At 34.6% G+C, this 72089-nt stretch overlaps 1 pseudogene; it reads left to right on the top strand.

Moving 5' to 3' along the window:
- Positions 1 to 35045: 35045 nt before the first annotated feature.
- On the top strand, positions 35046 to 35157 carry LOC128247440 (U4 spliceosomal RNA; annotated as a pseudogene).
- The last annotated feature ends 36932 nt before the right edge of the window (positions 35158 to 72089 follow it).

Here is a 72089-nt window from a genome sequence, read left to right on the forward strand (position 1 = left end):
CTTACTGTTTGCAAGTTTTGTTTCCTCCTTGGATTTTTCACAAAGGAGGCTATTGTACAATTTCTTGCACAACTATTTTTGACATCCCCCCACCGAGTTGGGGTAGAGGGATTTTATTTTGTGGTGCAATGCTGGTGATATATGTTAAATTTTAATGTGTTTTGGCGGTGTTGTGTGTGGGTGGTTGTTTTGTTTGATGTGGTTATTTGTGATGTTTGTTTTAGAGTTGATGTAATTCATCAACTCTGTGTTTGTACTGTCTATTGCCGTTAGCATTGGTTTTTGCATATTATTATTGGTGTTAGGAGTATTTTTGGGAGACGTGAATCTCCCTGCTTTGTTTGTGTTTGCATTTTGTTTTGTTTTCTTCTTACTACGCTTCCTCTTTCCTTTCGTAGCTATTTGCCACCCTTCCCCACTCTCTTCATCCGATGAGAGTTCTGAGGAGTCAGAAAGAGGTAACGGCAAATTTTGTGCGTCTGTGTGTTTCTGTGAGTGTTTGTGTTGCTGTTTTTGTTGGTGTTGGCTGCTTGTTATTTGTGTGTGGTGTATGTGATATGGGGGAGGGAGAGGCAGTCTTGGAATTTTCTTTTTTTTCTCTTTTGTTTTTGCAGCTTCTGTTGTATTTTCTGTTGTGTTTATTGCTGATATTTCTGTTGTTTTTTGTGTTGATGGTGGTGTTGGTAGTAAAGTTTTTCTGTTGGGGGAATTTGGTAGTTGCTTCTGTTGTTGTTGTTGTTGTTGTTGTTGTTTTTGTTTAGCGGTCAGTGGGCAGTCCTTTTTCAGATGTGCCTCGTTGTTGCATAAGTAACAGCGAGGCCGCCTGCCCTCTACCACCACATACAGTTTGGGTTCCTCCGCCAGTCTAATGTTTGCAGGAATCTTCCACGAAGCCTCCTCCGTGATGTGGAGAAGGATTTCCAGATTCTCCCCCAATTCTTTTCCTCTACGACCGTAATTTCCAAAATATTTGCCTCCTCCATTTCGAGGCATACGGCCGATACTACCCATTGGGTGTCCACTTCTGATGGCACGTTTTTTATAATTACTTTGGTCACTCTCTGTCCAAGATAACTCGGTATCATCACCAAGTTATCTGTGCGGAGAGAGAGTGTCGAAAATTCCTTCGCTAAATTTTCATTTATGAAGCGCACCTGTACCGTGGCAAATTTCCGTTTAAGGCACATCTCGATCTTATCTGTGCTAACATTTTCTGCACGACTGGTTTTTGTGTTTACCAGTTTATAAATGATGCATTTTTTGTTTTTTTGTTCTATAATTTCTATTGGAATGTTTATTTTAACATCATCGCCTTCTTTCGTAAGAAGGGATTTTGTGTTTTTAATTTGTTGTTGTGTGAATGTCACTATTCTCCTTTTTTCCTTTATAACATCGGCGAAATTTGTTTTTGTTGTGCTGGCGGACATGTTCTTTGGAACATTTTTGTTTCTGTTGGTGTTGGTACTGCCGGGTTCAAAGGTGGTGGTAGTGGCAGCAGAGTTTGTTGAACAGGTGGTGGTGTCGGTGCTGACGGCCGATAAATGTGTGTCCTTGCTGTTGTTGTTGCTGTTGTTGTTGTTGTTGTTGTTGTTGTTGTTGTTGTCGTCGTTGTTGTTGGTGGTGGTGGTGATGATGGCGTCAGCAGCAATGGTGCTTACGTCAGAGACATTTGTGACCGTTTTCACGCATGGTTTTGTAACCTTGGTTACAGTTTTGTTTTTGTTGTTGGTGTTGGTGGTGGTGACAGGGCTGTTAACAGTATCCGTGACGTATAAATTTGCGTCCTTGCTGTTGTTGTTGTTGTTGTTGTTGTTGTTGGTGGTGGTGGTGGTGGTGGTGGTGGTGGTGAGAGGGCTGTTAGTAGCTGTAATCGCCGTCTTTGTGACGTTTACAGCAACTGCGTTCCTGTCACTGTGTGAGCACGCGCTACTCTGTTCTTTTTTCTCTTCTGACATCTGTAGCCTCGGGAAATGCTCATCAAAAGAACAAGACAAGCGTTCCAAAATTGTGTTTCTCGACATTTTTGAAATGTCGAGAAGGAAATTTTTGTAATTTGCTAGGGCCGAAACTGCCCCTCGGGGCCAATTCCTGCCTTTGAAAATACACAGAAATGAAGCCTAGGTGCTTCGCAACAAAAATATTTTAAAATTCCAACAAAATGTGAGCAATAGAAGGTCAAAAAGAGGTTTATCTCTACAGCCGATGTGACTGCACGTCCGTCAGATAGATGGATAGATAGATAGATAGATAGATAGATAGATAGATAGATAGATAGATAGATAGACAGATAGATAGATAGATAGATAGATAGATAGATAGATAGATAGATAGATGGTATCCTTAGCTGGTGTAGCGTGTATTCCTGGAGGTTAAACCTTGATTTAAGGTTTGTCAATTGAACATGTACAAGAAGTCGGTTAAATTTTCAGTTTCCTTTCATCAATTAATCAGAATTTTGAAAACAATTTTCGAATGCTTCGTTCAAATATCAGTAACTCATATACGTTTTAGTCGAACTGTAATTTGGCTGGTCAAGAAGAGAAGTTTATGAAAAATAAAGCTACAAACAAACAGTATGACATGAAGAGGCTTATTACCCCATATTCTCAAACATACTAGACATACTACACATACTCTCATAAACAAGCAAGATTATACACGTTTATACCGGCTGAATAAAATCACACATATACACACTTGAATGGATTCATGCATAGATATGTATATATATATATATATATATATATATATATATATATATATATATATATATATATATATATATATATATATATATATATATATATATATATATATATATATATATTATTTCGTTTAAAAGTGTTCCAACACTGTCTGTTTTTTATGTTTTATTTATATTCTTGCAGAACCAATGTGGGGTATAGAATATGGAATATACAATATATAATATAAAATAAAATAAAATAAAAATGGATGGCACCATGAAATAAAGTATTGAATGTAGATGAAATATTGAGTGTTCAATATAAAGGATCAAATATATAAATATAAATATAAATATATAAAGTCGACTCGAGTTTCAGTGCTATTTCCCTTCGTCATGGCCGGTATGACAGACTTTAACATACTGTAATAAGTTGGCTGGTTTTCTGTCTTTTATACCAATTCCTTTGGACAGCAGCAGTAGGTGTTTGGCTCTTTTTAGAATTGATGTCAAATCTATTTTTAGAAATGATGATATTTTAATTTATTGTTTTTGTGTTTCGGTTGTAGGGATAAGATTTTTAAACCCCAGTAGGTGTTTGGCTGTTCTTAGAAATGATGCCAAATCTATTTATAGAAATGATGATATCTGAGAGATATTTGTGTTTTGGTTATATATATATATATATGATAGATCGCTGACCACTATATTTATATTTTTTCTCCTTGTTTCTATCCTCATTTCTTTCTGTGTTCCTTTCAGCTGAAGAGCGTAAGCTCGAAACGTCACAGACTTTCTCTATTCCCGAGCGTTAACTAATACATCCATATGTTGTTTACATCACCTGTCTTCGTCTGTTGTTTTTCTCGCAAATTCTCCCATATATATATATATATATATATATACTTATATTTATATATATATATATATTTATTTATATGTTTATACATATGTACATCCACACGCAAACATATTTCTACGTATATAAATATATGTGTGTTTATGCGTGTGTGCATGTATGTGTGTGGACGGGTTGATTTTCAGAAACATAAATTTTGTTCGTTGTGGATTGTGTTTGCAAATGAAGTATTAAAGCTAAGGATGAAACGCCTTCAACAGCTGTCATAATGTACATTCACCCACTCATGAATGCTTTAATGTGTTGCCAATATCATATGATGGAAACTAATAACGCTTTAATTATTGATAATACACAACCTAACAAACTGCTGAAATGATTTTATCAGCAACATCTGATTATTATTGATGAAAAAGATAATTGAATTGTCCGTAAGTAAATAATATAGCTGCTATTGCTTGCTAAGTTCACGTCATCTAAAAAGACCATCACTTTGCCATTCTGTACTAATTTGTGTTGCATTGATATACGCATATATTCAGTTTACTTCTTGGAACGCTATGGCACAATAAGGTGACATTTAATGGGCGTTACAAATGCATGACGTACCGTACAATTCTACTTCGAATCGTACTGATGTGTTGTTGCATGGGGCAAAGGATCCAGTAGTTAATGCAATGTTACGCCCACTAAAGTTTTTCAGCTATTTGTTTGGTAAATTTTAAATTTGTCTCATTCACTCAGCCTGTGTTATGAAATATAATGAGAAAGTTCCCAAAATCATTCATTAAAATCGAAATCAAATTAACCTCTAGCAGTTACCAAAGTTCAAGTTTAGCTTCATGTTACTGCGTATGATTTTAAACTTCATTTACCACACATGGGACCCTTCAGGCATTTAGGATTACTTTGTTCTTAAGATTCCCCAACTATTATATGAAATAGTGTCCTTGAGGCACCTAAAAATATCTCTAAAAATAGTTGAACATAAAATAAGCGCAGGCGTGGCTGTGTGTTAAGAAGCTTTGTTCCCACCAACACGGTTCCGGGTTCATTCCCACTGCGTAGCACTATTACCAAGTGTCTTCTGCTCTAGCCTCAGGCCGACCAAACATTGTAAGTGGATTTGTTAGACGGAAACTGAAAGAAACTCGTAGTATAAATACAGGATTAGCCAAAGTCAACTGAGAGTTTATCCAAACTATTTACTTCCAAGATTTAATTTTTAACAGCGAAATAAATTTAATAAAAGCATCTAAATTTCAAACATCATGAACATTGTTAAAAACTAAATTCCTCCTTGATCGACACATTTTTCCATTCGAGTCAATACAAGATTACAGATAGTATTTATGGAATGCTGATTTACTGCCTCAAACCTGTATATATGTATACGTATATGTAACCTCGTGGGCATCGGTGCCATTTTCCTCTTCCTCTGTTTTTCCATTCCCCGAACTTTCTGTCTTTCCGACGAAGGGCTCCGCCCGAAACGTCATACTCTCTCCTTCCTTTCCCGAGCGTCCAATAACACTATCCGTATCACGTCCTCACTTTGTTGTTTTTTTCTTATTGTTTTTGTGTTTTTTTAATTATATATATATATATATATATATATATATATATATATATATATATATATATATATATATATACATGTATGTATGTATGTATGCATGTATGCATATATATACATTTGTGTGTGTGCACTTGTGTGTCTGTTCATCACCTCCACCATCGTTTGATAACCGATGTTGGTGGGTTTGCATCGTCGTAACTTAGCGATTCGGCAAAAATAGCCGATACATTTAATAATAAGCTTACAAGGAATAAGTCCTGCAATCCATTTGATCGACTACAGCCGATGCTTCAGCATAGGCACAGTTAAATATATGAAGCAAGTTAAAGAAAAAACAGAAAATATTTATAGATTTTCAGACGGTAAACAAAAATGCATCATGGCTTTTGAAACTATTTATATTCGTAATGTTCTACACTTTCTATCTTGGGCATGACGTTTGAATTTACTTAGCTACAGAAATATGTAAATTAAGTTCTAACTGCTGGGATATATATTATGAGTTTGGTACCTTTATTAAACATTCCTCATTTGAGCATTTCTTATGGGGTGTACGACACATTATCGAAAAGTTCGGTTACCCAGGAAACACTACCTAATACAAGTAATCATCGATGTATGTATTCGTTTGAGAGTAGTCTTGCGTATTATCTTGCCTTCTGTACTCACTTCAAAATGTTTTGTTGTAATTTTGTAATATTGCTGGAGATATCCGTAAATATTATAGTGTATTCTAGCCGTTTATTTACTTCATCGAATATTTGTTTTCTACGAATTGTCTGATGTATTCACTATTAGCTCACTACTAACCTTGCTAATGGAAAATAAACCAGAGTTCTAAACTGCACAAGGCCTGGTATTCAATGTTCTGCCAATTCGCACAGGCCGCCGACAACTCCACACTAAATTTAAATATAACCAGTATACACATCAGATGTACGTTTTGAATAGTTTCAGTGCTAATCTTCATCAAATGTTTTATACTTTGAATTGATATACTTCCCATCATTACATGAACTGAAATTCTTTCTTTCAAAATCAATTATAACAACGTTAACATCATCCAGACCAACGATGCATATGCAAATTAATGATAATAAAATATGGCTAGAAAGTATCTAAAAAGAAAACAAAAGTTACTTATTTTGCTCTTTATCATTTCAAACAAATTTTACAGCTAAATGTATTTTCTTATTGTTTTTTCTCTGTTTCTTGTTTTAGACATTTTCGCTTAGGTGTTATTTATATTTGTTATAGTTACCAGGCCGTTATGTGTATACGTGTATCTCTATGCACACATATAGTTTTATGATATTATCATTTGTTTAACGTTTCTCAAGCAAAAACATTAATCAAATATATTTGTATTTATTTCATAATTTGATTCTCAATTGTCTGATAACAGCTGACTGGGTTTAGGTATCTTATTTACGGCAAAACTAATGAACTGCATCAAAGGTGAATATAGACGTCAAGTTACTGATAATACGTCGTATCAAGCTGACGCCGATATAATAACCAATGTAATTAATTGTAATTCATAGTAAATAACTTTAAATGACCTCCCAAATTTAAATTATCTCAAGGGAATATTCGAAATGACACTTTTTTTACTACTCTGTTTACTTTTATATGTCCTTCCCTCAACTCATTGTTTGGTACACGTCTCGTTGAATTGGTGATTTATAACCCTAATGTTACGAAATAAGAAGAAAGAAAAGCAAACATGTATGTAAATATCACCATTTCATAGAAATATTTCGTCGGCGAGTGAATATCCATTTACATCTAGAAGCAGCTAAAGATCAATGATTGAATGTTTAGTTCACGAACAAAATTGTACAAAATATAAGTCTATGCAGGAAACAATAAACGCTCAGAGCGGATGAACTGCTGAGGGAATTTTTTTCACCTCCTGAATACCAAAAAAACAAACATTTTTTAAAAATATATATTCACAAGTATGTGTATATCTATTCCCTCTAGAAATCTTACTCCCACTTTCTCTACCTTTCATATTGCATTGTTCTCTTTCCCTCCCGCTTTCCCCCTCTCTCTCATTCTCTCCGTCCTCGTATCGATCTCTTCCCTTTCTCTTTCTCTCTCTTTCTCCATGTCTCGATCTCTTTTTTCTCTCTTCCTCTTTCTCTGTCTCGCTCTCTCTGCTGCAGAATTTCTTTATATGGATGCGCGTTTAAGTTTGTAGATTTGCTTGCGTTTACTCATAGGCTATGAACAGTAAATGTCATGTAGATATAAAGGCGTACACAGAACCCTCACCACAAGCACGCACACACACAAATACACACGCATATATGTCTCTGTATGCATATACATAGATATGTATGTGCATACTCACACACTCATCTACTTATATACATATATTCATATTTATATATATGCAAAAATATGTCTGAGTTTTTGCTTTATCTGTGTACATATGTTAAATGATCAGGGATAGAGTAAGGTTATTACAGCAGGTGTTGTAGGTAAGGAAGAAAGTTTCATAAAGTATGTCAGTCAGATTGAAAACAGAATTGAATAAAACCGCATATTACTAATATTATATATAATATGAGGATTTAACAAATATGTGTCAACAATATATCTCAAACAGCAACACCTGCAGATCTCAGACCCTTTATTTGGAATGTGTACCTCAATTTTCCACATATTCTCTCTGAACATATATGTATCTATCTATATATATATATATATATATATATATATATATATATATATATATATATATATATATATATATATATATATATGTATATATATATATATATATATATATATATATATACATACATTTTATTGTCTCTCCTTGTTTCTTCCTGTGTCCTTTTCTTTGGAAGAGCGTAGGCTCGAAACGTTAAAGACTTTTTCACTTCCCGAACGTTAAACTAATCCATTCTGTTTGTTGTCTACACCACCTGTCTTCGTCTTTTGTGTTTTTTGTGTGAATTCTCTCTCTCTCTCTCTCTCTCTCTCTCTCTCTCTCTCTCGCTCGCTCTCTACACACACATAATACATACATATATATATATATATATATATATATATATATATATATATATATATAGGAAAATGTAAAAAAGCCAGAATGCTGAATTGGGAGCATAATTTAATGAAGATTTTTTCTAACCGGTTTTCATTGCGATGAAGCAAATTATCAAGAAGAAGGAGAATGAAAATGTTTTTTTACAAAGAAGTACAAAAAAGTATAAAATGAAGAAAATAATATATAAAACAATAATATATAAAAAAATAAATATACCCATACATTATATTGTCTTTGAGCTGTTGTAGTTCAATAGTAGTTCATGTATAAATTGGTAGGAAAAATAAGGATGCACGAGAGTTGAGAGTTTTGTTAGGTTTAAAAAAAGGGGTTAAAAGTTTGTGTTAAGCAGGAAATGTGGTGTCAAAACAGGAAGTGTGTGTAAGGGGAGACAAGTGTTTTTAGTTAGAGTTATGAACTCTTTTTTTCAAAACAGGAAGTTTGTGTCTGTTCATAGAGAAATAAGGTCACTGAGGGGTGTGTGTGTTAAGAAATGGTTGGAATTTCTCTATGAAAATATTCTCCTTGTTGATTATTTCTTGTGTGGAGATTCTGTCTTTACATTGATAGAAAGGGAATATAATGAATTTAGGGTTTTTGTTTCTGGTGCAAGAGTCTATGTGGCCACTGAGTGGAATTTGGCGGTATTGAGGGAGGTTTATTTGTTCCTTATGGACAGCTACTCTTCTACGTAATGGGAGGCTCGTCTGTCCGATATAGAGGTTTTGGCAACCTGCGCAAGTAAGGACATACATGAGGTTACTCGAGGAACAAGAGAAATTGGTTTTAATTTTAAACTTTGTTCCTCGTTTGAAGGTAAATTCAGAGCCTTCAAGTAGGTAAGGGCAGGTGCCACAATTAGAGCGTGCACATTTTTTAACTGATGGGGGTGGAAGTGGTGTATGTAGTTTGGAATTGGTTAATAATGTTTTCAAAGATTTGTGTTGCCTTTTGCATTTAAGGACTTTGTGTGTATTAATGATATTGTTCATTTTCGGGTCTGTGGTGAGTAAGGGGAGGTTTTGTTTAATTGTGGTGAATGCTTCGATGTTATTGGGGTTATGGGTGGAGATGTATGGAAGTATTTTGGGGTTGGGTGTGTTATTATGTTGGTTGGTTTTTAGTGTGCTTTTGTCAAGCTCCTTGGCACGTTTTATTCCAAGATCTATGAGTGTGGAGGGATATTGGCGTTGTAACAGTGTTTTTTTTGAGATCTTGTAAGCGTATTTCTCGAGTGGTAGGGTCAGAGACAATGGTGCAAATTCTTTTAGCTAAATTAAAGGGGATATTTATCTTGGTGTGTTTTGGGTGGCATGAGCTAAAAAGGAGGTATTGTTGTGAGTCTGTAGGTTTGTGGTAGATGTCGGTTGTGATTTGGTTATTAGGTGTTTTTATGATTAAGAGATCAAGAAAAGGGAGATGATGTTTGCTGAATTCCATAGTGAATTGAATGTTGGGATGTATGTTATTAAGAATGGATTTGAATTCTAGAAGTTTTTCATAGGGTTCATTCCATATGATGAAACAATCATCCAAATATCTTTTCCAGTTATCCATTAAAAAGATGTGGAAAAGGTGTCCAAATTTCTGACGTGAGGTTTCATATAGTGTTAATTAAAAAAAAACCATTATGAGGTTCGCAAGGACTGGTGCAGCTTTAGTACCCATCGCGATACCACATTTTTGGCGAAAGTATGTGTCTGCAAACAGGAAGTAATTGTTGGTCAGAATGAACTTAAGTGATTCTATGATGAAAGTTGTGTTGATGCGATTAGGAAATGTTTCTGGGTGTTTGTGCAGCCAGAATTTAATTGCCTCAATCGCATATTCATGAGGGATATTTGTATAAAGGTTGACCACGTCAAAAGACACCAAGAGTGACTCCTCGTTTGTTGTTTTCGGGAGGTGATTGAGCATGTCAAGATCATCTCTGATGTAACTTTTGATGTGGCTTAGGAAAGGTTTCAAAAGAATGTCCAAGAAATTGCTTAAGCGATGTGTTTCGCAGGAGGTGCCTGCTATAATGGGTCTTAGTTTTAAATCTTCCGGTGCCTTGATGTTGATGTAGATTTCAGAGGAGAGTTTGCAAGCTTCGGTGATGGATTTGTTCTTATGGATTTTAGGGAGGCCATAGAAGAGGCTGGGCTTGCATTTGAAATTAGTGATGTAATCTTTTTCTTTGTCCGTGAGTCCTTGACCTTGCTGGAGTATAAGGGTGGTGAGGTTTTTGAGAGTTTTTTGTTGTTTATAGTTGGTGATAGTTTCATAGAAGGAGTTATCGTTTAGTAAGGAGAGTGTTAGGTGTTTGTAAAAATCGCCCTAATTGTGGCACCTGCCCTTACCTACTTGAAGGCTCTGAATTTACCTTCAAACGAGGAACAAAGTTTAAAATTAAAACCAATTTCTCTTGTTCCTCGAGTAACCTCATTTATGTCCTTACTTGCGCAGGTTGCCAAAACCTCTATATCGGACAGACGAGCAATCCATTACGTAGAAGAGTAGCTGTCCATAAGGAACAAATAAACCTCCCTCAATACCGCCAAATTCCACTCAGTGGCCACATAGACTCTTGCGCCAGAAACAAAAACCCTAAATTCATTATATTCCCTTTCTATCAATGTAAAGACAGAATCTCCACACAAGAAATAATCAACAAGGAGAATCTTTTCATAGAGAAATTCCAACCATTTCTTAACACACACACCCCTCAGTGACCTTATTTCTCTATGAACAGACACAAACTTCCTGTTTTGAAAAAAAGAGTTCATAACTCTAACTAAAAACACTTGTCTCCCCTTACACACACTTCCTGTTTTGACACCACATTTCCTGCTTAACACAAACTTTTAATCCCTTTTTTTAAACCTAACAAAACTCTCAACTCTCATGCATCCTTATTTTTCTTACCAATTTATACATGAACTACTATTGAACTACAAAAGCTCAAAGACAATATAATGTATGGGTATATTTATTTTTTTATATATTATTGTTTTATATATTATTTTCTTCATTTTGTACTTTTTTGTACTTCTTTGTAAAAAAACATTTTCATTCTCCTTCTTCTTGATAATTTGCTTCATCGCAATGAAAACCGGTTAGAAAAAATCTTCATTAAATTATGCTCCCAATTCAGCATTCTGGCTTTTTTACATTTTCCTATTATCTCTCCACGTGCGGTTAACACAACCCCACTATTTACTGACTTATATATATATATATATATATATATATATATATATATATATATATATGGAGGGAGCGAGAGAGAGAGAGAGAGAGAGAGAGAGAGAGAGAGAGAGATAGAGAGACAGACAGACAGACAGACAGGCAGATAGGCAGACAGACAGACACAGAGACGGACAGATACACAGACAGGGGGAGTGAAAATGAGTTCCTGGTAAGGTTGAATGCCAACTGAAGTGTTCATTTTGAAGGCAACCCAATGGAATATATCTCAGCAACACATGCTAAGTGTCAAATAGACTGATTTATACCAACTTTAGAATTCCTATAGGGAGAACCATATAATCTGGTCCTAAATTAAAATGTAAGTCTATACAATGCAGTTTTGTGTCAGAAACAACTGAATTTGGCAAAAGTTTTGTCATATTCAGTGCATATCTCCTTAGGATGATCACGTGATCGTTTGCTTGGTTGAAAATCTCTAAATGTCACAACTCCACGAAATCTTAAATATCATTAGTAAAGTTCAAATGTTTGCAAATCACCAGGCTGCAGCTTCCATTTGATGATATGTCACATTTTTCCACCAATCTTGCATTCAAACAGAAATATCCCGACCGTATGATTGCTTCACAAACTTACTGATTGAAACAACAAACCAATCTCGAAGATTAAGGAGGAACTTCAAACTTAGTCTTTCATTTTATATTTACGTATTGCTCTTTGTTAACAACAAGACTACCATGACGAAATATACCCATAATCTGGACATCCAGATTAACTTTCACCCGTAGACTGAACAGAAAATACAAGGAATTTGGACCTGTAAAAATAATTCGTGTGATTTGGGCTGAAATATTCGATGTTCTCGTGATCACACAACCCGACAAAATCCTCGTTTCTAGTCTCATATTTCAAAGAGTGTTATTCATAATTATATAATTTGCATGACAATACTCATATCTAGTAATAATCTGGCAGAGTCATTGCTACCGAAAAATATTTTATGAGGAGTAACTGAAAAGATCCTGGTTTTAAGGGTATATTACGAAATGTCTCGGTCGAGAGAAAAATTTCCGAGTTCTTTCACTGGGCTTAGAAAAACTGGAGGACAACTGCGTTAAGTGTGTGAATCTGAGAGGGGAATATGTTGAATAAAATCATAATTAACTGATCCACTTGTATTTACTTTTATCTAAAACCAGGAACTTTTCCGCAACCCCTCGTACATGTCATCATGAGAGGCGATTTTGATAAAAGCAACTCATATATCTCCATACAGAGAAATGGATATACTGGACAATTATTTATATTTTCTTACTAATTATATAATTTGCATGACAATACTCATATCTAGTAATAATCTGGCAGAGTCATTGCTACCGAAAAATATTTTATGAGGAGTAACTGCATTAAATGCAAACAGAAGATTTTACATTTATCCTTTGCATAACAAACTGGTTAGCAATTTATAGATTCTGTAGGACATGAAACCATTGATAAAGGAGCATAATTAATATTTCAAACACACTTTCTGGCAAGTATTCCCTATGTCTGAACATCAATGTTAATCATTTATTTTTCTTACTAATAAGTTTATAAGTTCTATCTTACTAATTTTAGTTCGGTTGCTGATGAAATATCAACTTAGACGTTAATGGTTTCGTGGACAAACAAATCACATTCCACATAGTTACATTCCTGCGATCGCATTTCGTAAACGGCCGACTAATTTATTGTTATCCATAGATTAATTACTTACATATCAACTGTTTTAAGGTTTCAAGTAATTCTCTAGCATTTGCATACCTAACCCTCTGTTGGCACATTCTTTCTTCTATAAATTATTTTCTCGTGCGTGGCTTGTTCCAGTTATATAGGGACTCTTAAGGTTATCAATACATTTTCTCCAACATTTTATGTGACAGTTTTATATACGTACATAGTTAGATAAAGTGTTAGGATATGCATTGGTTTATTTTCTGCACCGGTGTTTAATCAGCAAATCAATATCATACTGAACTGTCACTGAAGATACAGTCTCTCTCTCTCTCTCTCTCTCTCTCTCTCTCTCTCTCTCTCTCTCTCTCTCTCTCTCTCTCTCTCTCAGTCTCTCTCTCTCTCTCAATTTCTCTCCCTCTCTTATATAATTCAGTTATATTCACAAACGAGTTTATGTGATTTAATTGGGCTCTTTTTATAATCATAAGTTAGAAAATATTTTGTTCGTATACTTGTAGAGAATATTTAGCTATTAATGAATCTCTGCGTTAGATTGAAACTGATGTGGCTGATTTTTTTCTTGCATTAAATACAAACAGAAGATTTTACATTTATCCGTTGCATAACAAACTGGTTAGCAATTTATAGATTCTGTAGGACATGAAACCATTGATAAAGGAGCATAATTAATATTTCAAACACACTTTCTGGCAAGTATTCCCTATGTCTGAACATCAATGTTAATCATTTATTTTTCTTACTAATAAGTTTATAAGTTCTATCTTACTAATTTTAGTTTGGTTGCTGATGAAATATCAACTTAGACGTTAAATTCCCCTGAGGAATTAATCATTTTTATGGAATTCAAAAATACTGCATTCGTAGAAACATTGCTCACCGTTTCTCTTACATATTTTGGTAAAGATCATTGATAGATTTCTCCTCCAGTGCAGTGTTTCACTGAAAGGAAGCAGTGTTAAAGGACTAAGGATTAATCTATCATAGACTGCTACGAAGATTTCACGGACTCAGTGATGTAAATAGGCTGCAATATTGGGTAAAATCTGAAATTTTAATAAAGAAACCATAAGCTGATTTGAAAGACATGCAAAGTAACTACCACAAGGATGAATCATGCAACACGTATAAGACGTAGCTTATATTTTGTTTGAGATAATGATGAGAAATATGTTCAGATGTATTTTAGTATAGAATCATACTGAAGCTTAAACACTAGCAGTAAATAAATATTAATCATATGTTTCCTAATTATATAACACAATATATGAAATGGGACAAGGTAAATTTGCCTTGGTTCAGATCAAAATATATTCCGTGAAAGGCCTTCCATTATTTTCAATGATATATAATTCCAAAAACCATAAGAATTTCTTACCATAACTGAGCCGACAGGCAGAGTTTCAAGAGAATTAGCTTGTGTTTTCTTTTAGTGCGTCCTGGTAGAATCTTTATGTTTACCTCAAAGGTATTAGAGAACATGCTGAAGCTAGAAATGGTCTGGGCATGCATGGCAGATAAGGAAAAACATGTATATAAGTATAAGGTATTATGTCTAAAATTATGTGTATATATATATATATATATATATATATATATATATATTATTATTATTATTATTATTATTATTATTATTATTATTATTATTATTATTATTATTATTATTATTATTATTATTATTATTATTATTATATGTATTTATTTTCTCTTAGTTAACAATGAACTCCAACAAAATAAATTGGTTAATAGATACCTGGGTAGCAAAGATCACAAAATGACTGTGGTGTAACTCCTGTTTATGAGGTAGGAACTCCCTGTTATTTTGAGTATTTGAGTGAATATAAAATTTAATAAATGGAGTAATACGCATACGTTAAATGAATTATTTTATTTCCGACATATGTTTCGAAGATTACAAATGTCATCTACAACGAATGACAAATCTACCACGAACATAGAATAAAACACAAACATAAATATTAAAAATGATAAACTCCAAAGAGATACGCAAGGAATTATAAAAAAAAATATGTGTATAAAATAACAACCCCAATCACTACTCACTCGAGTAGTTACTATCACTCTTTCCTGCATTTTACTATTTCTCTCCTTCTCCTTATCCCTCATCTTCTCTGTCATCTTCTTCCTGTCCACCACCTCCTTCCTTACTTTAGTACTGCTACTGCTGTCTAGAATAAAACTCACGCAAACATTATAAACAATACAGTTCACTACGTCCATCAACAGGTCAATATCAGGACACCAAAACAATTAACACTACTACTAACATAGCAGTACTTCTTCGAACCCACAAGAGTTAACAAGTGAAGCATAGACAGGCAGAAACAAGAAAAATGCCACTGTTACTTGAATACTATACAAATATGTCTTTAAAAACACTTTCCATTTAAATTTACCAAAATTTAATTTTTCAATATTTTTTCCAAAATCTATTATTCATATTTATTGTTGAAAAGATCTCAAGGATCGAAACCGGTTCTGTAATATTCTTTATAAAAGTATTTTAGCATTTTCTACTTTGTCTTATTTCCATACATATCTACTCGTGTGTTCCTCTTCAAACTTTTACATATATGTATATATATGTAAATGGTTGAAGAGGAACACACGAGTAGATATATATGGAAGAAAGACAAAGTACAAAATTCTGTTAAAACAAATTTAACAGAATTTGCCTTCGTTTGATTTCTGCAGTTATCATCGGTGTATTTTTGGCGATTTCATAACGAGTTTTGACTGCTATTTCAAGCAGGCAGACATGCTTTATTATGTCATTTGATTAATTTTAATCCCTCGGCTATTTCATGCTATGTTTTGGCCTGCAGTCGCCTGTGTCATTAATTTTATTATTATCATTCTTAAAATAGTTACATTGGATAATAATAGAATTAATGACACCTTCGTAAATAAATTTTTAACACACACACACACACACACACACACACACACACACACACACACACACACACAGATATATATATATATATATATATATATATATATATATATATATATATATATATATATATTATTAAGTTTCAGCTTAGAGCAGTGGCCATGCTGATGCACCACCATGTTGCTACATTGTTATTACAGGGAGCCTCTTAAAATATGTGGCACTTGGTGAAGAATGGAGTTTGATTTAGCAACCCTCATTTGCACCTCCTGCCGCGAGGTAGGTTCATCTGGGACTCTCGATAGGAAGAGGTCCAGCTTTGATTTAAAAACTCCTACATCTACTTTGTGCAGATTCCTCAGGCTCTTTGGGAGAATATTAAAAAGCTGTGGACCCCTGAATCCCAAGCTGTTGCAGTAACTGGTCCTGAAGCGCGATGGCATTGCTGGGATTTTTGGCACTATGCAGTGTCGTCCCGTTCTGGCATTGGTGTAGCTTTCAATGCCAAAATTTGGCACAATTCCTTCCAGGATCTTCCAGATGTATATTACCGCATACCTCTCCCGCTTTCTCTCCAGGGAGTAGAGTCTTAGCTGTTTCAGCCTTTCCCAGTAGCTGAGCAGTTGCAAAGAGACAATCTTCTTTGTGAATCTCCTCTGGATTGCTTCAAGGTCTGCTGTTAATTTCACACTGGTGGGTGACCACAGCTGTGAGCAGTAATCCAGGCGGCTGAGGACGAATGTCCTCCAGAGGATCATCATGGTTTCCTTAACTCTGGTTCTGAATGTTCTCAGGATCCATCCAGCCAATCGTCTGCACTTTGTTTCCATTCTGGTAATGTGCACTTGGAAAGAGGTATCATCACTCATGTCGATACCCAGATCTCTCACTGATTTAGGCTCTGGGATTGAAATTCCCTGTGGACCAGTGTACTCTGTAAGTTTCATATTCAGTTTTGGACTTTGGTAGCGCAGGGCTCGGAATTTTTCAACATTAAACTGCATATTATTGTCCTCAGCCCATCTGTAAATTGAGTCCAATTCCTGCTGCAGGTGTGCAACATCACTGGAGTTCTGTATTTTGTGCGAGACTTTTGTATCGTCTGCGTAGCTGGCAAGAGTGGCTATCCGGGCACTTGAAGGCGTATCTGAGAGAGCGACTATAAAAAGCAATGATCCCAAGACAGTGCCCTGTGGAACACCGCTCATTATTTGTGTTTTCATAGAGGTGGCTCCATTAGCCACTACTGCCTGACTTTTATCTTTCAGAAAGTCATGTAACCACTCTCCAAGTTTTCCAGCTATGCCAAGATCACGCAGTTTGTGGCATATCACACCATGATCCACTTTGTCAAAACCTTTTGCAAAATCAAGGTATATTACGTCCACATTTGAGTTGTTGAGTAACTACCTCAACATCCAGTCGTAATGTTGTAAGAGCTGGGTCAGGCAGCTCCTACCAGGTCGAAAGCCATGTTGGGTATCACTCAGCAATTTATTTTCTTCAAGGAATGCGATTAGTTTTCCTCTGATTATCCTTTCCATGACTTTGCTGATGTGTGAAGTCAGAGAGATATGCCTATAGTTTTTGGCATCTGCTCTGCTTCCCCCTTTATGGATTGGGCATATTATTCCCTCCTTCAGCTTGCTTGGCATTCTTCCGTTTGCGAGAAAGCTCTGGAAGAGGGTCTGGAGGGGTTTTGCCAGGGCATGCTTACACGATTTAAGGAGGATTGCTGGGAAACCACCAGGGCCAGCAGTTGAGTTTGTGTCCACTTCATGTATAGCTAGTAGTACATCTTCTTCGCTAATGTTGATGTATTACATCGTAACTGCCTCACTGGTTATAGGGGAGGTAGCAAAGAAGTCCACTGGTTTGTTCACTTGTCTGTGCTCCAATGGAGTGGTGAAGACACTTTTGAATTGCTCATTCAGTACCTCACTGATCCTAGTTGGACTGTCTGTGAGGGAGCCATCCTTTTCGAAGAGGGGTCCAATCTTGCAGCGTACTGAGGCTATTTCTTTTGCGTAATGAAAGAAGGCCTTTGGGTTTGACTTAATGTTTTTTTTATAACCCAGGCTTCTTTGTCTGCTCTCACCTTGACATAGGATTGTTGCAGCCTTTTTTCGATCTCCATCAGTGTCGTTTTTAGGCGGGACCGTTGGCCATTCTTGGGATGCTGGTTGAGTCGATTTGCAACTTTTGTCCGTCGTCTCATGAGGATCTTCCTCTCCCTTGGAATCTTGTTCGTATTTGTTTTGGCCTTGTGCTCTGGGACATATTTCTGGCTTATGGCTTTCACAGTTGACATGAAACATTCTAATTTCATGTCAACGTCTGGTGCGGAGAGACATTTTGGCCAATCCTCTCTGAGGATCTCTTTCTGAATCGATTTCCAGTCCGCTTTGTGGAAGTTCAGATTGGAGAGATTTTGGGTGCATCCTTTAGGCTGTATGTCTCTGGTTTCTTTTGGCCCAAACATAGACAGCTCTATTATGTTGTGATCCGAAACTAATGTCGGCGTCACTTTCACATCATGAATGGTGTCCGTATTGTTCGTGAAGCAGAGATCTAGAATGTTATTCGCTCTAGTTGGTCTGAGAACAGTTTGCTCCATGAATAGGGCATTGGTGAGACTGAGCAGTCATTCCACCTGTGCTTGCTTGTGATAAGTCATTCCTGAGAGTATGAGACCTTCGGGCCATTTGACGTTGGGGAAGTTGAAATCACCCATAAGAAATATGGTCACATGGTGTTCCAGTTTCATGAGGATTTCTTTAATTCTAGTGAGGCAATCTTCAAATTTGCCTATGTAGTTTGGAGCATCCGGTGGGCAATATGTATTGCATATGACTATATTATGTTGTCTTATGTATACCACTAGGGTGTCGCATACCGAATTTGAGTATGACAGTAAGACCTGGGGTGTGAGACGTCACGGTTGTATACAGCAACTCCACCATGGCTCCTTTCTCTTCTGTCTGTTCGCAGTATGACATATTTTGGTACGTGTACTTCTGCATCCTCTATATCAGGGCTGAGGTGAGTCTTCACGAGTGCTATGCATAGGGCTTGATTGCATGCAGCAAGGTCTCTCAGGAAAGAAATTTTGCTTTTATAATTATAATGCAACAGGCCCCCAATATTTAGTAAAAATGTTGGCGTGATGCCTGTGCAGGCGTTAGGGGGAGGCCATCCCATGTCTGTTGGCTGTGGTGATCTTGCACAGTGGGGGGCAAGGTTCCTTGTCTGTGCTTGGCGTAGCCACGTCAGCTGCTGCATAATCTTTTGCGTCATGCACAAAAAAGACTCTTGCTCAGCTGCTGCGTTGCGTGTGATTTCTGAAGAGCGCACGTCCTTGAATTTTCTCCTTGGGGACATCTGTCGTCTTTCCTCAGGGAAGTTTTTATCCTTTAAACCTTTGTAGTTTTGGCGGGGTGTAGTATATATATAAACAAATAGTAAATGAGTATATGAATATATACATACAGGTATGTGCATACCGACATCCACCTGTATGTATAGGTGCATATCTGGGTACAGGACATTGCAAACAAAACGTAGACGAGAAAACACACAAGCCACATAGAGAACATTCTCCTTCATCAGCTACCCCCGTTTTAACACCGGCGTTTCGAAGAGCTGGGTAGGTCGCATCGTTAAAACGGCTCTTCCCATGGACCGCAAATTAAATTTGTATACACAAATTAAACCTTTTCATGGAGGAATGTAGTGGCGGACAAAAACAAGACAGGAAAACAAACAGAAAAGGCTATACGGCCAAACGGGAAAAATTATTTGTCTATGAACGCTGTGAGGCACGAACTTGAAAGTGGGGACGAAGTAAGTTCGCGTGTTTGCTCGGTGATAGCCAAGGAAGAAAAGGATTATTGACCGGAAGCATGTAACCATGCCGGTGTAAGGAGAAGAGAGAGAAAGTGGTAGAGGGAGAAACAAAGGGAGGAAGTAGAAGAATAGGTGAGCAACGAGAGGAAAAGAGGAAGAGAGGAAGTCCGAGGTGGGAAAAGGAGATACGTAGTAGTAAGCAGAGGAAGAACGTGAGGGGGAAAAATGAAGAGGAAGAGAAAGAGAAAGAGAGAGTAGCGTCGGAAAATATAAAGTTGCGAAAACTACTTACATATTGGTGACGCTGCATTCGGTCATGTAAAAACAAATAGTAAATGAGTATATGCGTATATACGTACAGGTATGTGCCTACCGACATCCACCTGTATGTATAGGTGCATATCTGGGTACAGGACATTGCAAACAAAACGTAGACGAGAAAACACACAAGCCACATAGAGAACATTCTTCTTCATCAGCTACCCCCGTTTTAACACCGGCGTTTCGAAGAGCTGGGCAGGACGCATCGCTAAAACGGCTCTTCCCATGGACCGCAAATTAAATTTGTATACACAAATGAAACCTTGCCATGGAGGAATGTAGTGGCGGACAAAAAACAAGACAGGAAAACAAACAGAATAGGCTATACGGCCAGACGGGAAAAATTATGTGTATGAACGCTGTGAGGCACGAACTTGAAAGTGGGGATGAAGTTAGTTTCCGTGTCTGCTCGTCGATTGCCACACACACACACACACACACACACACACATATATATATATATATATATATATATATATATATATATATATATATATATATATATATATACCAGAGTAAGCACATTAATGTGCAACAAGTTGGAAAAAAGAGTACTCAAATTCCAGAGTAAGGTAATATGCTTTGTTTAAAAGCAGTAGAAATATAACAAAAATCTGTTACTCACAGTTTGCCGTTCATCGGACAGTTTTGTTAGAAATGTGAGTGAAATGACGATGCAATCAAGACTAATATAAAAATAAAACACATGGATCTGTTTCATTGGTCGTTTCAAATAACTGTCTTAGGTATGCAATGAACAAGATAACAAAAACAAATGAGTTCAATATACAATAATGATTCATCGTATTTTTTAAAAAAATCAAAGAAAACCTTAAATTGAAAAGTGGGTTCAAAATACATATTGGAAATAATTATATTCGAATTATCGCTCAATTGACACATTAAAATTAAAATAAATTTTACACTGTATTAAATATAAAATAAACATTTTAGAACAGTATATACGCACACCAGTCTACAACATTCATACGACCCGTATATACATCAAAATACGTACGGAGAACATATGTATGTAGGAATATATTTGTAAGACATAAACACATGCACGAATACATATGTATATATATATACATATATGCACGCAATCATGCTCGCATAAATTGTTCAGCGTTGGAATAAGCAAGTGTATCTTAAACTTATGGAGTGGAGAAATAAGGGTTGAAAAGAGTAGTGTATAGATGATGACGTTACTAATGCAGATAGGGAGAAAGCATGGTTTGCGTGAGGAAAGAAAGACAGAAAGAATGAAAGAAAGAAAGAAATAGAGAAGGAAAGAAAGTAGGGAAGAATGAAATAGAGAAGGAAAGAGAAAGTAGGAAATAAGAAAAAAGGAGCGTATATAACAAACGCTCACAAAATTGGATTACGTATATATGTCTATACAAAAATGTATATTAGCATCACGTATATAGATATATAGGAATATGTACGCGAATACACACAAATATAGTTGTATACATGTGTATGCACACATTCAAGCATGTATGTGTATTAACATGAGCGCACATTCTCATATGTAACATGGAAACACACACACGAATATATGCATGTATGTTTAAATATAAGCATACACTCTTACCCACGCATATACAAAGACGAACGGACACGAAACCATGTATATATGTGCACAAGTATAAACATAGGCGCTATACATAAGCATGGTTGCACACATACGAATACATATGCATTGCTACAATACATACATCCAAATAAAAAAGCTTTTAGGTCTTAACATATATATTCAGACAACTTTTTTTTAAAAATTGCAGAGTGTATACTAGCAAACATTTGTCAAAATACATTCATAATATATCGAACCATCCATAAAAACGATTAAATTTGTTTACAAAATATTTTTAAATAAATAAAAATAAGATAAAATAAAAATAAGAACACTATGCATATAACAGTCGAAGGTGTTCTTTAAAAAAGCGTAGGGATCTCTACAATATCCTTGCAATGCGAAGTAAGTCACGTATAATGAGGTACAAATATATATATATATATATATATATATATATATATATATATATATATATATATATATATATATATATATATATATATATATATATATATATATATATATATATATATATATATGTATATATATATATAATTAATTATGTGTATTTATTTGATCATAATTAATAATAATTCGGATAGAATAAATGGGTTAATAGAAACCAGGGTAGCAAAGATCACAATATAACTGTGGTTTAATTCCTGTTTGTGAGGCAGAAACTCCTTGATATTTTGGATATTTGAGTATATATAAATTTAAGGAATGGAGTGAACACAGAAACACAGTATTAACCCCATTTATAATGCATTTTTATTACATAACATTCCTCTCTACAATTTTTCTTTTCTCTTTCTTTCTTGTCCAACGTACTATCTGGTAGCGTCCACATCTCTAACGGTTTTTTCAAATGAATTACGTTATAACCTTATCCAACTATAGTTCTCATACTCGGTCATAATGTCTTAAGTTTAAGATGGTTCCCATACATTTCCCTGAGGAGAAGTTTACAGTTTTAACATCGACGATTCCTATGGATCGCATAATTTGTAATTCTTCGAAACATATGTCGGAATAAAGTATGTAGTTATAACATGCGTTCACTCAATTCCTTAAATTTATATATATATACAGTTTGTTATATATAATTGATATGGCACATGTGCACAGAAAACAGACAATAGTGCAGTGCAGGGAGGTATGCAATTTAGCTCGTACAATAAATTGTAATAGTTAAAGTACTCATAAGAATTATGAATACAAGTTGTACTGTTAGTGCTTAATTCACAAAATAATTACAAGTTAATTACGCATGTGCATTTGATGATATAAATAAATTATAGTCATAAAAAAGATAAATAGATGAATAGCAGCAGACAAAAAGGATGTCATTTGCAGAGCAGAAGGTGTCCATGCTAACATATATCACATCTAATAAAATGAGGTTGTTTATGTCCTAAATTATTTAAATTGCAGCATTTGTGATAAGTAATAGCAGTATGTTAATTTGCTGACACAAGTGCACTATTGATTAGAGTTGGAGACTATTAATTAGAAGAGGTCGAGAAAGTTTCACTGAGTGAACAGGTCAAGGATAATGAAATTCATTCTGAAAATCTTTCGTTGTTTACTCCGCAATCGTATAGTTTGTGATATTCAAAACTGTCATAGTGAACATGAAACAACGTGGCCTTTTTAATGAAATATGACCGCGATTGACAAAAGAAGAAGAGGAAGAACAAAATTTGGAGAAGCAGAAGAAAAAGAAGGAGGATGAGGAGGAGAAGAAGAAGAAGAAGAAGAAGAAGAAGAAGAAGAAGAAGAAGAAGAAGAAGAAGAAGAAGAAGAAGAAGAAGAAGAAGAAGAAGAAGAAGAAGGAGGAGATGGAGGAGAATTTATGATTTACTGTCCTTGTAATATCGCGTTGCTAATATGATTAGCAATAATATATTACAAGAAGGGCAGCCCATTAATTGTAATTAGTTGTATAAATATTGCTTTCTACAATAGGCACAAGGCCTGAAATTTTGTGGGAGGGCACTAGTCGATGTAATCGACCCCAGAATTTCTCTTAATTTATCGACCCTGAAAGGATGAACGACAAAGTTGACCTCGGTGGAATTTGAACTCAGAACGAGCTAAATACCGCTAAGCATTTTTGACAGCGTGCTAGCGATTCTTCCACGTCGCTGGCTTAATTGTATAAATAATGGCAACTGCAAAATATAAGCTGAAAGAATTTGTCAATCATTGAAACAATACAACATGACTACTCTCAAGCAAAATGAGTGACTTTCTGAGGAGAGCGATAATCGACTATATCGATTGAAGTGCTCCACTGGCACTTACTTGGTCGACTCTAAAGTTAAGAGAAGCAAAGTCGACATCGTCAGAAATTGAACTAATATCGAAATGGCGGAACAAATGCCGTTAAGTTGTTTTGTCGAGTTTGCTAACAATTCAATCAAGAAGAAGAGGAAAACGAAATAACAAGTATTAAGAAGTAGAAGTTGAAAACATCTAAGTCAAATGCATTACATTATAAACGTATATGCTGCGCAATAGCCACCGTGCAGACATATCCCCTATGCGGAATTTAAGAGATGGGAATTTATCTATATATATATATAATTGCTGAGATATATACATACATATATATATATATATTTCTTTTTATGTTTTACTTCTTGCCGACATGTGACTGTTGCCATGCTGGGTCATCTTGAAGGGATTTAGTCGAACAAATGGACCCCAAAACTGATGCTTTTGAAGCTAATCCTTACTCAATCTGCCTTTCTCCGAACCACCCCTATGTTACGGGGACGCAAACATGCCAATCGCGTTATATATATTACATATGTGCGTGTGTATCTATATGTATATACACATGGCAGGCTTTCCATTTCCGAACACCCACTCCAAGAATTGCGTCGGCCCGATGCTATAGTGGATGATGTTGTAGGACTGGACCACGAATAATGTGGCTGGGACGCGAGCTTCGCATCACACCCTACGCCTACGCGTATATATATGTGTGTGTGTGTCTGTGTGTGTGTGTGCACGCGCGCAAAGAGAGTGAGAAAGAGAGAGAGAGAGAGAGAGAGAGAAAGAGTAGTATAATTATGGCTATTACCTCATTTACAGAACAAACTAGATCTTACATATTCACAAATGTTTGATTCATATATATGGGAGCACTAAACATCTCAAAAAATAAGGTCTAGGTGGTTTAAAATAAGTCTTGTGGAAAGAATACTGCAAATAATTACTTAAATTATGAATAGAGAAGCCAATTTAAAATCAGATTTTTTTTCCGGAAACGGACATTTTTGTTATTGCATATCTCATGTCTCAATGTTATGTAAGACATGTCATAAAATATGTAATAATTCTATAGTATAACCACTTTCACGAATGTTATGATTTGAAGACAGCAATGACCAAATTTATGCGTTAACTTATAGATTGAACTTGATCATTCTCGTGGTTTTAAGACAAGAAACCTTAATAAACGTATGATAAAATTTTGTTCGTTAAGTAAAGCTGGTTGGAATGTATCTTATAGATCAAAGCATTACATACAGAACGTCCGTCTTCTTTTTAATCATTTTTGCAAGACAAAGGCATTAAAATAATTTGTGCGAGAATTATCTGATTGATTGGTCTAATATGTTCAGTATGAGAATTAATATCAAGAAAACTGGTTGAATCATATAATGAGAAGTGCAATCTTCACACGATTTCATGCGCACACATACACACAATAAAGAATCACTCATAAAATATTACTCATTAATAGAGAAATACACGTCTTTATTGAGTGAAACTGAAAATAATATAAAAAATAAGAAAGTAATATGAAATAGAAATGATAGAGAAAGTGGGAACGCATTTAAATAATTAAAGGTACAAAACAGAAATCCTTTCTCTTTCTAAAATAAAGGACATCATATCGGCAAAGAAATGCAGGATAAGAGGATTTGAAATGCGGAAGCACTTCATTAAAAGGAATAACTCATTTGGACGGAATATCAAATAATCGTGCGTTTATACGAAGAAACATCAATTTAAGTGAAACACGAATATGAACAGAAGTTCAATCCCACTGGAGGAAATACCCAAAAAATAGCATTCAATGTAACCAAAATTACATAATGGCTTAATAGGATATAGGATGTGAAAAATGCAATAACATCACAATCCTCATTCAATATGATTAGAAATGAAATTCAGTAACACATTATTAACTGCAAGCAAGTGAAATTCCCAACACGATTGATAATGTCCTTTATTTTTAATTGAAAGAGAAGTTTAATTAAGTAGTGCTATCATTTAATGAATTAATAAACTCATTAGCATTAGTGCTTACCAGGAAGGAAAAAAATATAGAGATCCAACGCAAAAAAAGAAAAACCCTAGATACCAGCCTCACTCTCTGTACTACACTACATGCCTATAAATTGTTCCCAAACTGCACAGAAACTAATTCAAACTCTGTGATAGATTGGTTGTTAATCTGAAATGCCATACAATTTATAACATACGTTTTTAAGGATATACAATTAGATCGCAATCCAATTTCTTCGCACCAAAGCAATATGGAATACATCCTACCATCACAAGATGAAATGAGGCACGCATCTCAAAACTCAGGACTTGCTAATGAGGAATACAAGTAAAACTCATGTAAAACGAAAGCATAATATTAACGATATCTACTGAAGTCATCGATATATTCATTACAACCAACAATCTCAACTATATCACTGTCATGCATTTTATCAACATCACCGTTAACAGTATTTACACTGATATCATCATCCTTCTCACCCATATGGCGTCTTCTATTTCAGGATAATTTTTTGTTATAATGTATATCACATTTTCTAGTATAATATGCGCCATGTTTTTAAACACCACATCGTATCAGCAACGGTGGTTTCGTCACATATATCCTTCTCCTCCTACTCCTCCTCCTTCTCCTCCTCCTACTTCTCTTCCTCCTCCTCCTCCTGCTCATCCCCCTCCTCCCCCCTCCTGTGTGCAGTACCTAACGCCTGTGTGCAGTACCCAGTAGTGCAATTTTCTGTATGTTATATATATTTGTAAGTCCTGGTGTCTTTGTTTTGTATTTGTCTGAATATTTTTATTATTATTATTATTATTATTATTATTATTATTATTATTATTATTATCATTACTATTATTATTATTATTATTATTATTATTATTATTATTATTATTATTATTAATATTATTATTATTATTATTATTATTATTATTATTATTATTATTATTATTATCATTATTATTATTATTATTATCATCATCATCATCATCATCAACATCATCATCATCATCACCATCATCATCATCATCATCATCATCATCATCATCATCATCATCATCATCATCATCATCATCATCATCATCATCATCATGGTCGTTATTATTATTATTATTATTATTTTTATTATTATTATTATTATTATTATTGTTATTATTATTATTATTATTATTATTATTATTATTATTATTATTATTCAGTGATACCTGAATATTTGTATGCCTGACATTAGTCTAATTCTCTTATTTCAATTTCTTTATCTGGTGTGATGTTTCTACTCTTAACTAGTTTTCCTCTTTTCAATGCTGCCTTGGCACATTTTTCTAAGCCAGATTTGATATTTATTTCTTTGGCAAATCCATGTACTGTCTGTAGTAAGGTTTCCCGATCATTATCATTTCTAGCTTACAGTTTTTGGTCATCCATATATAAAAGGCAACTGATTGTTTTGTCGTAACAGTTGTATCCGCTTACAGTTGTGTTTAGCATGCTAGATAAAAGCCTCAGTGCCAAGCAGAAAAGGAGTGGAGGGAGCGTATCTTCCTAGAATATACCTCTTCTAATAGGGATGGCTTTAGCTTTTATGAGTCCCTCTCTTGATTGGAGTTGTAGCTCTGTCTACGATTAATCCATGGAATGTGTTATCATTTTATAATTATTGGTGCTACGTTATTCATCGCTAGTGCTTCTAGGATCCATGTGTGGGGAACACTATTAAAAGCCTCTCAGGAATCGATCAAGGCCACACTAAAACCCTCCTTCCTCCAGCGGTTGTCTGCCATTATGTTGATCATTAGCTGATTGTTACAGCTGTATGAGGCTTTGCAGTATTCCTTGCGCTCATCTGGAAACAGGTTGTTTTCGTACAGATGCTTGCTTATTCTCTGCGATATTATTGCACTAAAGTCTTTGTAAATTGTTGGGAGATAAGTTATTGGTCTGTAATTTGTGGGTTAGCCGTTTCAGTGTTATTGGGAATTAGGATAATCTTCCCTTCCCTGAGCCATTCAGGCATTGTCTCTGTCTCTGCAAATATATCATTAAATTTCTCATATGCGTTCCTGTCAGATATTTTAACCAGAAGTTGGGGATTTTATCGTGCCCGGGTGCATTCCAGTTGGTTAATTATTATAATAATGATAATAATAATAATAATAATAATAATAATTATTATTATTATTATTATTATTATTATTATTATTATTATTATTATTATTATTATTAGAGCTGATGTTGTTATTATTGTTGGTGATTGTAGTGGTGAGGTGCACGTTGTTATTCTGTTTGTTGTATCTTATCGCCAGGACGTGTCACCATTGTTCTGTGAGTTCTTCACTTATTTTTTATGGTTGCAAGTATATTCCTGTATACTTTGTGCAATTTCGAAGAGATCATAAAGTTCTACTCAAATTCAATGTCATTTGCCTTAAGTAGGGAAAATTTCAAAGAGAACGATTTTCTTCTATTACTATTTAAAGGTAGAATATGGTAAATTCTACTTCGGCAAACGGAGAAGAGAGGATGGTGGAAGCTGGTTTTGAAGGCGAAATTGAGCTTCTCTGTCAGTTTTTTCCCAGTTGAACTAACAAATACGGAAAAAAGGTTGTAGCAACAGAATCGATAAGATCAACAACACCGAAAAAACATAAAAAATAAACACATTTGAAATAACAGCAACAAAAACACCACAGCTCTCACAAAAGCTAGCCTAAGCAAAAACACTGAAAAAGGAAAATTAATATGAGGAAAAAAGCAAATTTTCGCGCATGACACGTGCAAATTCATTCACAGCCACCAGCGTTACCACCATTAACGCAACACTATCGCTGAAAAGGATGAAAACATACAAATCATACTGTTTTGCAACTGTGGTGCGTCAAAGAATCCAAAATATACATCTGTGGATTGAAGATTTAGAAAGTGAAAGAAACCTATTAAGAAGAAAGTGAAGTAGGGTAACTCTTAAAACTGCTAATGCTACACGGAGAAGAAAGATACATACAAAACAATAAGAGTAAAAATACGTACATAAGAATGGGTGATGTTGCTACTCTTAACCAGTTTTCCTCTTTGCAATGTTGCTTTGGCACATTTTCTAAGAAAAATTTGATATTCATGTCTTTAGTAAATCCATGTACAGTCTGCAGTAATATTTCTATCTGTGAATAATTTCTAGCGTACAGTTTTATGTCATCCGATTGCTTTGCCGTAACAGTTGTATCCGTTGCAGTTGTCTTTAGCATGTCAGATAAAAGTGAATGTGTCAAGCAGAAAAAGAGTGGAAGGAGCGTGTCTCCTTGCAATATTCCTCTCCTAATGGGAATGGCTTTCGTTTTTATGAGTCCCTCTATCGTTTGGAGCTGTAGTACTGTCTGCCAGTTATTCATGGAATCTGTTATATATTTTATGATTACTGATTCATGTTTAGTGTTTCTAGGATCCATTTGTGGGGAACACTATCAAAAGCCTTTCGGTAATGGTTCCAGGACATACTTAGTCTCTTCTTTCTGCGGCTGTCTAAAGTTATGGCTTTATTGATCATTAGTTGGTCTTTACAGCCGTATGAACCCTTGTAGCATCCCTTCTGTTCTTCTGGAGACAGGTTGTTTTCTTCCAGATATTTTCTACTTTTCTGCGAGATCATTGTAGTAATGTCATTGTAAATTGTGGGGAGACAAGTTATTGGTCTGTAATCTTGTCGGTTAGCCATTTCAGTGGAATTGGAAATTACGATAGTCTTCCCTTTTCTGAGCCGCTCTTGTTGTTGCTGTTTTTGTGGTTGTCATTATTATTATTATCATTATTATTGCTGCTGTTGTTATTGTTGTTCGTGATGGTAGTGGTAAGGTGGAAGTTGTTATTCCGTTTGTTGTATTTTATCGCCAGGACGTGTCACCATTGTTCTGTGAGTTATTCACTTGTTTTTATGGTCGTAAGTCTATTTTTTATATTAGGTGGAATTTCGTAGAGATCTTAAAGTTCTACTTAAATTCATTGTCATCTGCCTTAAGTAGGCAGAATTTCAAAGAGAGCGATTTTCTTCCATTACTATTTAAAGATACAATATGGAAAACTCTACTTCGGCAAACGGAGGAGAGAGGATGGTGGAAGCTAGTTTTGAAGGCGAAACTGACTTTCACTGTCAGTTTTTCCGGGTTGAACTAACAAATACGGAAAGAGGTTGTAACAGTAGAATCGATAAGACCAACAACACTGACAAAACAATAGAATAAACACGTTTGAAACAACAGCAACAGAAACACCACCGCTCTCACAATAGCCAGCCTAAGCAACAACACTGAAAAATATGAAAATTAATAAGATGGGAAAAAGAAAATGTTCGCACATGACACGTGCAAATTCATCCAAAGTTGCCAGCGCTACCACCATTAACGCAACACTATCGCTGAAAATGACGAAAAAAGACAAATCGAAATTTAGTGTTTTGCAAATGTGATGCGTCAAAGAAACCAAAATATAAATCCTTGCATTGACATTTAAAATGTGAAAGAAGCCTATTAAAAAGAAAGAAAAGAAGAGTATCTCTTAACACTGCTAATGCTACACGGAGAAGAAAGATACATACAAAACAAGAAGAATGAAAATACGCACATAAGAATTAGCGTCACGGAAGCAGGTTGGGTCTCAGTTCAGTGTGCAGCACAAAAAAACTTACATCGTAAGAATGAAGCAATATGCTACACTAGGATAGAGATTTTCCTATAGAGGAGGAGGCTAGGGAACCCTTTCCTTTCACCTTAAAAAGTAAAATAAAACAGAGACTGGTGACAACTACAACACAGCAACTGCAACAAGAACAGTAAGTACTAATTGAACTGCAACACCAACATAAACACCTAGTGTGGAAATAACAATAATAATGAGAAAAGAGAACTCACCAACAACTATTGCTTCCATATTTCAGACATCAGCAAAAACAACCGCTTAGAATACCACAAAACAACGGGAACATTATCAACAAAGAACATCAAATACTTACCTAAACCCTGCACCTCCATGTTCGAACTAGCCGGTAATATACTTGGTGAGCCTCAAATAAGAGCAGCAACGGCAATAGGTCATAAACTGTATTCTAACTTCAAATAATACATAAAGCGCCAGAAACGTTAAATACCCTTAGGGAATAGGTCATTTCAGGAGAAATGTCAACTAAAGCCTTTATAATAACTGCTCATGTAAAACTCTACATATTGCGATGGAACGTCCAATCTCACGTCCTCAATATAATCACTCCGAATACCCTTTTTCGAAAGTATTTCTTAATTTAACATAGTCTTGTTCAGCATAGGGAGTATGAATTCACATGCGTTGGTGTCGCCTTGGAAACAAGGTCATCCACGCAACAACCTTAGTTCATTATGTGTAGATGTACTGACGAATGTTGCTGACCGTTCTTTACAGATATATATATGTTTATGTCAAACGGGAATTGAAGAAGGGATTGAACAGCGTTGTTGTTCCGGTGAGGTCTTCATAAGGACTATCCTCCAGGATCTAAAAGTAAGTTGCCCGTCTTGCATGTGAACGGTAGTGATGGGCTTGCCCTCAGACTCGTGGTTGTTCATACACCGACAGAAATAGGACAAAGAGATTTCTTCAGATGTCTGGAGATTTTCCTGGGAAACATGTCGACATTTTCTGATATTGGGCTATTAGATCACCATCTTAGAGATAATCTGGAATGTGTGAGCTGGCAGATAGACAAGGGTTACTAAAAGCTTCTGAGACCTGATCAGACACCTTCAACTTTCGGACAATAACCGAATAGATTTTCAGGATACTCCAACGCGGGTGAAGATTAATCGCATCGGGTGTTCTAGTTCATATAGAGAAAGGAATTTCTCCATACCAGTAGATGAAAACAGTATAAGTTGTCCACTTTTTGAAAATTATCAGTTACACATACCACAAATTGCGTATATATACAGGCATCCTAGATAGGTCTAGAAGATTGGAACTTGGTTATTGGGAGCTGTAGGAGTCACTCGCGATGTAGAAATCTTACGGACGCCAGATTAGAAATTAGTTAAGCAGGCATCGGCAAAGTCAATCACAACCAACAAATGAGGTTTTGCTCTCAAAAAGTTAAATTACAGTGGAATCAGTTAAGCTTTAAAAAGGCATTAGATTTAGAATGAAATGGAATACAAGCGAACTTAGAAACTTAGGCGAGATGCTTAGGAAAATAATTGCAAATGACGTGCTGGTGATGAGATTAACCTTACCCCATTTTTTCAACTCGTAACAGGAAGGGTGCATTGTCAGAGCTAACGCACGTGCTCTATGACAAGAAAGAAAGAAAACCCGCTCGATGGGCCCAAGTTGCAGAGACGCAATGCCACAATTTGTTCTTCGGTGGACCAAAATTGGCGCACGATACTCAAGCCCAAATAGATGTTTGCAACATTTAAACAGCACCTCGCTCAATTGTTTGGGACAAATGGCAGTTTCTAAGGAAAGAAGTCAGTTCCTACCTCGAAGGAGTGTTACGAATCTCGGCAAAGGGTGTGGAGCGTTGCGAAATGCCGATAACAGCTGCGGAGATGGAATGATGGATCAAAAGGCCCGGTCAGGCTTTTGGGATCTGTGAAATGAATAAGGGTTGCAAACTAGGATCTCTGTAAATGATTAGCCCCTCCACCAAAAACTGAGGTCATGTGCCTGTAGTAGAACTGACCTATCTCTCCAATATAAATTAAAACCAATAATAATACTTTAGTATTTCTTACAGTGGCACATGTAACTCATTTTTTTGACTGTGAATATTGCAGCCAAGTAATATTCCTGCGTTTAAACCAACATTTATTCTGTAACATATTCAGTACTTTTTTTCATGTAGGCAGTTTGGATTTAGAAGTGCTTTGAATTACAACTTCAAGAACGTCCTCATACCGAGAGAATAAAAAGAAATATAAAACGAACTAGCGCCATAAAGATGATAATACTGGCTGGCAATGTGTACGTTATAGAGAATAATAAGACCAGCAAGTTATATATGTCACACGGTAAGATATCTATATGTTGCTTTTTTTTGTTTACTTTTGTGAATATAGAATGATAATATATTGAAGTTTTCCTATATCTACCCGCAAACAAACAAAATTAATATCAGTTTAAATTGCTTCCAATATTCTCAGAAGATGGCTGCACTATTTTACAAGACATACATAAACCGCCTATCGGTCTACGCAAAGCTAATAAACCATAGTAACGGGAGCAAACAGTTGTCTACCTATTTGGTTGCTAGATTTCTTAGAAATAAAGCGCAAGTCCCTCTGCCTTTACAAATTTATGCTCGAAAATCACAGGAAAATATAGTTTGGAATACATTTCTTTGTGACATCCGCAATAAACGCTAATTTGAGCCAAAGCAACAGTGCCAACAAGAATTAAGGATAGAAAATAGAAATTCCACTGTATGGAAGAAAATTTAGTAGGAACAAAGATTACATGGAATAACTTCAATGTCTCGAGACGATAAATAAACATGCTAATAAGCTGAAAACAAACATTCAACTGTATCAATGTGCACCGAATTCTAATTGATAGAGTTTCATTTTCGAACATGGAGTAAATTTTGCTGAGGTTATCAGAGACTCTGTAATTGCATCACAACATAACAATGTCCCTAAATCGAGTGAATATGATAAAATCTATGTCTAAGACACAAACAATTTATTGACAAACACAAATACAAAATTAATAATAACAATAGCTCAAAATTGTGTGGTGTAGGCAGTTTAGCTTAAAGGTAAAACACTCTGACCGGTAATCACTGAGTTGTGAGTTCGAGTCTCATGGCTGGCTGCTAACAATTGTTTATGCAATGTAAGGATGTTCTATCCTATTTAGCATTATTATGTAAAATATTTCTTTATTTGTATATTTCAGTATATCTCAACGCTTCTAAAAGAGCAAACTTTGTTTCCACATCATAATATCATAAATGTAGTCACAACTATTAGGTAGCAGGTAGCGATTTTCTTCACTACATCAGGGAGTGACGACCCTGCCTGACACGAGTCCCAGGATCAGCTGGCTCCGGCTGACAGTACCCTGATTGGGCCCCTCTCCAGGGTTGCCGAAAGGAGAAAACCTTCAAAGAAATCCTGAGTGGAGCCCCGTAGGCGGTTTAGTGTTCAATTCGATGTTCATCCGGCAGCTCCTGCAACCAAGCTGGTGCCAAACGTAATGCTCTGCACTACTTTGGGCTACATCAGCGAGGTCGAGAGATGAATCCTGACGATTGGGCTACCCAGGATTTTCTTACATCTAGCGCAGGCCTGCGCAAAACTGAAGAGGCAACTCCATTGACTCCCGAGACAAAAGGATGCCAACAACAACAAGAACAAGTGACAGATATACAGCAATGTACAGTCTCACACATGCAGATATATGGAATCATTATGCAGTTTTGCAGTTTTGCAAATATTAGGGTCTCTATCACAAAGAGAATTGTAATTTATTGTTTAACGAAGATTATACATAAAAGGCTTTACACAGTTTAGTACGGGAGTAAATTAAGTTCAATTTCAACAAGTTGAGATGGTGCTAATAATATGCACCAACCGATATATTTGGCAAATTATCATCATCCAGGTATGAGTTGTTGTTAACATTAGTGTCAACAAGTAACAGTTCTGGAGAGGGTCACATACGTTAGTAGATTCATATTAGTGGGAAAGACTAAAAGAAATATGTATATATAAGACGGGTAGCTCATTCGAAATTTTACAACCCCCAGGCAGAAATATAGACGTCACTAAAATATAAAGAGCACTGATCAGCACCAGTGTTACTAGAAATAAGAATGGAAATAACTCAATAGTTATGAAAAGTACAATCTTAAAGACTGATATTGAAGCTAAGCTCCTTATAACACCGGACATAGCCAGATAATCAATGATTACCACTTTAGTGAGGTCTATATTTCTGCCTTACATGAGGCGGTACTATGGCCAATGAGGTAAATCCGAGGCGTGGTTATTGCTAGTTGAAAATTATTATTATTATTATTATTATTATTATTATTATTATTATTATTATTATTATTATTATTATTATTATTATTATCATTTCCTTTCAATTCAATTTCCCTTTCTTGCCAAGGGTCTTCCTCACACCTAAGGCAGAGAAATGTACTGTATATATTGATAGGCTAATCGAATAAACCCACGTGTTCATTTACACTATCATGTGCCAGAGAAAATAGCGGACGAAAGGCAGAGAAAAGACAAAAAGAAAATATAAATAAAGAAAATAAAAGGGGGAAAAGAAAGAAAATTCACACCGACAATGATCCTTCCAATACCTGTGACGTACAATTTAAGACAATCCTTTGCACTTCCTGCATGGATGGTACGCCAGGGAAGATTCTCAAATAATTTTTAGTTCCGGGTTTTTATCATTCCAAGTTGTCCTACAATCACTAGTATTGAAACCGTTTGAGATACTACAACTTTCCGATTTCGATTAACAAAATTTATATTTTCTGAGATTATCAAATTGTTTTGACGATATATTATAGTCACAGGGCATACTCATTTCAATCAGTTAAAAGAACATCATCGTCATCATCATCATCATCATCATCATCATCATCATCATCATCATTATTATTGAATGAGACAGCAGCGCATAGCATCAAAGTTACAATGGTGTACAAATATAGGAATCCTAATATACACAACATGACTACACATTCGATAAGTGTACACAAGGTACAGGCATCACAACAAATATGTGCGCGACATGGTGATCTCACACCAAGATAAACATCACATGATCGTGTAGGAATGGCCCATATCAGAACTTTCTTCAGGTCGAGTTGCCAATCCCATTCATAATGTCAATAGCTAAGGTTTGATTTAAGGATGACCAAAACACCCATGCATGCCATGATGCTCTCCCGCTACGTCTGCTCGTGAACAGAGATTCACCAATCGGCAGCCACTAAGGGACAAGCTCAAGTTGTTAAAGTCAAATAACGGACTAGCAAATTTGTGGTATTGGGCACATGATAACACTTCCAATCAGTTAATCTCAGAAGCAATGGGAGCCAGTCTCTGGAATTGCATCAGGGTTGTTATTATTATTATATGAAAACTCACTGATTACTATGCTGATTACGATGGAAAGTTTCAGCTGTCCACAGCCGGAAGACTAAGTTGACACTTGTTTACTAGTTATGCTTCAAGAACCCTGTGAATAATTCATATAGTTATATGCAATGCTGATTTTGTAGGTGTTCTACCTTCACACTTGTACCAATCTTTTTCAGCAATGTTGGCAGTTGATTGCTGATATTTCTAAGTGCACCAATTTCTATTGCTATCACGTATACTCTCTTCATTGGCCACAACCTTCATGTTTCCCACTTTAAATTGTCATAGTTGTTTATGTGTTTATTGTTATTATCATCATCATTATTATTACTATTCTTGTTGTTGTTATATTTTAGAAGGATTGAAGTAAGCCTTCACAAATGTAAAGAAACAAGACGAAGAGTTCGATGCAATTCCAGTAGATATTTTTTGGATTGAACGATATTACGACTGCCATCCTCTCTTTGCAAAAAAACAAAAAAAAAACAAAAAAGAAAAGACATAGTGAAAAGATTTCAAAATTATTGAACTTAAAATTTAAAGCATGAACGAGAGTAACTAGCATTCATACACTCATGGAATTACATCATCAGTCTTTAAGTTTCAATTTTATAACTGGCGAAACGAAAAAGACAGAAAAGAGAGAGAAAAAACGGAAAGAAAAAGTAAAAGTAAAAGGATATTTACTGGAACATTTTTGTATAAATTTGCTACTATTTTCCTGTTATTTTATTCATTCCTCCAGGGGGTGATGTTCATGACCCGCAAACATATTTCTTATAATGCATTGTGAGTAATGAAAGTGAAGCAGATTCAGAATATTTTCTGAAACTGGGCACTAGTCTTTTTTTCAAAATTGCAGCCGTTTGATGCAAAATGTTAGGCACGTTCCGTCAAAATAAAACTATTCTGCCTGACATCATATCTGTACCCATTAAATCTTTCGATTAATTGTTCTGTTGTATAACCAACATAAATCAAATTGTGTTTCGTGCATTCTACCGCGTACACTAAGTGAGAAACTCTATATGTCGCAGCTCCTGCATAAATCATAGCATTTCTGTTATGACACCTGATGGAATTCACTAGACTACTGTTGTTGTACAATGAACAGAGCTTACCTCCCTTGCAGCTGTTTTTTTTCAATGTATAGCGTGCAGATACTCCAACGTTAGGATATTTAACCAGAGTATTGGTTCATGGCCATCTAGGAATTTGAATTCCTTCCGTAATTGTGTCTCGAATTTCATTATTAAGACATTAGCGATGTTAACTGCCACGAGGTTATTATGGTTAATTTTTTTTTTGTCCAAACCTCACTGTGTTTTTTTGTAAAACAGCGTCCCTCAATAGACTACAGAGAAAATTTAATGGACTTCTTTTGTTTGACAATTTTTCGAAGGCATTCATGCATACTTCTACCCCATCTTCGTGGCCAATATTGGGACGTAAGGAAGGAACATCCAGGGTTAAACATAAACCGTTTTCGAATGGCTACGTCGCTTAAAAATGTTGTTGATTTTAGAAAAATAAAACGTATCTCGAATATAAGAACTCGATCTTTTTGCAACATCAGTAGAAAGTCATCAAGCCATTCCGAAATGTTGGCTGTACAACAATCAAAGCAGCTGCAAATTGGGTTCATTAGAGGAAATATTTCGAACATTTTATGTATTTTAGGAAGACCATAAAGTACAGGTGTTTCGTTTGACCACAATATCCTGGATTCGGCCTTATTAATGAAATTGCTTTCCTCTATTTCCAGGATTATTTTGACAATTTCCTCTGTGTAATTAGGGTATTTGGAAAGACAGATAATTACTCATAAGAATTTTAGTCATTTAAAACTTATTTACCAGCCGAAATATACTCACTTTTGGAAGTAATTACGATTGCGACTCGCTTATCCGACTTTCTAATAACAATAGAAAGGCTATGAGGTAAATATCGAAGTGTGTAACGTTGGGAATTTGTGAGTGTATTCCAGGACTTCTCTTCACTTCTTATAATTGTATCTAATTGTATTTTGATTGTATTTAATTGTTTAATTGTGAGTGTATTCCAGGACTTCTTTCCACTTGTCTGATAAGATTCAAGAAATTCCATTAGTGCTTGCGAGCTCCATTCCGAAATTTATTTGGATTACAATTGGGATTCTTTTCATTCCAATAATGCCAGATTCGACCGTCATCATTTTCCTTTTCAATAGGCATAGGCTTTTCTGACTCCTAGTATAGAGGTTTTGCAAAAAAAAAAAAACAAAAAAAAAAACATACCTACAGCCTGTAACGCCGGACAAACTGAAATAGCCATTGAGCTAGTTTATTCCTGTCGAAATTTTTAGTGCTTGTGCAGAAACTCATCCAAGCTCCAAGACTGAGACACCGTCGTGTGAAAGTTTCAGTTTAGATTCTCCAAGAAAGACGACGAAAATTTTGATTTCTTGCATGAATATTCAGAACATATTTTATCACCCAATATGTTCCATGATTTTAGTGAAGATTTCTAGCAAAACCCCAAAAGTAGTCAGAAATGTAATGAGACTCTGAAAACCACTTGCCCAAGTACGGTCGGTCATATATTTATCTAAACTAAAATTTTCACCCGAAAATCTCTCATGCTTGGTGCTCTGACTAAATTTCTGCCCAAACACTAAGAATTTTGTCAATGATAAATTAGCTCAAGGGCTATTTCAATTTGTACGTCGTCACAAGTTGAAGGAATAATTTTTGGAAAAAATGTTAAGTGGAGTCAGAAAACCCTATGCTTACTGACAATAAAAATGAAGATGATCGAATCTGGCATAATTGGATTGAAAAGAATCACAATTCCTATGCACATAATATTCGGGATGGACGTCCGCAAGGACTACTGGAATATCTTGTGAAAGAATTCCTTTAGTGATTAACTGGCACCGAAAGTTCGCTTGCATTTCAAAAGTATTGCATGAAAGTTACCAGCCTATTGCGAAAAAATATCCTCGATTTAAGCATATATCTTCAGCTGCCTATTGTAGATTTTAGACAGAATAAAAATATAAGAGAACTATTGACCACCAATTCTGACTCCCACCAAAATTGACATTGGATCATTTGCGCTGTACCTTGAAAGACCGTTGCAAGACAGGTAAGCCCTGTTGTTTGTGCAACAACAGTAGTCAAGTGAAGTGCACCATGAATCATAACAGAAATGTTATGATGTATACAGCATATGCGATACGTAGAGATTCCCATTTGGTTTACGCGGCAGATAGTACGAAATACGACTTGATTTATATTGGTTATGCAACAGGACAATTAAACAAAAGATTTAATCGGCATAGACATGACGTCAGCCACAATAACAATAATTCGACAGGACTTGCTGAACATTTTACACCAAACGGCTGCAATTGTTTAAAAGATCTGTAGGTGCATATTCTCAGATAATATTCTGAAACTGGATTCAGTACGAAATATGCATCAGAAGAAATATTTTTTGCAGATTATTAATATCACGCCCTGGAGGAGTGAATAAAATGACAGGAGAATATCATCAACTCTATACAAAACTTTCCATTGGATATTCTTCTTTTTCCTTTCCAAGTTTTGCTTTTTTTTTTCGATGGTAATAAAATTAAAAATTAAAGACTAATGATGTTATTCCGTCAACTAGCGGATGCAGGTTGCACTCGTTCTTAATTTTGATTTGAATTTCTATTATTTTAAACTTTTATCACTTTGTATTTTGAACTCGAATAAAACAGGCTGGCAGTCGAAATATCGTTCACAAATAAAATATCTATTTCAATCGCATTGCGCTCTTTGCCTTGTCTATTATTATTATTATTATTATTATTATTATTATTATTATTATTATTATTATTATTATTATTATTATTATTATTATTATGTTGTTATTTTTTCTTCTTTCTTCATATTTTCCATTTCTCGCCGAGTGCTTCCGTACGCCTTGGGCAGAGAAGTTCATTGTATGCATTCCCAGTTTATACACGCAAATGCACAGGTAAAATATGTATTTAAAAAAAAATAATTAATAAATTCATGAATGGATGTTGTTTTCACAGCGATAATGCTTTTCTCAGTACATGAGTCGTTCCAGTTAACACGACTTTTTTGCACTTCCTGTAGGGATGGTAAGCCTGGTATCATTTTCAGATAGGTTTCAGTATCTCTTTTTTATCTTTCCTAGAGATCCTACAATGACTGGTATGGTAGTCGCCTTGAGGTGCCACATTTTATTTCAGTTTCTATTAGCAAGTCTTTATATTTACTGATCTTGTAAAATTCTTTCACCGCTATATGATGATCGCAAGGAATACTCATGTCAATTAATAAACACATCTTCTTTGTTTGATATTTTATAATAATATCCGGTTTATTAGCTTGTGTAGCTTTGTTCGTATGTACAGGGACGTCCCATAGAATCGATACATTTTCTTCCTCAGTCACAGCTTCAGGATGGTGTTTATACCATTTGTCAGCGGTTTTGACTTTATAATACCGACATATTGTCCAATGTAAATACTGGCCGATTCTGTCATGTCTTGCTTTATATTCTACAGGTGCTAGACTTCTACACCCTGAGATTAGGTGGTCTATAGTTTCAATCTCATTGTTACAGAATTGTCATTTTTGGTCAGCTCTATTTCTTATCACATTGGCTTGGTAGTTCCGGGTTAATAATCTTTGGTCTTGAGCAGCTAATATGAAACCTTCACTCCTTGCTTTTAGCCCTGAGCTTCGTAACCACTGGCGCATGTGTTTCTGGTCGACATCAGCTTGTTTGCTACGGGCCACATACTTAGAATGATATAATTGGAGCTTCGTGCCCCATAGTAACATATACTTTAAAAATCTAAAATCACAGGAGAAATTTTGATAATGTCCAACGATTTCAGAATCCACGAATGTGGCATGGTCTCAAAGGCTTTTTTTTATAATCAGTCCATGAAGAGCTGAGATTTCCTGACTTGTTATGGCAGTTCTCAAGGAACATGCAATCAACTAGGAGCTGATCTGTGCATCCGTATGAGCCTCGTCTGAATCCTTTTTGTGCAGTGAAAAAGAGGTTATTCTCTTTCATAAACGTATATGTATTGTTCCACTAGAATAGATGTCAAAATCTTATAGGTAGTAGACAAGCATGTTATAGGCCGGTAGGTTTTCGGGTCTTTGGTCTCGTTAGTTTTCGGGAGGAGTTAAGTAATACCATTTGCCATCCAATGGGGAGGTTTAGGGTTAGGGTTAGGGTTATGGTTTCATAATACTGTTAAATAGTATTACTAACATTTTGTTTGCAGACAAGGGTGATCAGAGCCAGACATTTGGTACTCTATCAATACCAGGGGATTTCCATTTATTAGCCTTCGTTAATGCCCTCCTTAAGTAGGCGATTGAGATGTCTTTCTATACCTGTTCTTGTAGAATTTTGTAGGCATCTTAGGTGCTTTTGATACAGTCTGCCTTTTCATTGTTTGGTTTCTCATCACCCCAGATCCCTTTCGACATTTGCCATTTCCCTTAATCGAGATTCACTGTAACCGCGTTTGATATAATGACATACAAAGGCATTTGCATATTTCCAGTAATCTCCTATGTCAGTACAAATCCGTTTTATTTTCAAAAACTGGGATTTCGGATTTGACCGATTAATATGATATGGAAGATTGGTGCAGTGGTGGAGATGAATGTCGGATGATGTGGGCTTGCAAAATAGCTCACTCACTATTCTGCTTCCAGGAAACATGACATTTGTGTCCAACAATTCAACGCTAGATTTTGAAAAACTAGATGTAAATTTTATGTTGGATTTAAAGCCATATGTTTTAGTATGACTGTCACTGAAATGCAAGAAATTCATTAATCTATCGTGTGATTCTTCCCAGAAAAAATATACGAAAATATACAACTTATATCGAAGATACACACTTTAGCAGAAATATCTCACATTCCTATAAGATCCAAGAACTCCATCAGACTGCGTAATTCCAGATCTGCAAATTTTATCAGGTGTGATCCTATGGATAGGTTTCTTTTGAAAACTCATTATATACGGAGTTGCTGTAACGCAGACATTGACACTTGTTCACTTATCTTTCTCTACCATCTGCATTAATCGTGGTTTTTGCATTTCTTTTTTTTACCTTTTGTCTTCCATTGCTTACCTCAATCTGCTTCGCATAGCTCTTCACGTTACATCTTATTTTCTCATTGTACAACGTCAAAGGATTTGAAATATATCTAAAGCATAAACAAAGCTTCAAATTTGCTTGGAGATACATGGCGTATTTTATAATTATTCATATTTAAAGCCGACGAAGAGAAACAACCTATAATTTATTTTAATTTATTATTAGTCATTTATCTAGCAAGTGAGAAATGTCGATAAACCATTTCTAGGAAATTTAGATACCTCAAGTACAAAATCATAACAATTTATTTTGGTTTTCACTTGCCAAATATAAAGGACTAAAGTAACAAAAGTATTTCTATTATACGCTGCTAGAGCGTTTATGGTAATAAATCCCATCCCACAAATTTGCTTTACGTGTTTTAAATATGAAAATGTGCAGTGTTAAATTTCTGTGTCGAACAAAATGATTCCAATCGATTTGCTAGATGAAGAAAAAACAGCCACAGCTTTTAAATTTGGAGGCAACTTGCATAGAAGAACCCTAGATAGCAGAAAATTTAATCGGGCCAAATTCTGTTATTACTACCACGGAATAAATAGTAAAGTAAAGAATAACAAAGAAAATGTTCTGGATTTTATTGATTATATTCCAGAAATTTTCGGAAGAACCTAATAAGACCAGGATTTTTGATGGTAGATATAAGTGTTGTATACGACTGAAATCTATAAAAGTATAAAATGATTAAAATAAAATTAATGGTTGACAACAATTAAAATATAAAATTAGTTTTTGATTACAGTAAATTATCATGCTTATCATATGTTTTATACCTTGAAGTTGCCCTCCCATTTACGTACTTTATTTCACCAATATCAAAATAGTATTAATTATATCATGACTAGGTATTTTGTCGTACAGTGTCCCAGGACAACTAACAAGACGGTATATTTGGAGTAATGAAATACTTGTCAGGGATAACTAAGAGAACCTAAATGTGATTACGTGTCAAAACAGAGTAGAGGGGGAACTGAAAGGGATACAGGAAGCAGCAATCAGCTAAACATAGAAGGAAAGTAACCCAGTTTTAAAAAAATCACTCCGGTGTTCTTAGCAGTTGAGCAATAAGCTTAACTAAAACTTTATAGTTCAATCCCCACAGAACGTGTCATTTAATAACAGCAAGGCACTACCTAGGTTGGCTCGGTTCTCTTAGAGTGTCAGGAACTAACGAGCTGAATCACATGTTAGCGGCATTTTTTTCTTCTGATGATTTCGCTTGCTATCAAATAGCCTGTATCGTGTGTCTGCTCTCTATACAAGTACAGATCAATACATCAATGTTTAATGTTTGGATAATCCTATACCAACTATTAAATTTAGTTTTATCTCTGAATAAGGTAAAACATAAACATAACTTTAGTTTGCAATTTTGATTTACTTAGGGCGGATAAATATCCTAAGTATGTAATTTTCTAAATATTAATGCTTAAAATTCTAAGAATAATAATACATGTCCAGACTGATATTCACCTACAATTGTTCAATAAAACTACTCATGACAGATTTACTTTTTGGGGTAATATTATTATTTCACGAAGTGCTTGTATATGTGTGTAAATGCGTATATATGAATATGGAGGTGTATTTACACGAGAATTTATATATATATATATATATATATATATATATATATATATATATATATATATATATATATATATGTATATATATATATATATATATATATATATATATATATATATATATATATATATATATATATATATATATTTATATATATATATATATATATATATATATATATATATATATATATAAATATATATATATATATATATATATATATATATATATATATATATATATATATATATATATACGTACATTCATGCGTACATACATAGATACATACGTACATACGTACATACGAACAAGAATATGTAAAGAGCAAACGTATTGTGTTACTCTAGACAACTATACTTTCGCCTTTCAAAATTCCTATCGATAATGAGTATTTTCAGCAAGCTGTTTATGTTAAATTTTATATATATATTCTCGAAAAGATATATTCAATTATATATGCACAACACTAGCTACTAGAAGGATAAAAAAAAGACAACGTTGTTTTTAATTTGGTAAACTGACGTCTCACGACAAAAATGCTGGTATTCTATTTGGAATATTTGTTCATTCAGTGTTTGTTCTTAGAGTTATGTTAATAAGAAAATGTTGTAAATCAAGTTCAATAGCCCATTATGATTAATATCAATTAATTTAAATTAATTCCATTCGACTTCGGTTTCCTTCGCACCGTTTCAAAATTTAACATTATAAATTCAATTACAGAGTGGATGTAGTTTGATATAAATCAGATTGATGTTAGTAATTATAAAGAGAATTAACCTCGCAAGACATTGGTACCATCCCTTAATATATAAATAAACAAATTTGCAATTATTCCTTATATATTCTGACACTTTTCGATTCATTTCTATGTTTTTAATTATTTCAGTAATTAATTTTGATTACATTTTTTCAGAATAAAACAAAATGCGCACAATATATTTGATCGAATTTGTTATTAAAGAGGAATTGTGAACCAAACGAAAATAATCGTTTAGTATTATTGATATTACATTTGGTTCAGTTTATTCATTTCAATATTTATTGAATTAATTACGAAATGTATAAATGCAATATTGAAACCACGTGACTCTATGTATATTAATAAAAAATGGGGTTTACATAGTTCAATGCAAATTGTATTTTTCTTCCCTGTGTTCGGCATACGCCTAAAATCGTTGAAATGATCTGAAATAATTTTTATAATTCTTCAATTTGACAAATAATTACCATTCTAATTCCAGTAGTTCTACCTCTGGCCTTAGATATGATCTGCATATTCTGAAGCTCAGTATGCGGGCATAAAGCAAGTGTTCATTGCGTAATTATAGGGATGAATAATTAAATTCCCTAGGGACAACCGTAGATATAACACTGCTTAATGCTTCACCGAATGATTAATTTCATTAATCAATGAGGCACAGTGTTTTGTTAATATAATCAGTTTGGTAACAATGAGGAACTACGTCTCCCACCTCATCAGATACAATATATTTAGTATTTGTTGGAGACTACGTAAGTTTCAATGCCTAATCAATACAATATCATGAGCATAAAGCTGGTAAGATGTTAGTCTTGCTCGCTAGTTAGGTATGTTATGAATTTAGACTTGCGTCTGTTGAGTGATACTGTATTCAGATGATACTTATTCAGCCTAGTAGATTGTGAACGACTTGTTAAAGTTCTGAATCATTTTACTTGCAATGGAATGAAAGACAATAACATTGAAATGTTACGGGATAGATACAATTAGAATCATGGGATTTTTAGGTTTTCCAAACATGAGCAAAGGATAGAAGACGCGGATATTCTACAAGTTTCGATTACGGAGAGTACCATGTGTTAAAACAATGACATAATTAAAGATAATTTCTAAATATATCCATGATTGTTTGTAAATATATATATATATATATATATATATATATATATATATATATATATATATGTGTGTGTGTGTGTGTGTGTGTGTGTGTGTGTGTGTGTGTGTGTGTGTATGTGTGCGTGTGTGTATGTGCGCGTGTGCGTATGTGTGTGTGTGTATAAACATACATACATTCACACACACGCACATATATATATATATATACATATGTATGTATGTATGTATGTATGTATGTGTGTACGTATAGTCACACAATTTCCGTTGCCAAAGATATTGAAATAATATTAGGATAAGTTTGGTCTGCTCATTCTGAATATGGCATTACTTTTCCTAGATTGACTCCAGTTTTTTTGTCAGAATGGAAGAGATCATCTTCGACAATTTACTATTATTAACATTAAGATCCCCTGGACGTGTTATTATATACGATAGCTGCTAGACTGATTTTTATGCATGAAATCATTGAATGTACTTAAAAGTAATTACAAATACGTTTTCTTATAAAGCACCAACATATGTTAACATAAAACGTAAAATGATGCTCCATATTGAAACACGAGAAATTATGAAGAAATGAACACAAAACCTTTGGCTAATTAAGGATATATTGATTCTTCAAAACACCGTATCTATTTTGTTCCATTGACCGTTTCAATAAGACACACAATATGAACTTTTCAGCGTTAGAGGGAAATCATTAGTTTGTGCTATATTAATCTCTTTCTTCTTAACACCCTTGTGTACTACTGTAACCTCCATTAGTTCCTCATTGAACAATTCAGAATTTGCTGGAGATTTATGCAAGTGGCTATGGAGAAGGTGCAATTTTGTACTCAATTTATTGCTCATACTTATAAGGAAATGGACCATTCTTTCGACCAATTATTCATACTTCAATACTTCCTTTTTACTCCGAAATTTTTCAATGATTGACTACAAGTAGAGTCTTCAGGACCAATAACGTACTGGAATTCCGCGCTCCTTTTACAAACATATTTGTAATTTTTTTTTAATATTCAAATTTGTGGCCGAATTAGTTTGTGTAACCACTTTTCATTTTAAGCAAAAAAATCACGATATTTAGGCTACCAAAATGTTATCACAGATACTCCTAATCAAGCTTTAGCAAGATGATACTGATATTTTTATACATACCATCCTGAAGTTTATTTGAATGAGCAATTATTAAACCTGCATAGCGTTCCCCATTCTCTAACGGAACATATTTTAGATCTTTCTGTGAAGTTAGCAACAATTTTTTTTTTTTAAACGCCAGGCAATATTCTGGAATTCCGATTTCTAGTTTATGGGCAGTATTGCACAGAACGAGATCTTCATCGTCACATAAGTAAAGACAAAATGACTGTGCGCTACCGCAATGGACGGTTATGGTAACTTCTAGTTGCAGAAACAAAATTTCGTGAAGACAGCTAAGAGCTCAGTGGGCTACTTCGAGAGAGTGACTCATTAATTTATTTGTTCGCAGGCTGCTTTGGTGTCAAATAAATTACCTCATATTCCTTTTCAACTAAGGTAGACTGCAAAGTCTACGCTTATTCAGCGTCTAACAAAGAACGCCAGGCAGAGAGTTAGATACTAGTATGGTGCTTGTCCTCCTATGTGGTGCAGTTCGCATGGCTGATTCCAAATCACGATATTCAAATATTTTCTTTCAGAGATTGAAACTTCTCGTGTCCATTTATCCGTTGTCGAACGTAATATTCACCATACGTTCATTCGAATATTATTGGCAACTAGCATTCATTTTGTGACCAGTGTGATCAATATCTAATCGAGAACATAACAAACAAATCTCAACCGAAACACTCCAGGAAATTGTGACTTATATACAGATATCCAATATGATAAAGAATAAGTCATGAAATTTCGTGTAATATTAATTTAGTTCATGTTATTTTCCCAAATGAAAAATATACCAATATCATTCAACGGTTTTTTATTGTAATGTTACACGTTTATTAGTTATGTAGGTAGAAAAAAAAAGAGAAAAAGACATGTTAACAACCAACATTTAATATTTTCAATACATTCTTTCGCAGTAATTAATTGCATTTTATAGTGGATATTACAAAAGTGTTATATTAATGAGTGTAGAAAACAGCAAAACCTGTCATATATTTCTTCACCTCTTTACAGGTGGCGCGAGTAATGTCAACTACGTGCTGACTCACTTATTTCTAAAAAGATGCGTTGCTGCTGAACAACGAATTTATCCTTCCCACTATTAGTACTTACCTCGTTTGAATTAATGCTAACAGAGATACTCGGCGTCACCCTCGATAGAGAGTGAGAGAAAAAACAAAGTGGGGAGAGAGAAACAGATACAGAGCGAGAGTAAGAAAGATAGTAAACTATTTTGTACCCAAATCTCACCCTCCATAAATCCTATAATTTTATTTTAGAATTTATAGGAGAAACTGTCTTTGAAGACTCATATTTTTGTTGAATGCTTGAAATAAGAAGTATATTTAGAGCTGACAACTGATGGCGGGTTTTTTCTCTGTGTTTATTTATCCTGTTTTCCATTTTTTCTCGTTGCTTACGTATTTCGTGTTATTTGCACTTGTTGCTTTGCTGACGTCCTGTACATATATATGCACGTGTGTGTTTGTATATATATATATATATATATATATATATATATATATATATATATATATATATATATAGATGTTAAATTCAAATTACGACAAACGTATGTCATCGCAGATCGGTCGCGATCGGACGCCGACGAAGGGAAATAACCCTGAAAGCCGGGTCCGTTCGTGCTACGGATCTCGATGGGAGGGATAAATTCATTTGGCAAAACAAACAGGACACAGAAGTGTGTCGATAAGCCAGCTGGAGGAGATGTCCTCCTGGGGCTAAAAGCAACAGTAACATCCACCCCTAGGGGTCAGCCACATTTAAGTGGCAATATACTTCACTTTATCGTGCAGTTACTGTTAATACCTAATTTAGAGAATTAACATTGCTTATATATATATATATATATATATATATATATATATATATATATATATATATATTATCATTATTATTTCAATGGACGCGATGCATGTGAGCTTATCTTCACCTTTTCGATGCAACTCTCTACTTTATACTCTGTACCATATATATGCATGTGTGTGTTCGTATTTCCTCTCTTTCTCTTTTCCTCTCGTTGCTCACCTATTCTTCTACTTCCTCCCTTTGTTTCTCCCTCTGCCACTCTCTCTCTCTTCCCCTTACACCGGCATGGTCACATGCTTCCGGTCAATAATCCTTTTCTTCCTTGGCTGTCGCCGAGCAAACACACGAACCATTTCGTCCCTACTTTCAAGTTCGTGCTTCACAGCGTTCACACACAAACAATTTTTCTCGTCTGGCCGTAAAGCCTTTTCTATTTGATTTCCTGTCTTGTTTTTTGTCCGCCACAACATTCCTCCATGGCAAGATTTAATTTGTGTATACAATTTTAATTTGCGGTCCATGGGAAGAGCTGTTTTAACGATGCGTCCTGCCTAGCTCTTCGAAACGCCGGTGTTAAAACGGAGGTAGCTGATGAAGTAGAATGTTCTCTATGTGGCTTGTGTGTTTTCTCGTCTCTGTTTTGTTTACAATGTCCAGTACCCAGATATGCACCTATACATACAGGTGGATGTCGGTATGCACATACCTGTACGTATATATGCATATACTCATTTACTATTTGTTTTTACATATATATATATATATATATATATATATATATATATATATATATATATATATATATATATATATATATATATATTATCATTATTATCATTTAAATGAACGTGGCGCATCTGAGTTTATCTTCACCTTTTCGAAATGACTCTCTACTTTATACTCTTTTGCTCTTCTCCACCCTTCTCTATTTTTTTGCTCCACACGCAAGGTAACCGTTTTCTTTCTGTCGCTCTCTCCCTCTCTTCTATCTTTCCTCTTTTCAAAAAAAAAAAAGTATTTCTCCCAGCGTTCGCTATTTTCATCTCGTTTTGTTCTAACTACGTTCCATGTTTGTTTTCCTTCGGTTTCCTTGTATGTCTCCACGTTCATGCCCCCCCCCAACTTTGACCCTCAATCAATCTTGAATTTTATTTTAGAATTTATGTGAGCAACTGTATTTGAAGACTCATATTGTTAAATGTTCGAAATGAGGAGGAGATAGTTAGCAGATAACTTATGTGGGGTCCTTTTTCTGTGTTTATTTGTCCTGTTTTCCATTTTATTCCCGTTATCTACACATTTAACTCGTCTGTTTACGTATCTCATGTTATTTGTACTTTGGTAATGTCCTGTACACATACATGCTTGTATATATATATATATATATATATATATATATATATATATATATATATATATATATATATATATATATATATATATATATATATATATATATATATATATATATATATATATATATATATATATATATATATATATATATATATATATATATGTGTGTGTGTATGTATGTATATAAAGGGAATCACATCAAATACAAGACTACCAAATGCATAATATATATAGCTCATTGTCTAGCTTTCCCTGGGTACTGAAATATCTTGGCATTTCATTTCTCAATAGTTTAAATCTGTGAATATATTTTCCTCGTTTATGCCTTGTTTCAATTTTGAATTAGCTTGAATAATATTATACAAGTTTATTAATTACTTCAGTATTAATTACTTGAGTAGAACAAAGATTAATAACATTTCGTCATGAGACAATTACCAATGTGACATAGATTTAGAGTTAGCAGCCGGATATTGATGAGACAATTAAATGCATTAAGGTACCATTTTATGAATTAGAACTCTTTATTGGTTAGAAACAATTTCTCATCGGATATCGCATCGCGAAAATGTTGCAACTCAAATATAGTGACACACTAACAATATATTGGGACTCCTCATCTATCCATGCACTACACCAAACGTATTGTTTTGCTCGTTTCTTGATAGTGTTTTATCAATATTGTACGCATGCATTCATGTCTGTACGCGCGCACACACGCATACACACACACACACACCCATATCCATCTACACACATAGAAACACGCACACATATACACAAATATATATTAAGTATGATCAAAGGGGTGGGGTAAACTAGTATCAAAAAATATAGCAATACATTAATAGCTTCTATAGTACGCTGAAAAATCGCCTAACCCCATTTCATCCGGTTTTACGCTCTCACTTGACATGCTGCCGATATCGGTTTAGCCGTTCTTCCTTCACAGATCAATAAAAGAAGAACCAGTTGTACACATGTATCGGTGTAATCGATTTACCCCTGCCTGAAATTCTGGCCTTGCCCGAAAATTTGAAACCAATATTAGCTTCCATGCAAACTAATTCAATTATATAACCACATATATATATATATATGAAATGTAAGCTAATATGTTATGGAGAATTAATAATACAAACAAGGCAACTAAATCTTTGAAATCATATTCAGACACGCACTGAAAATGCTGTTTTCTAAAATTTTGCCTTATTCATTAGAATCATAAATTTGAGGGCCAGTAACTTAAAATAAATTAAAACGAACAAAAGCTAGGAAGGGAATGTTCATATACTCGCAAAGTTTGTTAACATTTGAAGCGAACATAACGCTTGCATCACAGCTCTCCTTCTTAAAATTTATAGACAAGCTGAGAATGTAGAACTTGATGATAAAAAATAATGCATATGTTCTGAAAAGGTGCATATAAATAGCTATAACAACAGCACGAACAATAAAATTTAAAATATATAGATTTTTTCAGTTTGATATCAAAGAGTGCTGTAGACCGGAAATAGCATTTTTCTTGAATGTAGTATACATGTAATTCCGTGTAACGAACTTCACATTCCATCAAGGAACAGCTATACATTTCAGTGAGCATAATTTTGTCAGGACCACGTGATCCATGATTTCACTTTTGCTTCCTTTAATGCCACATGATTAGAAATTGAAAAAATTACTGGTATATTGTTGAGAAATAAGCAGCCCGTAAATTATAAAATATTAATCAATGACATTTCAAGGAGAGCATTAATAATTTGGTAGTAATATCATTCCGATAATAACGGAACACTTGTTTTAAGAGGTAATGTTGTATACAGCATGACATTCTTTGAGCAAGTTATTTGGCACAAACATATCAAGCAGAATCATCTGTAAAATGATTGGCCATATATTGATACAAACATATATATATATATATATATATATATATATATATATATATATATATATATATATATATGTGTGTGTGTGTACATATATATATATATATATATATATATACATACATGTTTACATACACTCATATATTTGTGTGTGGGTGTATCTGTGTTTGTTATATTTCAATGTGAGTTTAGTTATAAATATATATTGACCCATATCTGTATTAGTCTATATTCACTGACATATATGCTGGTATATTTATATTTGTGTATATATATATATATATATATATATATATATATATACAATTATAGATCCATATATATATATATATATATATATATATATATATATATATGTTTACATACACACTTACACATGTGTATATACATATCCTCATATTCCTATATATATACTTTTAATATTTGATGTCTGTCTCTATATATCTATGTGTGCGTTTGTGGATGTCTGTGTATGTATGAAACTATTACTATCAACCACTGTCGCTGTTTTCATTTTATACCTATGTCCACACTAGTATGAGACCGACGTAATGATTAGATTAAGTTCAGATACTATTCCATCAGAGTGTTATTAACATGAAATGTTATTACGAAAAATCAATATTTCAGAAGAAGCCACTGAAAGAATCTGAGAGAATTTAATTACAGGAATATGTTGGAGAGGGCAATTATGGGTTCACCACCATCGACGTTTCCAACAAATGCGAGGAGATATCTTCGTCAAAATCGTCATCATTATCGACACAAAAACTTAAAGCATCATCTCACCCTCCTCCTCCTCCTCATCACCATCATCATCAACATCATCATCGCCATCGTCGTCGTCGTCATTGTCATCATCATCATCAGCAGTAGCAGCAGTAGCACAATCATCACCATCATGATAAAGATTATCCTTTTTATCAATATTGTTACTGCAATTCTCCTCCAGTGTGACGGTCCCCGCTACCTTCATCGACATTTAAAGCAACAGCACCGCCTACACCAGCGTTGACTCCCTTCTATCGTCGTTATCATTATCAGCCTCAGCAGCGGTTACACCGCAAACACGACGACCATCCCACCGCCACAACACTGTTATCAGCAGCTTCATTATCGTCGTCAACGTCAATGCCACCGTCGTCGTCGTTGTCGTCGTCATTGTCACCGTCGTCGTCAAAATAATCAATGACTTCTTCAGCATCGTATTTCATGACAATCCTCGTTAATATCTTAAATTTTCAAGAAATGACGCGAATGAATGATCAATAGTAGAAGTAGTTTATGATAATCTAATACTATAATACCTATATCTACCACCATCGTCATAAACATCATCATGATAATCGCTCTTCTCCTCGTCATTGTCATTATGGTGATCAATTTTACAACTGTATACGTGACATTATAAGTATCTTGAAATACCTAATTTCATGTGTTTAATCCTAACACATCTATACTAAGCATAATTTGTTTGACGAGGAAATAAGCTGAAAGTAATGGAGATTATGTTTTAAGAAAATATATGAATATTGCTGTAATATACACAAAAAAAATATATAATATTCACCTCTAGCCTCTGACATGCAAAATCACAAAACTATATCCATCATTTACGAAATGCACGCACGGCAAGAATATGCTCAATTAATGTACTAAGCTCTGAAAGCTTGCATATACAAACCGAAAATACAAAAGATTATAAATAATTAATTATAAGAAAGAAATCATATCAAATGCATGAAGCTGTACTTAATGCCAGTCTGACAAAATTCAAGAAACCCCAGTAGTGCTTGTAAATGTCTATCCCGAACATTATCTAGACATCACCTGGGATTCTTTTCAATCCAATTTTGCCAGATTCGATCATCATTATTTTTTATTTTCAGTAAGAAGAGTGTTTTCTGACTCCTCGTTACCATTTTCTTCAAGAAAATCTTTCTTCATCTTGCGACGGCGGACAAACTGAAATAACACTTGAGCTAGTTTATTCTCGTAAAAATTCTATTTGCTTCGGCAGAATCTCAGTCCAACTTCCAAGACATCGTCGGGGGAAAGTTTTATTAAGCAAAAAATTCAATGGGCACCGAAATGGCACAATAGAAGTAGTACGAGAGAACTTGCTGAACTTCTTGCACCAAACGGCTGCAGATTTGTAAAAGACTTCAATATGAATATTGTCAGAAATTATTCTGAATCTGCTACAATTACAGAACACACGATGCATGAGGAGGAACATGTTTGCGGGTTATTAACATCATGATCCGGAGGTATGAATAAAATAACAGGAGAATTTCATTAAATTCACTCAAAAGTGTTTGATTAAATCGTTTTCTTCCTTTTCTATTTCTTTTTTTCGTTTTCTTGTCTTTTCTCCTTCCTTTTCTTTATTTTCCTCTTATTTATTCTTCTTTTCTTTTTGCCAGTTGTAAAACTGAACTTTGAAGACTGATGATAGTATTCCATCAATGAGTGGACGCTAGTTGCTCTCGTTCATATTTCGGAATTGAATTTCTATAATTTTGAATTTTTCAGTCTTCGTCGAAAATGATAGGCTTGCTACCGAAATATCGTTAAACCATGAACACCGAAATCGCATCGCTCTCTTAATATTGTATATTTACCATATAAAGAGTTACATTAATCCTATTAAAATAATGATAATAATAATAATAATAATAATAATAATAATAATAATAATAATAATAATAATAATAATAATAATAATAATAGTAATAATAATAATAATAATAATAATAATAATAATAATAATATTAATATAGTATAATATAATAATAGTTATAATAATGATGATAATGACAATAATAATGATAATAATAATAATAATCATAATCATAGTAATAATAATAATCACAACACGAAACTAGCAAAAAATCGCATTCTATTGTTAAAGAAGCAAGCAAATTTGCAAGGGATCTCCGCATTAACCATGAATTACATAAAGAACCTGAAACCACTGCCACCAAAGAAGCACAACCGATCAAATAGACTGCAAAAAAGAACAGATAGAAACAAATTGAGGACGTTATATATTGCGAAGCCTAAATGCGGATGTAGACCAAGCACTCTGTTAAAGTCTGTCATACCGGCCATGACGAAGGGAAATAGCCCTGAAACTCGAGTCGCCTTTATATATTTATATATTTATATTTATATATTTGATCCTTTATATTGAACACTCAATATTTCATCTACATTCAATACTTTCTTTCATGGTGCCATCCATTTTTATTTTATTTTATTTTATATTATATATTGTATATTCCATATTCTATACCCCACATTGGTTCTGCAGGAATATAAATAAAACATAAAAAGCAGACAGTGTTGGAACTCTTTTAAACAAAATAATAATATATATATATATATATATATATATATATATATATATATATATATATATATATATATATATATATATATATATATATATATATACATATACATATACATATACATACACATATACATATACATATATGAAGCCACCCGATAAGTTCTGTCCGAATTTTGAATAAAGAAAACAAGTGATCAAATGTTAGGTTTAATTGAAATTTAATGATCACTGTACTTTCCCTGATTATATATGACTTCCATCTATTTACCATTTTTTAATCCCATCAATGTAAAACTCTTTTTGTTTGAAAGCGAATAAATCTGAGATGACAGTCCACCTAGTCTTGGCTTGCGAAAGTTATGTCCCACAAATGCTTCTGTATACTATGAAAAAAATGGTAATCTGAGGGAGCAAGGTCGGGACAATAAGGTGGATGAGGAATTTGTTTCTCAGCCACGCGCTTCTATCTTCTGTGATATCATCTTTGGTATGTGCGTTTCTGACAACACATCACTCCTTTTCGATTCCCAAACGCGGGTCATTTTCTTATTCGAAGTTTGGTTGAAACGCTCTAATTGCTGACAGTAGTATTGAGCATTAAACGTTGCATTAGGTGGTAATAATTCAAAGTTAATTACTTCTTTGCAATCCCACCAGATAGAGAGAAGAATCTTTTTCACATGAACTTCCATTCTCACTTGTGATTGAACTTTTTCTCTTTTAACAAATCACTGTTTACGACGTTTAACATTTCCATAGAAGATCCATTTTCGTCACCAGTCACATGTCTATCCAAAAATGGTGAAATGATGAGTTCTCGAGAATGGAGAGAAGAGCAGATGTCAACTCGAGATTTCCGGTTGTTTTCGGACAATTGATGAGGCACCCATTTTCCAAGTTTAGGAATCTTTCCAACTTGTTGAAAGTGACGATGAAGTGTTGTATGGTTTGAACTAAGCTTTCTTGCCAATTCTTCAACTAATAATGCAGGATTTCACCCGAGTATTGCCTCAAGTAGCTTATCATCAAACTCAACAGGTTCTCCGATCTTCCTCTTCAAGCCCGAAATCTCCACTTCTGAATTTTGCAAACCATCTTCTGCAAATTCTATCATTCAAGCTTTCTTTCCCATAAACTGTTTCGAGGCGCTTCGGCTGCAGAATTTTCTGTTTTTGTACTCATAAAACATTATATACCTCAAATGCTCCTTGGATACTTCCATATTTGAAGGGGTTTTAATCAAAGAAATTTTAATTATATTATCTTGTAAAATAATATTAATTATGTTAAATGTACACAAATGCATAGAAATCAATTTAAATTCCATTAGACATTCTAAAATGCGATTAAATTTCATTTAATTTTAAGAAAGATAAAATCAGACAGAACTTATGGGATGACCTGATATGTGTGTGTATGTATATGAATGCATGTGTGCGCATGAGTTCGATGTGTCATTTTAAACTAATATACTGATTTTAATGTTTTATACATCATTAATATTAACCAAGCATAAAAACTATTCTCTGTAACAAAATATCCACTTCCATTGTTTGCATACATTAAACCCTTACGTTAATATCATGTTCATTATTCTGTTATCTTACACATAATACTCACTGTGAAAGAGATGCCCAGAAACGCACACTAGCACACAGATACATATAATGGGAAGAAAAATCTAATTCTATTACAAATATCAACTCGCCATTCTGAGCATTTCAGTACAGGAGGGAATATTTTTGTTTTAAAATGCCCAGGAGACATCATAAACGACGATGAAGTGTGTCATATCCCTGAAACTACTCTAGTATTTCAGTGGTGTAACGGGAATGTATTTATGACGGTTACTAATCACCAGCAACATTATATATTACACTAAAATTATATCATGTGCGAAATAGGATAATAAAACACAACATCGTAGCGGGACTCTTAACTTTCATGAACAATATATGTCATAGTGTTTAAATGTAGCATCAGAGAACGCTCTTAGAACATTGGGAATGTATGAAGTCACAGCTACATTTTTCACAGAAGTGATATCAAAAAATGGTGACAATAAAAAAGTCAAATATAAAACATAAAAACAATAGTGCTAAGCTTAAAAATATGTTAAAACAGGAAGAAAAAGAAAGAGAAGTGACAATCCAATATTTTGAATTGGCGTCATCAAATTCAGCACATCTAGCCCTGTAGCAATAAAGATATTGCATTTCAATAGAAATTGATTGAAAAATGGTTTAAAAAGATGAAGTGACTGGTAGTTTGTTTGCTGAATATTGCAATCGGCATTGCATATTTCCTTTTATATCTAAAATAAGATGTACATCAAAGGTACAGACATTTTTAACTAATGGATAATATATTCGTGTCTCTAGCGGCATCATATAAAATAAAACTAAAATAATGGTGTTCTTATATCTGAAATGTTATAGTGAGTATTTCATATATACTACTGTTATTGTTATCTTGCGAAAGGCATGGCATTCTTCAATATAATATTGATAAAATAGAGAAATGAGAATAAAGAGAGAACAGAAATATGTATCATATTCTTTATTGTCATATTGGGTATTTCGCTGCAATTTTTTGTTTCGTTATTTTGGTTTTCGTTTTCCAGTAAAGCATTTCTTTTAGGACGGTGAATGAGACACAGGTATTGTATTATCTATTGTCCATTTTATTCATTCTCTATAATTTGAATATCGTATCGCTAGAAAAGATTTACAAAAGGTCAAAAAGAATCTGCATTTACACATATACATATTTACTCATGCCTACATGAACACAAACACATATAGAGAAATAAAAGCTACAGACGCTCCTCGAATACACACACATGCTCACGTACATATTTATTATAAACTTAAAGAAGTTATCATATAGAAAAAAAAAAGAAACAATGAACATTGACTGAACAGGAGTCCCAATGCATATGTAGTGTCAAATATATATTATAATTTTGTTGGTTGTAGACTTGGTCCTTTCAGAGAGTAAGTTCAGAACAAGTAAAGATACCAGATACATATCGAAAAGGGCACGAGCATAGTTGACATGGAACCGGTTATTAAGTTAACAAATGAAAGGTGTGAGAGCAAACATTCGTATTTGTCTGAGTGTAATGCAGCAGAGAATGCTTTGGATTGATGGATGAAAGTGAGAGGAGTCTGGATATTAGTATTTAAAAGCAAATTCAGGTAAATACAGGAGAATGGTTGGTGTCAGAAAATGCTGCTGTGTGGCAGATTTATAAGAGATTTCGTGTGTATATTTGTGCATGAAGTACACACACACACACACACACACACGCACACACACACACACACACACACACACACACACACACACTCACACACACATATATATATATATATATATATATATATATATATATATATATATACACATATATATATATTTATATATAAACGCGTGTTTATGTATATACGCATATGTATATGCAAGTAAAGACTCATATTGTAATTGAATGATCGGAAAGAGTAGTAGCTAAGTAGCTAGACAGGCGACAACTGCTGAAGTATCATTTTTCTCTGTTAACTTTTCATCTTTTCCATTTTTGTTGTTATTGACGTATTTCATGTTATTTGCACCGTAGGTGACGTCCTGTACCCATACATACATACATACATATATATATATATATATATATATATATATATATATATATATATATATATATATATATATATATATATACATATATATATATATATATGACCGTTGACTGGACACTATTCAATTTTTTTTCTCCGTGTTTTTCTCCTTGTCTCCGTATTCTTTCTGTTGAAGAGCGTAGCTCGAAACGTCAAATACTTTCCGTATTCCCGAGCGTCATACTAATACATCCTTTTGTTACTTACACCACCTGTCCTCGTCTGTTGTTGTTTTTTCCTATATTCTCCCATATATATATATATATATATATATATGTATATATATATATATATATATATATATATACATATATATATATATATATATATATATATATATATATATATATATATATATATATATATATATATACACACACACACACATATATATATATATATATATATGTGTGTGTGTGTGTGTGTGTGTGTGTGTATGTATATACATATGTATATATTATATTCAAGATTTATTATTTAATTCAAGGCAACGCGTCCATTTCCAAGTAGGTTTATCCTCAGGTTTTTTTATGCCACTCACTACTCTATACTGATTTCTTCCTGCATCCTTCACTAATTCATTTTTCTCTCCCTTTCTCTTTCACTATTTTCTATCTGACACTCTCTCTTCTCTCTTTCTCTTTTTTCTTTGTGACTCTCGTTGCTCACATGTGACGATCTTCCATCTTTCTTTACCTCACATGACCACATTTATTTTCCGGCACAGACGTTTAAACGGGCACACGTTTGTCCCTCTTGTATCATTTCTCTTTTTAAAAATAAATGGTTCTCCCAGAGTTCACTATTTTTCTCTTGTCTAGTCTAACGACCCACCCCGTTTACTTCTGTTCTGTTTTCTTCTATATCTCCACTGTCATTTTTCGTTACCAACTTTGACTCTCCATGAATCCTGTATACTACTTTACAATTTATGGGAGCCACTCTCTTTGAAGACACATATTTTCATTGAATGCTCGAAATGAGGCGGAATTAGACAACAAAGAACTGATGAAGGGTACTTATTCTGTGTTAACTTATCCAGTTTTCCATTTTTTCTCCATCTTTACGTATTTCACTCGTTTTCCCTCCGTTTGCTTAAGTATTTCACGTTACTTGCACCGTTGGCACAGTGCTGTACCCAAATATGCATGTATATATGCATGTGTGCGTGTGTGTGTGTGTATCTGTGTATATATGGCAAAACGCCAGCCAGAACAGGGCAAAATGAAAAATATACAAAATAAAGAGTTATCTATGGATTGCAATTTCGAACATTAACGTTATACTTACGTAATACCATCCATGTTCTCATCAGAATAGACGCTCTAGAATGAACATAATTTTCAGAAATATACACGAATTGTCTTCATGAAACAAAACTTGCATATAGTTCCACTGATTACATTAGGGCTGCTTTTCAGAATGACTCAGCACCGGTGCGCAAAATTCCGGAAACAATTCTGCAGAGAATAATTCACTGCAGTATGTTGTTGGTTGGAGAACATAACTATTTAAATTATTATTTATATAGACAGGGTGATAAATTGAATATTAATTCAATTTAAAACCAAGTGGCCTAGCATATCAACAAATCTGAAAATTCAGAAAAAAATTGTATTACCTGTGTATAAGGGATGACCACTAGGTGGACATCCAATATGCTAGAATCAGGACATTAAATTTATGGTTAGAAATTCTCGATTTAATTGAGCTTCTGTTCCAACCGACGTATATGTATCTAGAAGAGCCCTGAATTACAATAGTTGCTTGGTATACAACTTCTTTGATTTTACAATTTCTGTCTACTTTACAGGTATTAGATCTCTGCAATTAGAATTTTAATTTTTGGGTGGTAGTGCTGTGTTATATCTACATTATGTTGGATTAATAGAGTTACGGTTATTAGCAGTATTGTTGTTGTTCATTGTGAGATTATCAAATATATTAGTAACAGTAATAATATTGGAGGTACTAGGTACAGTTTTTATAGTTTTTTTTTCAATTTTAGGCATTGGAGTGGCTGTGTGGTAAGGAGATTGTTTACGAACCACATGGTTCCGGGTTCAGTCTCACTGCGTGGCAACCTGAGCAAGTGTCTTCTACTATAGCCTCGGGCCGACCAAAGACTTGTGAGTGGATTTGGTAGACAGCAACTGAAAGAAGCCCGTCGTATATATGTATATATGTATATGTGTGTGTGTGTTGGTGTGTGTGTTTGCACCCCCCACCATCATAGCTTGGCAACCGTGCTGGGGTGTTTAGGTCCCCGTAACTTAGCGGCTAAATAGTAACTTTAGCGTGATAACACTGCAATGAAAAGCTCAGTGTAAAAATGTAGTTATTCTTTGATTTATACAAGAGATATTCACCAGCGTGCAAGTCATGAATATCAAGTATACAAACTCATTCTGAGTAATTTTTTTTTTCTGTGGATCTTCAAACAGTTAATAACAGAGTGAAGCTTCGGAATGAGGAAGAGCATTGCTCTCTGAAGAAGACGCCTGAGAGGCCATTAAAATATCGTGAAAGAACAAAGCTGACAATTAAACTAGAAGTTATTTTATATGGAACTGCAACTGTTAGAGACTTTGCATATTTTATCGACACCTGACTGTTCTGCGTAGCAACAATATTGTAACATCTTGGATATGAAAGAAAGGTAGTATGAAAGCTGCTATTGATATCAAACGCTAATAAAATTTTTAAAAAAGCATCTCCAGGAGCGAAGCTCTCTCTATCAAGAAAGCAGTAAAAGAATTTTTCAATTGAAGAGATTCTGGTTAGCAGAAGAAAAACATAGGAGATGGTGGTTTGTGGTTAGCAAGGAATTGTTTTAGTCAATGAGTTGTAATTACAGCTCTAGGAAAAGATTGTGAGCGAAGAAGATCAGAACTCCGGTTATGTTGTAAATCCTTTAAATGGGTCAAAATACTGTCAAATACGCCAGAGATAATTTAATGTTAATAAAATCCATCGATTCTAATTTAGGAATTGAGAAAAAGCTCTCTTCAAGATGATAGAGCATTATTATACTACACAAACAACACATTACAAATTTGCAAAAGGATTCACAAAATGAATCTCTGAGATGAATTTTCAAAACTCCGAATTACAACAATACAATGCATACGTTCTATTATTTTAAGCCGCGATTTTGATCTTCATCACTCTCAGATGTGACCTATGTACGTATGCACGTATGTATGTGTGTGTGTGTGTGTGTGTGTGTGTGTGTGTGTGTGTGTGTGTATGTGGGTGTGCGTGTGTGCGAGTGTGTGCACACGTACGTATGTGGTTTTGTGTGTGTGTGTGTGTGTACGTGTGTGTGTGTGTACGTGTGTGCGCGTGCGTGCGTGTGTGTCTTTAGTCCACTTAATAAAGTAAATCGTCTTGTATATCGGCGGCTACTTTCTGCCATGCATGGTATGAGCTAAGAAGTATAATTCATGGTTGAGTTAGAGATTGTTTTCTATGGGACAGAATGTGAACAACCATTTACAAATTTTTCCGAAATGGTGAACCTAGAAAAAAAATAAGAAAAACAATAAGAGCAAACCCGATTAGCTTGATTGTAGTTTGCAACTATTAAATGATGTCTCTTGTATTTGCATGAAATACATGGGAGCCTTGGCTTTTCCTATGTATTTCATAACCGGCAATATCATCATTGTCCTTCATTTGCAATTACGTAACGCTGTTATTTTCTCCTGCCGATATGCCTGAAGTAATGAGTGTAGTTGGTGTAAAACTGCAGTCTAGACATGTAACGTAGTCAGCATTCATCACTATTATTTTTAGGCCAGCAAAGGCTGCAAACGGAAGGAATCTAAGTACAAAAACAAAGGCACTGCTACAAGTAAAATACTGCAAGTAAATACTACAAGTAAAATACTGATTTAACTCATAACCTATAACCCTTTCGTCATACTCGCAGAAAACCCACTTATACATTCACACACAAATATATACACACATATATATATATATATTTCTTTTATTTTTTTCTATTCGTTTGTAGCTGTAGTCATGCTGGAGCACCACAGTGGTTTTGCAGGTTTCCATCATTACTTACACCATCACTACCGTATATGCCTTTGTCCCAGCTGTTGGCCCATTTGGGGTATGGGAGAGTTTGATTCTCCTGCCCTTATCGGTACCTCATGCCGGGCCATTGCTTCATCCGGTATTGTAGAGAGGAATATGTCTAGTAAATGTTGAATACATCTATGCACAATTATATACATTTATTAATTTTCATAGCAAGACATTGAAGACCTGTGGGGTTTTGAACACTAGACTATTGCAGTACCTGGTCTTCAATTTAGATGGTGTGAATGGTACCTTTGGTACAAAGCAAAGGCGTCCAGTTTTGGCGTTTGTGAAACATTTAATGCTGAAAATAGTTTTACATATATAGATGATTACATATCTGCTGCTTTTTCGCTCCAGGGTGCAAATTCGTAGATTTTTTAGTCTCTCCCTGTAGCTCGTCCGCTACACCATTTCAATATTTATAGTGTAGTGGCAGTGAACTATTTTAAGCTCTGCTGGTAGTCTGGCACTATGTTGTTTTGGTAGTTGATAGCAGAAATCTTGGCGGCAGAAAACAGAGGTCCTGGACAGTGTCAACATAACGTCTTGGTCCCCTGTCTTGAAACACTTTAGAATCGATCCTGCCTGTTGTCTGCACTTTACCGCCATCTTGGTAATGTGCATATGAAATGATGCAGCATTGCACATACTGATCCCTATATCGTTCACTGTCTCTGAGTCTTGAATTACTGTGACTTCGCGTCCTGAATATGTAGGTTGCAGTGCATTCATAAGTTGATAGTGCAGTGCTTCAAATTTTCCATCATTAAACTGCGTGTTGTTTATTTCAGCTCACTTGTATATTACATGGAAGTCCAAGGATAAGCTCCCGACATCATCTGGAGTATTTATTGCCTCTGAAAATGTTGTATTATCCGGAGGAGTGGCTGTGTGGTAGGTAGCTTTCATACACAGCACATGGTTCTGTCTCCAGTTTAACTGCGTGGCACCCTTGACGAATGTCTTTTACTTGTGAGTGAATTTAGTAAACGGGAGCTGCAAGGAGCCCGTCGTATATATACATCAGATGTCTTGGGGAAATTTCAAACCTGGGCTCTCATTTCTAAGGTAATATTCGATGTTGTTATTATTATTATTATTATTATTATTATTATTATTATTATTATTATTATTATTATTATTATTATTCAGTAGTTTTATTTTTATAACGTGCTTTCACTTCACTACCGAGCGCAGCTCTGTGCGCCTTGGGTATGTGCTGTGGTTTGCTGTGGTGCTCTTATGTTTACTGTATTGAAAGTGTTTTGCGTAGAATGTGTGCAGTACCCAGTAGTGCAATTTTCTGTATGTTATATATATTTGTAAGTCCTGGTGTTTTTGTTATGTATTTGTCTGAATATTTTTTTATTATACCTAAGGCACCTACTATGATAGGAATTGTTTCTGTTTTTAGATTCCACATTCGAGTTATCTCTATTTCTAGGTCTTTGTATTTTGAAAGTTTTTCCATTTCTTTTAGAGAAACGTTGTCATCTGCTGGTATTGAAACATCAATTAGAAGGCATTTTTTTCCTTCATGATCTTTGACAACTATATCTGGTCTATTTGCCTTAATTTCTCTATCTGTGTGTATTGGCATATCCCAGAGTATGGTTGCTTTCTCGTTTTCTGTGACCTTTTCTGGCGTGTGTTTATACCATCTTTTTTCTGTTGCTATTCCATAATGTTGGCATAGCTTCCAGTGTATATAGGTCCCAGCTCTGTCGTGTCTGTGAATATATTCCTTCTTAGCCAGGACTGGGCAGCCAGAGATAATATGATTTATTGTTTCTTGTCGATCTCCACATATTCTACAGTTACTTGTTATATTTCTTTTCATGATGTGTTTTTGTTAATTTCTGGTGGGGAGGCTTTGGTCTTGTGCAGCAATTAAAAATCCTTCAGTCTCTGCTTTGAGTCCTGAGCTTCTCAGCCATTGCTGGGATTTTTCTCTGTCTATTTCTTTCGCATTTAGTTTAGCCCAGTATTTACCATGTAGGGGCTTTTCTTGCCATCGTTTTATCATGGTCCGTTGCTGTTCTAGTTTTAGTTTGGATTTCATTTGTTTTATAGCTTTTGTTGTTTCTTCTTCTTCTTCTTCGTATTTGTTAGGTAGAGTGATTTCTTGTTTGTATTTGTCAGCTTCCTTAAATACTGAAAACAGTTATTTGTTTTGCTCGTGTTTTGTGGCTATTTGTATTAGTTTCCCTTGCTTCTGGAGTAGGTATTTTTGCAGTCCTATGGTGGTTATTTTATAATAGTTTTCTAGCTGTATAAGACCCCTGCCACCTTCTGTGCGTTGTATATATAGCCTTTCTATGTCAGATTTTGGGTGGTGCATCCTATATCCTGTCATTATTTTTCTTGTTTTCCTGTCTATTTTACATATTTCGTTTAGTGTCCAGTTAAGGATGTTGTAGCTGTAGCTTATAACTGGGACAGCTAAAGTGTTGATACCCATTATCTTGTTTTTAGCATTGAGCTCTGTTTTTAGTATTGATCTAACTCGTCTATAGTACTCTTTCTTTATTTTTTCTTTCATTTGTGTATGTTGTATCCTATCTAGTTCATTGACTCCTAAATACTTATATGGTTGGCTTTCGTCTAGTTCTCTTATTTCATTGGCTTTATCTAGTGTTATATTGCTACTTTTAACTAATTTTCCTCTTTTCAGGGTTGCTTTGGCACATTTTTCTAATCCGAATTTCATTTCTATTTCCTTGGTAAAGCCGTGTACTGTCTGTAGTAGTGTTTCTAGCTCTTTGTCGTTTTTCGCATATAATTTTAGGTCATCCATATATAGAAGGTGGCTGACTGTTTTTCCATAGCATTTGTAACCGCATCCAGTTCTATTTAGCAATTCTGTTAGAGGCGTGAGTGCCAGGCAGAACAGGAGTGGAGAGAGCGTGTCTCCCTGGAATATTCCTCTTCTAATGGGGATGGCTTTCGTTTTCACAAGTCCCTCTTTTGTTTGGAGCTGTAGCACTGTCTGCCATTTGTTCATTGAGTGCTCTATGTATTTTATGATAATTGGTGCCACCTTGTTTATGGCTAGTGTTTCCAGAATCCACGTGTGGGGAACACTGTCGCAAGCCTTTTGGTAGTCCACCCAGGCCATACTGAGGCCTTTCTTCTTTCTGCGGCTGTCTTCAGTTATGGCTTTATTGATCAATAATTGATCTTTACAGCCGTATGAGCCCTTGCAGCATCCCTTCTGCTCTTCTGGAAACAGGCTGTTATTTTCCAGGTGTTTACTCACTCTTTGCGATATTATTGCAGTAAAGGCTTTGTAGATCGTAGGGAGACAGGTTATAGGTCTATAGTTTTGTGGTTTCTCCGTTTCCGTGGATTTGGGGATTAAGATGGTTTTCCCATTTGTGAGCCATTCAGGCATTGTTTCTGGATCTGCTATTATGTTGTTAAAGTTTTCTGCCAGCTTTTTATGCATTGCTGGCAGGTGTTTTAACCAGAAATTGGGGATCTTGTCGTGTCCAGGTGCTTTCCAGTTGCTTAGTCTTTGCAGTGTCTGGGTAACCTCTTCAGTTGTTATAGGGGCCCAGAGTTACTCAGGTGCTAAGTTCGTTGTTTTAATGGTCCTTTTTTGGGGTTGTTGCTTCACCGACCATATTTGTTTCCAGAATTTCTCTAGTTCTTCTGCTGTTGGTGCTGAAGTAATGTCTATTTTATTTTTACCCAGTTCTTGGTAGAGTTTTTTGGGGTTGGATTTGAACTGTTTGTTTTGTTCAAAGAAACGTTGGCGTTTCTCATACCGGCGGATCCTCTGTGCTTTGGCAAGGATGTCTTGCTTTAGTTTTTCTTTTGCCTCAGGTAAGTCTTTTTCTGTAATGCTGTATTTGTACAGTATTTTTGTTTTCTTCTTGTTACTTAGTAGTGTTGATTGTTTACTAATTTCGTTGAGAATCGATAAATCTTTTCTCTTTTTTTTAATTTTGTTCTGGATGTTAATTATCCACAAGGTCTGTTTGGGTGGTAGAACTCCTGTTCGGATGGGTTTGAGTGAGTATCCTGCTTCTTTTGTGGCTGCAGCGGCTGCCGCATATATCATGTCATTTAGCTCAGTGATATTGCCTGTTGTTTCTGTGGTTGTTAGTTCCGTGACGGCCAGGTTTATGCTATTTATTATTGATGTTGTTTTATTGTCTATTTTGATGTTTGGGAGATATAATCTGTGGTCCATTCTAAGATCTGTGGTTTTCAGTTCTTCGGTTATTTTCATTTTCATAGTATCGTAATTATTAGGTTTCCCTTCGTTATTTCCAGGCTTTATATTTGTTTTGCCTTCCTTTTCATTCATATGTTTGTCTGTGGTGTTCTGGATTGGTGCTTTTTGTACACTATTATACATCTCTACGGTCTGGGTTTGTTGTTTTTTGTTTACTTCGTTTTTGCCGGGCATGTTACGTTTGTCCTCGTGTTTTGCTATCTCAGTGTTTATATTATTATTTGGCATTGCTGTGTGACTACTATCTAGATTTTCCTGATGTATTTTTTCTTTCAATTGCTCTATTTCTATTTCTGATATTTTTTTTTGCTTTTAGAATATATCTTCTTATGTTAGCTAGTTTGTTAGGGTTCATTGTTTTATCGAGGTCTATATTTACATTATTTTTCTTCCATGTTTTATATGTATGTGTTGTTGCGTTTTCGTTTTTTGGGTAGAGTACTGCTGTGAAATAGGCGTGTAGGATCGAAATGTGTTCCTCACGTTTCCATTTATGCCGTTTTGGTTTTGTTTCCGGGACATGAGGAACAACGTCCGGCCCTTTATTTTGACGGTCGTCGTTTTCGTAGGGTACCGGTTCGTTTATTTCTGTTGTCAGATTGTTTTGCACGTTCATATCTTCGTATTTTTTTCTTAACAAGCTTACAGTACGTACTTCTCGGTTGTTATTCTTGGGTGAAATAATACCGGTGTTATTTAATATGTTTGTAATTTTTTTTGTACATGGTGTTTTGGGGTTCGAAGATGGTCTGATTTTGATGTAACACGTGTGTTTACGATCGCTGTGCGGGTAGTGGAGGTATCAAGTTAAAATGCATCATTATATTTGTAAAAATAGAGATAAATTTCAATGAGTATTACTTACTCGGATATAGTCCAACCCTTTGTCAGCTATTTTTTGTATATGGTGTTTGGGTTTGGGGATGGTCTGTATTTTGATGTAACACGTGTGTTTACGATCGCTGTTCGGGTAGTGGAGGTATCAAGTTAAAATACATCATTATATTTGGAAAATATTATTATTATTATTATTATTATTATTATTATTATTATGGTACAGCAGTTTTATTTTTATAACGTGCTTTCACTTCACTACCGAGCGCAGCTCTGTGCGCCTTGGGTATGTGCTGTGGATTGCTGTGGTGCTCTTATGTTTACTGTATTGAAAGTGCTTTGCGTAGAATGTGTGCAGTACCCAGTAGTGCAATTTTCTGTATGTTATATATATTTGTAAGTCCTGGTGTTTTTGTTATGTATTTGTCTGAATATTTTTTTTTTATACCTAAGGCACCTACTATGATAGGAATAGTTTCTGTTTTTAGATTCCACATTCGAGTTATCTCTATTCCCAGGTCTTTGTATTTTTAAAGTTTTTCCATTTCTTTTAGAGAAACGTTGTCATCTGCTGGTATTGATACATCAATTAGAAAGCATTTTTTTCTTCATGATCTTTGACAACTATATCTGGTCTATTTGCCTTAATTTCTCTATCTGTGTGTATTGGCATATCCCAGAGTATGGTTGCTTTCTCGTTTTCTGTGACCTTTTCTGACGTGTGTTTATACCATCTTTTTTCTGTTGTTATTCCATAGTGTTGGCATAGCTTCCAGTGTATATAGGTCCCAGCTCTGTCGTGTCTGTGAATATATTCCTTCTTAGCCAGGACTGGGCAGCCAGAGATAATATGATTTATTGTTTCTTGTCCATCTCCACATATTCTAAATTTACTTGTTATGTTTCTTTTCTTTATGTGTTTTTGGTAATTTCTGGTGGGGAGGTTTTGGTCTTGTGCAGCAATTAAAAATCCTTCAGTCTCTGCTTTGAGTCTTGAGCTTCTCAGCCATTGCTGGGATTTTTCTCTGTCTATTCCTTTTACATTTAGTTTAGCCCAGTATTTACCATGTAGGGGCTTTTCTTGCCATCGTCTTATCATGGTGCGTTGCTGTTCTAGTTTTAGTTTGGATTTCTTCTTCTTCTTCTTCTTCTTCTTCTTCTTCTTCTTCTTCTTCTTCTTCTTCTTCTTCTTCTTCTTATTATTATTATTATTATTATTATTATTATTATTATTATTATTATTATTATTATTATTATTATTATTATTATTATTATTATTATTTCTATTATTATTATTACTATTATATTTTAAAAAAAGGATTGACGTAACTCTTCACGAAGGTAAATAGTCAAGACGAAGAGTGCGATTTTAGATGTTTTATTTTTTGAACAACATTTCGACGGAACGTCTGTCTTTCTCAAGTTCAAACCAGAAGGTGATTGAAAATACAAAATTTCAGAAACCAAACGTAAACTATGAACGTGAGTAACCAGCGTCCATACGTTGATAGAATGACATCATCAGCTTTTGTCAGTTTTTTAATAAGCAGATATAAAGAAAGAAAAAGGAAGACGACAGAAAAAGAAAAGAAAAAGAGAGAAAGAAGAATATTCAATCAAACAGTTTTGTATACATTTGATGATATTCTCTTGTCATCTTATTCATTCCTCCAGGGCGTGATGTCAATAACCCGCAAACATATTTCTCCTCATACATTCTGAGAAGTGAAAGTGGGGTACATTCAGGATATTTTTTGAGAATGTGCACTTTCAAATCTTCTTCAAAATTGCAACCGCTTGAAACGAGATGTTCAGCAAGTTCTGTTGAACTACTGTTCTTGTGCCTGACGTCCAATATGTGCCCATTAAACCTTTTGTTTAATTGTTCCGTTGTACAACCAACATAAATCAAGCTATGTTTCGTGCATTCTGCACCGTACACTAAATGGGAATCTTTGCAGGTTCCCCCTTCTGTATAAATCATAACATTTCTATTATGATTTTTGATGGTATTCACTTCACTCATGTTGTTGCACAATGAACAGGGCTTACCTCTCTTGCGGCTGTTCTTTAAGGTACAGCGTGTAGATACTCCAATGTTCATTTTCTTGGATTCAGATATAGAGGTCAATAATTCTTTTATGTTGTTATTCCGTCGAAAGGCTACAATGGGCGGCTGAGGAAATGTCTGTTTGAAACTGGAATATTTTTTCACCACATGTTGGTAACTTTCATTCAATACTTTTGAAATGCCAGCGAAACGTCGGTGCCAGTTAATCACTAAAGCAATTCTGTAATCTGTTGTATTTTGTTTGCTAAGATTAGACGTGTAGGTTTGACTATCTTTGCTAATCTTAGCTATTTCACTTGCTATTTCCTTTAAACGTGATTCACTGTAACCTCGTTTGACATACTCTTCGTCTTGACTATTATTACTGTTATTATTATTATTATTATTATTATTATTATTATTATTATTATTATTATTATTATTATTATTATTATTATTATTATCATTATTATTACCTTACGAATGAGAAGCCAGGTTCTAAATTTCCCCAAGACACCTGATGAAGGCTGGAAGGTATATCAACCGAATCGTTGTGTTAACAACAAAAAAGATGAGGTCAAACATCCGTCAAATGTAAATAATGTAAATAATGTCCTGATTTATGTTTGTCGATAACTCTTCTATGTGTCTAAGGCCATCGTATTTCGTGGTAATTAGCGGACGGTATGTAGTGCATACATCTATATCAACTTGCTTTATATATATATATATATTATTAAGGTGTCCCAAACTGTGTTTGAATGTGACAGCAATACAAGAGGTGTGACATCTTTGTGGATGTACAGACCAAATCAACCGTGGCTTCTTTCCACTGTCAGAACGAAATACAGGATACACTGTTACGTATATTTCCGCAGCTTTTATATTAGAGGTTAGATGAGTTTCAATGAGTGCCATACATACTGCTTGAATGTATGCATCAAGCATTTTTACATAGAGAATTTTAGCTCTGTTGCTGAATATTAGTAGACCTCAGATACCTATTGCATGTGTGTGCGCGCGAGCGTATGTGAATGTGGGCAACCTTTTCGTTCGCGTAAATATGGCATTTTCTTAAGTTTTGTACGTTAGATTTCACTTCGGTCATTGCTTTAGGTTTCTATTTATAAAACTTGCTTTAAGAATTAATAGTACGACATCTATATGTGTAACAATCAGACGCATTGAATTTATTTAAGATAAAATGTATATATTCTGAAGAATCTGCAGATAATTCCACGCCTGTGACTGTTAGCACTTGTTATCTGAATACATATCTTACAATATTCTATATTTTAGTTCTTATCTAGTCCACAAACAAACTGAACAGCAAATGCAGACGGGAGAAAATTGTTTTCTTGTCTTTAATATTATAGTAAAAACGATTTTGATGTTTAGGCTTTCCTATGTATTTACATATCAAATGCGGAAGCATAGCGCCCATTATCTTCCATTCGAGTGCCTTTATGTCTGGTGGGATAAATGAAATAAAATTAAATTTGACTAGAGATAGACCACATTTACTTTGAATAACATTTTTTTCCCTATGTTTTCCTGCTACACGAGAAGATGTTTTATGTCTAGTGATGAAGTAATGGCTTTTTTTTTCACAACTTTCCCCGTGCGTAATATTGGTCACAAAGCTGCGCATGAGCCTAGACTTTAGTTTGCAATCGTATTTTTTTCTACTATAAGACAAAAGGGTGAATCTTTTCAGCGGAGCAGTGAGCTGGTCA

The sequence above is a fragment of the Octopus bimaculoides genome, chromosome 3, assembly GCF_046866305.1.
Source record: "Octopus bimaculoides isolate indiv1 chromosome 3, ASM4686630v1, whole genome shotgun sequence".
NCBI lineage: Eukaryota > Metazoa > Mollusca > Cephalopoda > Octopoda > Octopodidae > Octopus > Octopus bimaculoides.